The 72,089-nt window shown below is 34.0% G+C and overlaps 3 protein-coding genes and 1 non-coding gene across 14 annotated transcripts; 1 reads left to right on the plus strand and 3 right to left on the minus strand.

Moving 5' to 3' along the window:
• The first annotated feature begins 23,489 nt into the window (after window positions 1-23,489).
• On the plus strand, window positions 23,490-31,029 carry LOC120079449 (elongator complex protein 1). Of its 3 annotated transcripts, none has more exons than XM_039033633.1 (6): window positions 23,490-23,836; window positions 23,967-24,288; window positions 24,685-27,742; window positions 28,982-29,080; window positions 29,160-29,478; window positions 30,772-31,029. In XM_039033633.1, exons 1-5 carry the CDS (start codon window positions 23,678-23,680, stop codon window positions 29,473-29,475), a joined length of 3,954 nt encoding a protein of 1,317 aa, XP_038889561.1. In that variant the 5' UTR covers window positions 23,490-23,677; the 3' UTR covers window positions 29,476-29,478; window positions 30,772-31,029. The 3 variants fall into 3 exon arrangements, with proteins under 3 accessions (XP_038889561.1, XP_038889562.1, XP_038889563.1); XM_039033634.1 differs by having other exon boundaries at window positions 30,834-31,029; XM_039033635.1 differs by lacking the exons at window positions 23,490-23,836; window positions 23,967-24,288 and adding an exon at window positions 24,295-24,503.
• Window positions 31,030-31,972: 943 nt separating this feature from the next.
• TRNAC-GCA lies at window positions 31,973-32,044 on the minus strand. The gene has a single exon. It is a non-coding gene; the product is annotated as a tRNA-Cys (tRNA).
• Window positions 32,045-34,417: 2,373 nt separating this feature from the next.
• On the minus strand, window positions 34,418-37,582 carry LOC120080498 (actin-depolymerizing factor 2). Its single transcript, XM_039035171.1, has 3 exons — window positions 37,426-37,582; window positions 34,983-35,248; window positions 34,418-34,883 (listed from the first exon to the last, which is right to left on the minus strand). The coding sequence occupies exons 1-3, from the start codon at window positions 37,426-37,428 to the stop codon at window positions 34,733-34,735; spliced, it is 420 nt and encodes a 139-aa protein (XP_038891099.1). The 5' UTR covers window positions 37,429-37,582; the 3' UTR covers window positions 34,418-34,732.
• Window positions 37,583-42,595: 5,013 nt separating this feature from the next.
• On the minus strand, window positions 42,596-47,956 carry LOC120080300 (transcription factor bHLH112-like). 9 transcript variants are annotated; one of them, XM_039034932.1, is made up of 9 exons: window positions 47,863-47,956; window positions 46,981-47,040; window positions 46,675-46,778; window positions 45,541-45,629; window positions 45,336-45,419; window positions 44,527-44,601; window positions 43,527-43,592; window positions 43,049-43,096; window positions 42,596-42,917 (listed from the first exon to the last, which is right to left on the minus strand). In XM_039034932.1, the coding sequence occupies exons 2-9, from the start codon at window positions 47,010-47,012 to the stop codon at window positions 42,807-42,809; spliced, it is 609 nt and encodes a 202-aa protein (XP_038890860.1). In that variant the 5' UTR covers window positions 47,013-47,040; window positions 47,863-47,956; the 3' UTR covers window positions 42,596-42,806. The 9 variants fall into 9 exon arrangements, with proteins under 9 accessions (XP_038890860.1, XP_038890859.1, XP_038890857.1 ...); XM_039034931.1 differs by having other exon boundaries at window positions 44,527-44,607; XM_039034929.1 differs by having other exon boundaries at window positions 44,527-44,610.
• Window positions 47,957-72,089: the final 24,133 nt, after the last annotated feature.

The raw sequence follows: 72,089 nt of genomic DNA on the forward strand, positions 1-72,089 counted from the left end.
GAACGATGTGACGCCACACACCTTCTCTTGGCCCGAGAGGTGTTCACACATAGTTGGACTATGTCTGTCTCTTATACACATCTAGATGTGTATAAGAGACAGTATAAATATAATATGATTATATTTATTTATTAATTAATTGATTAATTATATGATAATTAATCCAAAAAATTCACGTTCGGACGTGGGTTAGTGGGGCAGCGTCGGTTATTGTAACCGATGAATTAAAATGAAAAATGTTTTTATTTTGAATCACCCGGAGTTCATTCGTCCAAAAAGATATTCGGGAGTGCACGTTGGAGAATAGAGAACGATCATTTACGTAAAACGAGAGCCTATACGATAGTCCTCTCCGCCTAAACGACCGTTTAACTCGTGCCTAAACGATCGCACACTGTTTCCTACACGATCGAATAGCTACTCTAAACGATCATATAGTGTGCCGATTTTACTAAACGATCGTATACATTTTCCTAAACGATCGTTCAGTAAATCCTACACGATCGTGTAGCTCCTCCTAAACGATAAGCAGCCTGCTATGCGATAGCGCCTTTTTCCCTCCCACTTGCTTATCGCCTACACAATTCACGTTTCCTCCTTCCTCTACCAAATTCTCCAAAAACCACCATTTGGGTTTTCACTCCGAGAATACCCGGGGCTCTTTAGTGGTAGTGTCGTCCCCACGACGTTCGTGTTCGTGGTTGTTCGTGCTACTGTTGTTGACTGCTACTGGGCATTGGTAGATCGCTTGGAAGGTTTCGCTGCGTTGAGTTCCGAAGTGTGAAGAACGTCTTCAACTAGTATGGAACTCTTTCCCTTGTTATTTTCTTGTTTATAGCATGTCGTTAATTAAGATTTGTTTGCATAACTATATGTGTTGAATGTATATTGTGGTATTTCGGTCACGGTGAGATCGGAGTGATCCGAACGCGCTCATGGAACTCTTAGATATGAGATCCTTCATTTACATCCCCAACCAAGTCTTTACTATTGTTAATTATTTTTTTTTTTCGAGGATTTTTGTCTTTGAAACCCACTAGTCTACTACGCTTTTGGCGTGTTCTAGACTCATTAATGATAACTTACTGTGTTGGGATATTAATTCTCAATGGAACAATTGCAGCTGATATATATGACTTAGTTACTTTCTTTGCATCTATAAATGCGTCCGGTAATTGATTTGCTATATTTTTCAAATGAATTATTTCTGAACTTTAAGTTCACATTGATCTGTACGAGGATCTAAATGAGACAATAACGATGCATTCCAAGTAATTTCTTTTTCCAACTTCTGAATTTCTCCCCCTAATATTGGAAAATTTATCTCATTAAAATGACAATCAGCAAAATCGTGCAGTAAATACATCACTCGTCAAGGGTTCAAGATATTTAATAATTGGTAGGGAAACATATCCAACGTATATTCCTAACCTCCTTTGATGATCCATATTAGTGCGTTGTGGTGGAGCAATTGGAACATATACTACACATCCAAAAACTCTAAGATTAGAAATATTTGGCTCATGAACATAAGCTAATTGTAATGACGGGTATTTGTGATAAGCTACTAGCCTAATGCATACAAGTGGCATTGCATGTAAAATATAATATCCTCATATAAATGAAGGAAGGTTAGCTCTTATAAGTAATGGTCTTGCAATTAATTGTGAACGTTTTATAAATGATTCCACTAAAGCATTTTGTGTATGAACATGAGCTACAGGATGTTCAACACTTATCCCAATTAAAATACAATAATTAGCAAAAGCATGGGATGTAAATTCACCAGCATTATCGAGACAAATGGTCTTAATTGTATAATCAGGAAAATGTGCTCTTAACTTAATTATTTGAGCAAGTAATTTTGCAAATGCAAGATTTTGACTTAATAATAAGCACACGTGTAACCTTCTGTTGGATGCATCTTTTAATACCATAAAATACTTAAATGGTTTACTTGATGTCCACATATATCACCGTGACTTCATTCTAAAAATGCAGGTAATTCAGTTTCCACTTTAGCTGGTGATGGTCTAATTATTAATTTGATTTAAGAGTAATCCTCACATGATAATTCATTAGATTGAAGAATCTTTTGGCTTGTCAATGGGTATCTATTTGAATTCTTAATAATTCTCCTCATCATATATATACCCTGGATTGTTGGGATTTATGTCCTAAATCTAGTGTATCTCGTGGTTTGTAGTTTTGTCAACACAAATTATTTTTCTAATAAAATCAGAGTATTTTATTTAACATTTAGACAGCATTAATTCAATCCAATAAACTAAGATCCAAGGTTATATGATGTCACTTGAACAGTATGTGGTTGACATATAGGTGGTTCATGTTCAAACAATAACTTAACAGTTCGAATGAAGGCTGAGTGTCTTTTCCTGGTAACACTGCAGATATTGTCCACTTTGTAATTGTTACATAAGATGTAAGTGTTACAAACAATATGAACTATAGTTCATGTAAAGACAAGTAAGTGGAGGTATCCTGTATAAAGGAGTTTATACATAGACCAGACGACAAAATAATTAGTTTCTCTTTATAATACCGTTACTTGAAGAAACTAATATTTCACTAAGATGACCATAGAAGACTTCACCTTAATTCTGAGGCAGTCCTTTGATCTATATGGGTGAGAGTGGCCATGATAGTTGACTCAATAAGACTACCATTTTGGGAATTTGTCTGATTAGGGAGCTGGGAACACAACTCCTTCCCATTCCTTGGGAAAGTAGATAAATTGCTCCCTTAATATTTGGTTCTGAGTCTTGAACAATGAGGCATCAACCTCTCACTGGCTCGAATGCTGTTAGAGTTGGACTATAAACTGTTTGTTCATTAAAGGAATTGATGGTACTTAAGAAGTTAAATGTAATTGTAGGGGTAAAACGATATTTTGACCCAGCTGTAGTTATGAGCATTTGTGAAGGGTCTCGCTTTGTTGATTGGTTCTATCCATGGACACATAAATATATCTACAGTTCGAAGAGTGCAGCTATCGATCTTGAATAGAGTGATTGGTAGTTAATGAATATTGATTAATTGGATTAAAGGAGTTCAATCAATTAATCTCATATCATTGGACTTTTAATCTGTAGGTCCACAAGTGATGGAATGTACAAGCATGCAACGCTTCGGGCTAAAGATGAGCAGCGTTGCAACGCTGCAAGGCAGTGGCTTCTTTTTCAGTTTTTTCTGCTGACCAAGCTTGCTTCAAACTTCAATCATTGCTGGGCTGGGATGAGTAGCATTGCAATGCTCCATTCCAGTGTTGCAATGCTACCCATAGAGCGTTGCAACGCTGCTCATCTTCAGCTCGTGGCATTACAACACTACTAAACCCAACCCAGCAATGATTGAAGTTTAAATAGCAAGCTTGGTCAGCAGCACAATTTGGAGAAAAAGCCACTTCTTGGCAACATTGCAACACTGCCCACAGAACTGTGCAACACTGCTTATCTTTAGCCTGGTTCGACTGGTTGAAATCAGGTCTAAATGAAGCTGAACCAGACCAGGAGAGAACCAAATTGGTCGAACTGGATTTCGCCCGTGCGAATCGACTCACAAACGTGCACATTGCTAGGTTGGAATGAGCAACGTTGAAGCACTCCATCCCAGCGTTGCAATGCCAGGGCTGAAGATGAGCAATGTTGCAACGCTTTATGGGCAGTGTTTGCAATGTTGCAAGGCAGTGACTTCTTCTCCAGTTTTTGCTGCTGACCAAGCTTACTTCAAACTTCAATTACACCCTAATTTTAACTCTATTGACTCCGAATAAATTAAAGACTCTAGAGCATATATATGAGCTCATCAAACAAGAGTCAATTAAAAATTTAACAACTGAATCAAAGAGAAATCTAATGCCAAAGTTGATTGAATCACCATATCGGTCTCCAAACATGCAATCATAGAAATTCACCCACCAAATTCAAACTAACGTTAATTAAGTGCTTAAATCATGCTTTAATACCAATTGATGGAATGTACATGCATGCAATGGAAGCAATGAGAATCAACAAGTACTCTAATTATATTTAGTTTGAGTTCTAAAAGCGTGTAAAACAATTTTTCAACAAAGAGGGTTTTAAAATTTTTTCTTTGAAGAATTCCTCTGAATCCAAGCTGCTCTCCACGAATTTTGAGCTTCAAATCCACAATGAACCACGAAGAGATCTTCTCTACTTTTCTCAACCTTAGATTTGAATGGTAGAACTCTAATTTGAAGCTGATTGAGTGATAGTTTAGAAAGGGTTTGGGAGAGAAAAGATTTTTGCAGAGAATCAGGTTTTTCAACAATCATCCACCTCCATCTCAGAAATCAGATGATTTTATGTAACTCATACATGCAATCGATAGGAGATTAAACTTAATGACACATCAAAGAGCACTCAATTGAAGAGTTAGATGTTTAAATGTGGATCAATCCACCAAATGTTAAAAAATTGTGGATTTCTCCACTAACTTAATTTAAATCTTTATTAAAATTGAATTAATTTTCAAAATCAAAACACAAAATTTAATTTCTAAAATTGATTTTTCAATTTTGAAAATTAATTTGATTTTAATTAATTAATTAATTAACAATTTAGTATTAAATATTAAATTCATCAATCATCTAATCTTAAATATGAATCCTATTCATGTATTCAATATTTAAATTAATATTTAAATATTTTGAAATTTCGTTTAATTTTGTTAATTTAAAATTGGACATTTCAAATTCAAACCCTAATTAACAATTTGAACACTTCAAATTGAAACTCTAAGTTCAATTTGAACACTTCAAATTGAAACCCTAAGATCAATTTGAACATTTCAAATTAAAATTCATTTGGGACATTTCAAATTGAAAACATAATTTCGATTTTGAACATCTTAAAATCACTTAATTCACTAATCCAAGGTGTTCATGTTTTACGAGCTGGTAGAGGGACCTTATGGACCTACAGATTATGAGCTCCAACGATTTGAGATTAATTGACTAAACTCTTTAGACCAAATTAATCTGTCACACCCCTCCCCGAGCCCGACTCCTAAGCCCGAGGAGAGGCTGAGGGACTACAGATACCACCCTCTTGTGAGACATACTGCTCATTTGAACTTCTTTACTCTCAGTAAACTTTAAGTCAAGGAAATAAACAACAACTGATTTATTAAGCTCCTTTTATTACAATAGTGTTATGCTTATACAACTCCAAGATTTAACTACAAAGTTTACAACAACAACTCTTAAAACCCTAGAAGTGTGACTGTGTGGCTGTGGCAGACCTTGACCTTAGTAGCATCCTAGAACTCCTCACATTTTGCTACTTGGAAAAAAAACATGAAAGAAAAGAATGAGCTTCACAATGCTCAGTAGTGGTAAGTAACTTCTAAAGTCTATTTCAACTCATAAAATAACAAGCATATAAAAAATACGAGGTTAGTACTCAAACCTCCGCTTTGAATGAGTCTGGTCTCAACTTTACCTACACACAACGCTTACTCTCTTGTATTCCCTTTGTATCCTATGTACACATAGCTCTCCGCTTATGGGCTCAGAAACTAGGTGATGACGGGCAGAAATGTACGTCATTATAAACCTTCTATTTAGAATTATGAGGGTTGTTATGCGGTGATTACACTAAGAATTCATGAGAAAACAAGCTTGCATCGATCAACATTAAGAATCTCGGCTAACCCACTATTATGCGTTATTATGCATGCAATTATCTATTTTTATAGCTAATGCAGGAATCGATCGCATGCGGTGAATCTTGCCATTGCAGAGGCGTCGCATACGCAATCGCATACGTTCGACGCATGGATGTTGCGGCCATTAACCGCATGCGTCCACGCATAGAGGTTGTGGCTACAGAGTATAACCATAATAGAGGGACGACCGCAAGGGTGGTGGAATGCGATGATACTCTGAAAACCAAGCATGAACACATACCTCGGGAGTATCAAAAGATGATGTTGACATTTCACCTACCACACCGTTAGTAGCAGAGATTCAGAGCAGGTCCATCACGCTGTTAGTAGCAGAAATTCAGAAAAGGACCATTATTGTTGTTGGCGATCAAGCTCTATAAATAGAAGCCTTAAAGCACAACTTCAAATCATCTAAGGTTCCCTGCCTGAAGGCATCGAAGGTTTTCTGTCTGAGGGCAGATCCTTGTGATTCAGATGAAGCGTGAGGAGATATTCTTGAGAGTTCTTCATCCCTTCAACCATTTCGAGTGATGACCAGAGCTCCACCAGAGTTATATCTTAAGAGAGACTACTCCACCACCCATCCATGGCACCACCGGTAGCCTTGACACACATCTGATGGAAGCAAGACCTGTCTCTTATACACATCTAGATGTGTATAAGAGACAGAGTCTTGAGAGTTCTTCATCCCTTCAACCATTTCGAGTGATGACCAGAGCTCCACCAGAGTTATATCTTAAGAGAGACTACTCCACCACCCATCCATGGCACCACCGGTAGCCTTGACACACATCTGATGGAAGCAAGACATTGCTTCCATCTGGCCCTCAATTTCTCTTCTATCTATGTATTGTATTACATTGTGGCTTAAGAGATTAATACATTTTTCGATTAATGCATTTCTATATTTCCTTCGATTCCATCTTCATTTATCTCTTCTTAGCATCCTTTACTTTCTTTGCACCACTAAGTAAGACTACTAGAGTATCGCATACTTAATCATGCGACATAGACATATGAAGCATGTAGTAAATCACTGAAAGGTGTGCATTGCGCGAGTGTTGTGAGAAAATCCTATTTGCTTAGGGAGAGGCTGTAGCAACGCTTGTCTATGAGCGGATGCAAGGCTTGTCTATAAGCTGATCAGTGGTAGCTAACTGCCCGGGAGGGTAAGTAGTGGAACTCACTGAGCAAAGTAAGCAAGTGATCATAGAGATAGGAATAATCTTATGTCAACCATGTTGTATGTGATTACCTTGTCGTATGAGCGCATCATTAATCATTTAGGCATACTTGGGAGAGTAGTCTAAAAACAAAATCTAGACTTGGGAGAGTAGATTAGATCGCATAAGCAAGAATGGAAACTTAGGAATAAGCTCCGTTTGCTATTACACAATGCATGCACCCTATAGATAAGATATGAAAGTATGCGGTCACATCGCATGCGTTCAAAAGTAGGATATGGTGGTATGTGGTCATCTTGTTTATGTGTGAGAGCACGTGAGTAGGAATAGAGACTTAGAAATAAGGCCTCTCGACACTATCGCATATACATTGCATGTGTCTTCGTCAAATGTGTGTAGCATAATCGCATAGCTTGCGTTGGCTGGAGTTACCCTTGCGATCAAGCTTAGTGTTGCGGTGAAGACATCCCCGCCATTTTATCTATTTTTCCCATAAATCTTATTACGCGTTAACAGTTGCCATGTCTCTACCTCTCAGTCATACTTCCACTGCTTAATCTGCTAGTTAGGAGTAGGAGTAGTGCAAAGCCCATAACCTTCATTATTCTTTTATTCTTCGTCGCAAACACATTATGTTCGTTGATTTCGTGATTCGAGCTTAGAAATGTATTGTATAAAATAATTGGAAAAACGTGTAAATATGAATGATGCGTTTATGCATTTATGATGCGTTAGTGATGTGCAACAGGATGCTTGATACTCCTCTATTGACGTTCAAGTTTTCCTGAATCAGATCTAAGTATAAATCCAACTCAAGTTCCTAGTAAGTCCAGGGTCGAACTCAGGGATTCAGATTAAAGCTAATGTAGACCTTGCATTGTACCTGTTGTAGAGATATCCTAAGTGTATGTAGAAAATGAGTTATTTACACTAAGCTGATGTGTATGTGTGCAAGAAGATACAAAAGGATAGAGTAGAGAATGATGGGTCGTGTGAAAATGGAGTTTAATGCAAGTGATATGCGTTGATCTAAGTTGGATGTACACAAACAAGAATATGATGTGAATGAGATGACTTGTTTATCTTCGTTTATGCGTTAGACTCTATTCGACACTTCTCAATGCGAATATCATACAATACCTATCTCTAGGATGTATGCGTCAAACACATGATGCAATAAAATACCAGTGTGTCTATCTCTAGATGTACTAAGCATTTCTAACTTGATGCTGGCTTACTTATTCTCTCGAATAGTTTAAGCTAAAGATGCTTTTACCAATTGAATTAGTTAGCTTAAGTGTTCGAAATGGAATTTTGCATGAAGTTATAGATGCATCCAACATAAACAAGAAATAAACAATGGCAAAGTATGATAGATCAAATATGTGAATTTATAAAGAAATTATTTGTCTTTACAAAACCAATACTTAATCAAATGAGAAGATGAAAGCGATAATTAAAATGAAATGAAAGAAGTCAAGCTACATAGTACAATCTTTTGTCCTCTTTGGCTCAATTCTAGTCGTGTACAACCACTTGTGGAAGAATTGGAAGAAATGTCTCTCTCGAGCTCAGCTTCCTCTGCTCCTTGGTCGATGATGGTGGTGGTTCTCTTCCCTCTTGTTCTTCTCAACACCACAACACAGCTCTAAAGATCTAAGATTCTAAAAACTAAGCTCCAAACTAAGAAAATTGTTTCCATCTAGTGGGATTTCTTCTATTTATAGGCGTCAGTCTTCTCCAACTTGATGATGGGCAGCATTAAATTCCGTACCATGGTCACTCGCCTAACACTCAGATGCTTTTCAAATGCCACCCGTTGCAGGTGCCCATGCTTGCAAGTGGTGATTTGACACAAACAGCCTGAATCAATGAATCTTCCTTGCTTTGAATCCCTCCGACGCATGCCCCATGCGTTAGACTTTTCCTGCAACACGTTTCTTAATCATGCGTTAGCCTTTTGTTGAGATCTTGCAATATCATGCGTTAGTGCCACAGTATTTTAGCAATAAACATTCTTTTACATGAGTTTGATAGTGTTCGAGTAATTCCATGCGTTTTCTCTAAAAATGATGAGATTTTATCATTAAAGACCCTAATTGTTCTAACTTTTGAGCCACAATAACTTGTATTTCTACAAGTTATCACATTACTTCATGACATTTAGCTACAAGTCTCTGAGTTTGACCTTAGATCACTCGAGAAACTTGCGATCTCGTTATACTTGGCGAGAGAGCAAGAAAACTTTGGGCAGGAATGCATGGTCATTGCATACATTCTTAGACACATATTGCATATCTGGAGCATTACCAATGATGCATGGAGAACGCATGATAAATGCATAATTATTTACTTCCATTTTCCATAACATCACTAGGCCTGTCAGCCCTCTGGCCACCCTATACGAGGTTCCTCCCACAGGCTCAGGTACTAGACCTCTCGATCCCCTGACCATCTTGTGAGGTTCCACTCGGGGCTCAGGAACTAGGTCTATTGACCTCCTGACCATCCCGATCACATAATCTCATTCTCATGCTAAATACTCATTCATAACATAAGCATATACACTTTACTCTAAAAGATATCCTTTAAGACTTAAAGGAAATTGTCACTCACCTTGGTAAAAGTAGGAACCTTTCCCTTTAGAAGTTCCTTGATTACCTTGACTCCCTTTTGAACCTTATAATCTAGTTTCAAATTTAAGCTTAGATTACTTATAGTTTTAAGCCTTATTTCGAGATACTTTCTTCTACAAACATGCTCTAAAATGTCTCAAATGGCTTACCTTAAAAACTTAGCTTAAAACTCCATGTGGTTTGGTCGAATCATCAAGACTGACCCAAACTTACCCGACAGCTCAACCCTTCTGCCTTTTCCTCACTCTCAAGCCCGATTCATTGGAGCTTCTTCTCCGGTAGCAGTACATTGAAAACTAGAATCTCAAAAATTTCAGGTGGCTTGGAATCACTCAAAATGCACGAGTATTATGGGAGAAGTCCTTGTATCAAGTTGATGCTACCTCCAAACCTCATAGTCCGATAGCATCTCCTACTCTTGGAACTTCTTGATCAACGCATGGCTTCCTCCGAAACTGCTCTCAAACCCTTTTCCTATTGTTTTTCAAGAGGATTTCGAGTTATGAACTAAAGAGGCACTCTGTGGTGGTATTTATAGGCCAAAGGAACTGATTCTTCTCATCTTTACAAGCCTTCAATTCAAGATACCTCCTACTTTGGAGTGGTTGCACCATGCTTTGCCACCACCTACTCCCTTGCCATTCACCTACTCTCATGCCACTCACCTGCTTGAGTTGTCTCCCTCATGCATAAGACTCTTTTTGCATGAAACTTTATTTGTCCAGCTTCTACTAACTCAAGCTTGAACCTTCTCTCGGTATAGCCATTTGTCTAGATGAGCTCATCATCCTTGCGTTACGCAAGCCTCAGCACCGCTCTATCGTTTAGTCTATCGTGCAACTCTTGTACTTCATCACACAACACCATCGTCTAATAAATCTCTCAGTGTCGCTTATCGACCAGCCCTCTGCAGTTGCCAATCGTCTAGTGCCTGTGTCCCATCGCATAACACTTATGCCCTATCATGTAGCTCAATCGTTTAGTAATATCTCGCTTTCAACAATCTCACTCTCAACGATCTTGCTATCAACGATCGCGCTGATGCTCAACGCATAGCGCAAAGCCTATCGCATAGCTTTTGCGTCTATCATTTAGCTCCATCATGTAGTGTTGGCGCCTATCGTCTAATGCATCATGACCATCGTCTATCGTGTCTGCTTATCGTGTAGCCCTATCGCCTAGTATCTACGTCTATCGTGCAACGCCCATCGTATAGCGCTCTGCCTATCGTGTAGTGCTCACGTTCATCATGTAGCGTCATCGCGTAGGCTATCACCCAGTGCCCGCCTAATGCATCGTCTAGCATTTAAGCTTAGCGCCCACTCATCATTTAACGCTATCGTTTAATGCTATCGTCTAGCACTATCGTTTAGTTTCCATGCTTATCATCTAGCACTTACACTGATCGTGTAATGCTTATCGCCTATCGTGCAGCTCTATCGTCTAGCGCATCACTTCACATCGTTTAGTGTCACGCACAGCTGATCGTCTAGCGCATCACTCAGCGCCACCCAAAGCTTTACAATTGTCTGCCCAACATCTTGCACTCTAGCCCTCTCGCTCATGCCGTCTCAACGCATGAGCAACCCTTGACAATGCCTCCTGCCAATGCTTCGGCCAACATGCATCCAACCTCATAAATACATGGTTGTCCTTGGCTTCAATGCTTAACTCTTTTCAACTTAACCTATCTCATTCGTTAATGTTTCTAACATCCAACGCATAGTTTCTTTTGACTTCACACTTGGCCAAATTCTACTCGTTAAGGCCTATCTCAAAGCTACTCAAGGAAATCTCTTCAACACTTAGAAATTTTCCTCTCTCTTTACATAGGATTTGACTTACACTTAGTTAATTCTCTTAATTACTTGCTTAAGTAAGGAAATTGTGATCCAGGTTTCACATAATCAATATTCTTTAACTACCGAGACACACTACTATAGCTCGATAGTTGCATTCTTCTCATTGTAGATATATTTCTGTCCACTTGATTTAATAATAATTAGTAAGTCGACCCTTCATAGGTTGTCCGTAACAGTTGGGTCAATTGTTGTTTTACCCCCAAAATTACATCTTGCTTCTTAAGTTCCACTGATTCTCTGATGAGCAATTGGTTTGTGATCAATCACTAAACTGAATCCCTCTCGGGCCAATGAGAGGGTGGGGTCCCTTGTTCAAGACCTGGATTCAGTACTTAAGAGAAAAATCTTTCTTCTATTCCTTAATTGGGTAGGTGTAAATTCCGTCTTGCACCCTATCTCCCCAGCTATCTACCTGGTCTTACCCCTAAAATGGGAGGTTTACTAAGTCGACGCTATTGAGTCAACCCTCATCTATGAAAATCTAAGGATAATCTCGAATAAAAAGAAGTTCATAGTTAGCTCAGGATTAAGGTCGAGTTACCTAGATCATCTATTTGAAACAGTCGGTCTTTAAATAGTAAACATCATTATAAAGTAAGAGTGACTTACTTATTGGTCCAATCTTATGCAAACTCATTGCATAGGACACCCCCACTTCTCCTGTCCCTACATGAATAATTCAGGATCACATCGTTTGTACTATCTACAAAGCGGGCCACATCCAATAGTGTTACCAGAATAAGGTACCAACCTTATTCATATACTATAGACCGTTTTGGCTATTTACTCAAACTTGATCCATCTTTATGTCTCCACATAAAGTTCAAGTATTTATGCAATAGCCATGGATTTTTGTTTATTGGATTTAGTCATTACAAGTGCAATTTACATATTCAAAAACACTCTAATTGAATAAATGGAAATAACATTTTTATTGATAATAAAATATGTTTAATATTATAAACTGCGAGTTTTAGAACATACAACCAAACAAACTCCCACTTGGACTAAAACTCTAGTGGGTAAATCTATATACAAATATATACAGTGTTGAGTAATAAGAGAATAAAAACAATAAACTAGGGCATCAGATACCCAGTACTTCTCTCACTTGCCCTATTCTATCTTTTTCGCAGGCCTAGTCCCACTAAGTGACCTTTGAATACTTTAGCCGAGAGGGCCTTTGTAAATGGATTAGCCAAGTTGTCTTCAGAGGTAATCTGTGTGAAAACCACGTCTCCTCAGTGTACAATCTCCTTGATGAGATGATACTTGCGCTCGATGTGTTTTCGTTACTTATGGCTTCTAGGTTCCTTTGAGTTTGAAACTGCTCCATTGTTATCACAATGCAGGGTGATCGGTAAATGCATATTTGGAACGACTTCCAAATTGGTTAGGAACTTTGTGAGCCATACCGCTTCTTTTACTGCTTCATATGCAGCTACATACTCAGCTTCCATGGTGGAGTCAGTAATACAACTTTGCTTTATACTCCTCAACACTATTGCTCCTCCATTTAGAGTGAATACTGATCCCGATGTAGATTTCCTAGAATCTATATCAGTCTGAAAGTCAGAATCAGTGTATCCAGTAAGGATCAGATCCTTAGCACCATACACAAGCATATAGTCCCTCATTCTCCGAAGATACTTGAGGATGTTTTTAACGATAGTCCAATGATCATATCCTGGATTGGACTGATATCTGCTGACGATTCCAACTACATAGCATATGTTGGGACAAGTACACAACATGGCATATAATAAACTCCCCACTACTGATGTATATGGAATTCGTTTCATTACCTCAACTTCTTGAGGTGTCTTAGGACACTGTTCCTTAGACAGATGAATTCCATGCCTAAAAGGTAACATATCTTTCTTAGAATCCTACATTTTGTATCTAGACAACATCTTGTCTATATAAGATGCTTGAGATAATGCTAAAATTCTATTCTTGTGATTTCGAACTATTTGAATCCTAAGAACATACTGTGCTTCTCACAAATATTTCATTTGGAACTTCGTAGCAAGCCATCTCTTTACGTCAGCAAGAAATTCTACTTCATTTCTTATGAGTAAGATATCATCAACATATAGAACAAGAAAAGCTACAGTTTTGTTGACAATCTTTTTGTAAACACAAGATTTGTCAACATTTTGTTCAAAGCCATAAGATTTGATCGTAGTGTCAAATCTCATATTCCAGGATCGAGAAGCTTGTTTTAACCCATACATGAATCTATTAAGCTTGCAAACCAAGCTCTTGACCCTGTTCAAAAAGCCCCTCTAGTTGAGACATATAGATACTCTCTTCAAGATAGTCATTCAAAAAAACTATCTTGACATCCATTTGCAAGATTTCATAATCATAAAATGCGGCAATGGATAAGATTATTCTAATAGACTTGATCACGGCAACCAGAGAGAAGGCTTCTTCATAGTCTACTCCTTCTATTTGGGTAAACCCTTTTGCCATAAGCATAGCCTTGTAGGTCTGTACCTTACCAGCTTGGTCTCGTTTTCTCTTGTAGATCTACTTACAATTGATGGGCTTTACCCCCTCTAGTTGACCTATAAGTTCCCAGACTGAATTGAAGTACATTGACTCCATTTCAATATCTATGGCTTTAATCCACTGGTTCTTATCTACATCTTCCATCACTTATTTGAAAGTTAATGGATCCTCTAGGCCATCATCTGGTATGACGACTTGAGTTTCAGTTAAACCCATGTACCAGTCAGGCTGTTGCACAACCTTCCCACTACGTCGAGGCATTTTCAACTCGTGAGAAGGATGTGAAGTACCAGCTTCATCAACAACTTTTGTTGATGGACTTACTTGATTAACAACTCTTGTTGATTTATCTGTAGTTTCTCTGGTCAATTCACTTATACTAGCCTATTGTGAGGTTGATGATCTTTAATGTGGTCTTCCTCCAGGAATGTTACATTTATCAGTATAAATACTTTATCTTCCTGAGGATTATAAAAGAAACCACCTTTTATCTCTTTAGGATAGCCTACAAATAGGCATACTTTTGAACGATGTTCCAATTTCTTTAGATTTTGTACCAACACATGTGCTGGACATCCCCAGATCCTGAAGTGATGTAAGCTACCTTTATGTCCTCTCCATAACTTGTAAGGTGTTTCAAAAATACTTTTCGAGGGAACCATGTTCAATATATACACCACAGTCTCTACTGCATGGCCCCAAAAAGAACTTGGCAACTGAGCATAACTCATCATAGACTGAACCATGTCCAATAAGGTTCTATTTCTCCTTTCTACAACACCATTTTGTTGAGATGTGCCAGGTGCTGTGAGTTGAGACTAAATTCCGTGTTTTATAAAATAGTCTTGGAATTTTAAGTCCATGTACTCACCACTTTGATCTAATCGAAGTGTTTGCCTTTTACCTAATTGGTTCTCAACCTCTGCTTTATATTCCTTGAATTTTTCAAGTGATTCAGACTTATGATACATTATGTAAATATGCCCATATCTTAAATAATCATATATAAAACTGACGAAATATTCATACCCTCCTCTAGCTTTAACATTCATCGAACAACAAAGGTTTGAATGTACCAGCTCTAAGGGTTTTTTGGCTCTAAGATCTTTTCCAGAAAAAGATCTTTTAGTCATTTTACCCTCAAGACAAGATTCACATGGTGGTAATGAATTATCTTCTAACTGATTTAGATTATCATTCTTAACCAATCTCTCAATCGTGTTAAGATTTATGTGACCAAGTCTCAAGTACAAAGATAGGAATTTGGAGAAATCTTTCGTTTTTTATTCCAAGTTTCAGCTAATTTAAACATCTCTATGTTTAAGACGGCTTTTATCTCAGTTGGTTTTAACATGTACAAGTCATTTTCTAGTTTTTCAGAATAAATTTTGGTAAGTTTCGATGTAATGAACACTTCATTATTTTCAAAAGAAACTTTGTAATTTTGTTCTGGCCAACATGAGACGGATATTAAATTCTTTTTCATAGAAGGAAGTAATAAACATTTTCAAGCAAAATGTATCTATCTCCTACAAACTATCTTAAAGGTTGCTTCGCCTTCTATAAACTGTCTCTAGGAACTAGTTTCCTGAGAAAAAATACATATATGATTAGCGACACCTGAATCTATAATCCAGGTTCTTTTGTCATCCACTAAACACGTTTCGATGACAAGCAAATCATATTTACTTTGTCGTTCTACTATTGCATTCTGATCTATAATGTTCAAAACTTTTGTAGATGAGTTGGGAGATAGAGGACAATCCTCTGTTAAAACCCATTTTGAATCATCATTTGCTAGTATGTTTGATTTGCATGTTGAATATTTAAAATAGTTAACTAATTGGAAGCACATATTTTTGAGGAATTCGACATGCTGAAATTTTAAACAAGTTCTAATTAGTAAATTGCGATTAAACCCAATTTAATTTTTAGCAAAAAATTAAAAAATATACCCAAATTTATTATTTATTTGCAACGATACTATAGCGAGTCAGAATAAGTGCTACCGAGGGGCAGTCAAATACTCCTTCACTAAAGCAAGACATTTTTGACTAAATACTATTTCCAGAATAACTCTTATTCCTATAGTCATTTAGTTACTGTTTTCGGTCAGCTATTACTAACACTTAGTAATTCTGTAAGTGTAACCCTCCATTTTTAGACTTCAAAGGTCGGCCTCAACGATAATACTGAATTGGAGAGTCAAGGTTGGGAATGGACCTAAAAAATCCTGGCCATTTTTGGAGTTTGAGTTGTTGTAAAACCCATGTTACGACCCTCCGAGTGGATATCCATCAATAAATGACTAGCAAGGTTGCCTAAAGTCAACAAGCAAGCGCAACATAGGAATCTCATGATCCAAACCAATGGAAAAGACTGTAGGACAGTTTGTCACATATCCTTCACCCACTTACGATGAACTACTTCCCCAATTCACCTTAATCTTGACCCATGCAAACACTCTCTGAATGGAGGTCACTCTCAGGATGACACAAAGCTAAGCATGAATCTCACAGTGTGAACTTTTAAGGACGTGAGAGCTAAAATCAATATATCGCATATATTTAATTTTACTATGAACTACTTCCCCTATTCACCTTGATCTCGACCCATGCAAACACTTTCCGAATGGAGGTTACTCCTAGTGTGACAGAAGCGAAGCATGAATCTCATGATGTGAACTCTTAGGGACGTGAGTGATAAAAACAACATATCGTATATGTTTATTGATCTCCTGCTGAAGTGTTAAAACATATTGTATATGTTATTAATCTCTGACTGAAGTGTTCTAACATTTGATTGGGTATATTTTTACTTAGGTTTATTCCAGCTAAATAAACAACCTAAGTCTATATGGTTTATCCAAGTATAACGTTTATAAATGGATTTAACCTACAATGTCTAGGTCATAAACTGATTTTATTACCTCACACCGTTCGTGCATTGCTCATAAAACCGATTAACATCACTTAATTATTCAGCCATAATCCCCAAGTAGAAGATGCTTTGTAGACTGTTGTAACGATGGAGATGGAATGTTATGTTGTGTTATCGCTTATGCACACTACTGATGAAAGAATGAATCATACAAGCTCATGTCCCCAGCAACGGCGCCATAAACTCTACAAATGGAATGTTATGCTGTGTTATCGCTTATGCACACTACTGATGAAAAAATGAATCATACAAGCTCATGTCCCCGACAACGGTGCCATAAACTTGATGACATAGATTTAATGATATGCTCGTAGTATCCGATGTAGTAATGCGTGTCACAAGTTTCCTTGCACTGAAACCAAGTATAATTCCAACGCAAGTTTCTCAGAATAATCTGAGGTCGAACACAGGGATTGTTTTCGTTAATGTTACTTTTGTGATACATGTGACCGGTTTTTACAATGAATAAGGAATGTGGGTTTATATAGAAATGTAAATTGCGATGAAATAAAATTGCCGATAAGATAAAGTTGCGTTGACAAAATAAATCTTAAACTAATATGATACAAGATACAAAATACATGATACACGATACTGAGGTCGAGACTAACTATGAAGTTATACAAAGAATCGTGGTATGCAATGGCAAGTCTTTATGAATGAAGCAGAAGGGGAAAGAGTAAATAGTAAAAATAATGCAAGTTTGTCAATTACGTTAAAGATACAACTAAGGTTCCACTTTCCCTTGGCATACACCTCTCAGTGATCGGCCGCGTTCCCATATCTCTATGGTGAAACAGGGATGAACGTGATGAACATAAGATTGCTTCCATCACTGGAAGTACTTCTTACTTTAGTTAACACATTCTTCCAACCTTCTCTCGATAGGCAGAATAACATCTTCACTTCTGCTCTCACAGATGAATATGTCGTCGAGCATGCTTTAGCTAAACTTAATTACTTCCTTAACACAAATTAACTTACTCGCTCAATTCTTGCTAATTACCCAGGGAATTAGGAAAACATCATGAAGAAAATGGATTATAAATGAACAGAAAGAGATAGAGAGATGATAATGGTAATGATCATCACATTTAATACTAAGATTAAGCGTTTGATACATGGTGTGAATGAAAGATTAGAGAAGATGAGTACAGATGATGAAATAGAGATTAGAAACGAATACAGAAAGAGTGTCAACGTCTTGACACAGATCCTGAACGGAGATTATGCTTGTCGGTGTGTGACAGTGGTGGAGAGGAAGGCTTCCCTCTCAAGCTTGCCTTCCCGGTAGAAGTGACCTTCGTACAGAGCTTCAACTACGGGGATTGGAAGGATTCTTTGCTCAGAGACTCACCCCTCGGCCTTGTCTCGTGGTTCTTCCTAGATCTACTCTGGATAGTCGCTTCAGATCAGTCTCTCTCTCAGAATTAGTATATGCACGTCTCTATGTATTCTGTATATCTTTCAGTGAATTTGCAGAAGCTATTTATAGGCGAAGCTTGGCTCTTTGACTTTGTGGTCCCCACTGTATGGTTATGGTACTTCCTGAAATGGTGGAGTGAATATTTCTTTTGTTACGCAATCAACCAGTCAGAAATGCACAACTGAAAGCTATACACTCGTCAGAATCCTCCGCAAATGCGTTGCTCCTTACATCTTCGATCGATCGCCGTATGCGATGTTATTTTTTTATTACCGCATGCGGTTGAAATTGTGTTGATCGCTAAGCTCTTGATCGATTGTCGCATACGCCATCATTACGTTGATCATATCTTCATTCCTGAATGATGGGCACAATGTGACGTAGATGCATTGTTTATTTTATCTTTGAGCCATAAATGCATGCGGTGACTGATTTCCTGCAAAACAGAAACTGAAATATTCGATTCTACCAGCGCAATGGTGTTAATGGGTATATTGATAACATTTTATAATTTTCGCATTTCTTAGCCAATTTCTATACTATCGATGCAACTTTTCTTTCTTTTAGCCGCAATATCTAAATAAAGCATTATAAATAACTTGTATTTCTACAAGTTATCAACCGTCAACTTAAATACCTCTAGTCTTGAACAACATTATATAGTAGTTGAGTTTGTTACCATGTTTTATAAGATACCGACCTATTTTTTAACTATTAAAACAAGTGGTTAACCTGTGTGAGCATGCAACTTATCTTTGTTATGAATTTTTATGTCTAATCCAATTTTATAACAACTTCGCGCGAACCGATTCGTGAACGCGCGCATTGCCAGGCAGGGATGAGCAGCGTTGCAACACTCCATCCCAGTGTTGCAACGCTACAAGCTGAAGATGAGCAGCATTGCAACATTGCAAGACAGTGGCTTTTTCTCCAGTTTTTGCTGCTGACCAAGCTTGCTTCAAACTTCAATCATTGTTGGTTTGGGATGAGCAGCGTTGCAACGCTCTGTCCCAACGTTGCAACGTTACTGCCTTGCAGCGTTGCAATGCTGCTTATCTTCAGCCGTGATATTGCAACGCTGCTCATCCCAGCCCAGCAATGATTGAAGTTTGAAGTAAGCTTTGTCAGCAGCAAAAACTAGAGAAGAAACCACTGCTTTGCAACGTTGCAACGCTGATAATCTTCAGCCCGTGGCATTTCAATGCTGCAAGGTAGTGGCTTCTTCTCTAGTTTTTGTTGTTGACCAAACTTGCTTCAAACTTCAATTATACCCTAATTTCAACTCTATTGACTCTAAATAAATTATAGACTCTAAAGCATACATATAAGCTTATCAAACAAGAGCCAATTATAAATTTAACAACTGAATCGAAGAGAAATCTAATGTCAAAATTGATTGAAGCACCATATTAGTCCTCAAAAATGAAATCATAGAAATTCACCCACCAACTCAAATTAACGTTAATTGAGTGCTTAAATCATGCTCTAATACCAACTGATAGAATGTACAAGCAAGCATGCAATGGAAGCAATGAGAATCAATAAGCACTCTAATTACATTTAATTTGAGTTGTAAAAGCATGCAAAACAATTTTTCAAAAATAAGGCTTCAAAATTGTTACCTTTGAAGAATTCCTCTAAATCCAAGCTGCTTTCCACGAATCCTGAACTTCAAATCCATATTGAACCACCAAGAAATCATCTCTACTATTCTCAGCCTTGGATTTGAGTGATGGAACTCTAATTTGAAGTTAATTGAGTGATAGTTTAGAAAGGGTCTGGGAGAGAAAATATTTTTTTTTGCAGAAAATCAAGTTTTCTAGCAATCATCCACCACCATCTCAAAAATCAGATGATTTTATGTAACTCATACATGCAATCAATAGGAGATTCAACTCAATGACATATCAAAGAGCACTCAATTGAAGAGCTAGGTGTTTAAAGATGGATCAATCCACCAAATATTAAAAAAATAGTGGATTTCTCCACTAACTTAATTTAAATTGAATTAATTTTCAAAATCAAAACACAAAATTCAATTTCTAAAATTTATTTTGCAATTTTGAAAATTAATTTGGTTGTAATTAATTAACAAAATTAATTAATTAATAATTTAATATTAAATATTAAATTAATCAAACAGCTAATTTTAATAATGAATCCTATTCATGTAATTAATATTTAAATCAATATATAAATATTTTAAATTCTCCAATTTCGTTTAATTCGTTAATTATATCGAATATAATTATGCAAAGCTTAATTTGAAATTGAACATTTTAAATCAAACCCTAATTAACAATTTGAACACTTCAAATTAAAACCCTAAATTTAATTTAAACATTTTAAATTAAAATTCAATTTGAACACTTCAAATTGAAAACTTAATTTTGATTTTGAACATCTCAAAATCACTCAATTCACTAATCTAAGGTGTTCATATTTTACGAGCTAGTAGAGGGACTTTATGGACCTAAAGATCATGAGCTCCAATGATTTGGGATTAATTGGCTATACTTTTTAGACCGAATTAATCAATATTCGTTAACTATCAAGACATACCACTATGACTCGGGAGTTGCACTCTCCTCACTGTAGATATATTTCTGTCCATTTGATTTAACCATAACTAGTAAGTTGATCCTTCACAGGTTGTTCGTAATAACAAAAGGGTCAATTGTTATTTTACCCCCAAAATTACATCTTGCTCCTTAAGTTCCACTGATCCTCTAATGAACAATTGATTTGTGATTCAATCACTAAACCGAATCCCTCTCAATTCAATGAAAGGATGGGACCCCTTATTCAAGACCTGAATTCAATACTTCAGAGAACAATCTTTCTCTTATCCCTTAATTAAGTAGGTGTAAATTCTGTCTTGCACCCTATCTCCCTAATTATCTACCCGGTCTTACCCTTAAAATGGGAGGCTTATTGAGCCGGCACTGTTGAGCCAACCCTCTCCTATACAAATCTAAGGATAATCTCGAATAAACAGGAGTTCATAGTTAACTCAATATTAAGGTCGAGTTACCTAGGTCATCTATTCGAAATAGTCAGTTTTTAAACAGTAAACATCTTTATAAAGTAAGAGTGACTTATTTCTTGTTCCGATCTTATGCAAACTCGTCGCATAGGACGCCCCCACTTCTCATATCCCTACATGAACGATTCAGGATCACATTATTTTTACTATCTACAAAGCGGGTCGCATCCAATAGTGTTACCAGAATAAGGTACCAACCTTATTCATATACTATAGACCGTTTTGGCTATTCACTCGAACTTGATCTATCTTTATGTCTCCACATAAAGTTAAAGTATTCATGTAATAGCCATGGATTTTTGTTTATTGGATTTAGTCATTACAAGTGCAATTTACATATTCAACAACATTTTAATTGAATAAATGGTAATAACATCTTTATTGATAATAGAATATATTTAACATTACAAAGTGCGAGTTTTAGGACATACAACCGAATAATAAGGTCCCCTTGTTAGCTCACTAAAGGATAGTAATGAGGAATGATTTAAATTGTTCAAATCAAATGAGAGAATTCTATATTGATGAAATTAATATATAATGGTTAATTATATTTAGATATGATCTATAATCCAAATTTGATTTGATCAATTTAAATCCAAATTATGTAAGAGAGAGATATATTTGAATATGATTCAAATATTAGATTTATATGAGTTGGATTAAAAAAAAGATGTATACATAATATTTATATGTTAATTAACTTCATATTAAATATGATTTTATTGATTAATTAAGGTTAATTAATTGATTGAGAAATAATGGAGATTGGAGGTTAGTATAAATATATGATATTTATGATAATTAATTAAATGTATATTAAATGGTCATTTAATTAATGTGTCAATTAATTAAATAAGAGTTATTTAATTAATTAGCACTAAGGATATAAAAGGAAATACTTGGAGAAGAGGTTAACCTTTCTTCATGTAAATATATATTTATAGCCTATTTAGGGCAAGGGTATTGATTACACAAAAATAAACAAAATTTTGCCTTCAAGCCTCCACCTTCTCTCTAAAAATTCTCCCCTTTTCCTCCTTAAAAGTTCTTGAAGACCACTCTTCCAAGTTCTTTGAAATCCTAGAGAATAGCAAGGTAATTTTATTGATGGTGTCCTTCATTGTAGAAGTTCGAGATCGTTGATAACAATGGAAAAGGAAAGCTAGACGAATCAACAAAAGTGAGTTTTGATTTCTTCTCTTCTTCCTCTTTTCTAACATGTTTATAGTTTTGTTTGAATGTTTATCCTACAAATGCATGTTTTATTTTATTAATTTTGTTTCCGTAAAAATCGAATGTCTAAATGCAAGGCGTTCACACGCTTCTGCGGGAATTCGATTTCTTCATGGATGACCTAATCTGCCATGCCAAATTATAAATATGTCTGAATTCATGAACTTTCGGTTCATCGTTGCATATGTTTCAATTACTCGTATATGAGTATAATATAATCCAGATAAAGCAGGCAACTTTTCCAATATGCATTTTTCATTTGAGACAGTAGAAAAGAGATAAATTTGCTTCCACATTTTTTTCCATTACCTTCAGAGAGACTTGATAGAGATCAGTTAAATGTTTTGATGTACGACAGGTACGTGACCAATGCCCAATCATTCCGCACAGGAAGCATTTATTTTCAACACCTTTTGAACTCTATCATGTGGAGTTTTTCCTTTGTGATAATCATTTTGTGTGGTTCTTTTGAAATTTGAATGATTAGAACGACCACCAATTATTTCTTCCTCTACCACGGTCATGACCTCGACCACGACCACTACTTCGACCACAATTATTAACATTCACAACATTCATTTCAGAGAATGGTGTTGTTCTAGTTGGTCGAAATTTATGCTTTTTCATTAATACCTTGTTATTTTGTTAGTTTACGAGAAGACATGAAATTAGTTCAGAATACTATTTAAAATCTTTATTTCGATATTAGTGTTATAGCATATTCGAGATATGAAATATAGAAAATGTCTTCTCTAACATATCAATTCCAAATAGAGTCCTAACCATTTAAAATCTAAAAATTGGAAAAATTAACTGGAAATACCCGTCAATGTGAGTCACTTGACAAACATGACAAAACTACCCTTCATCAGCCAACTTATTAACATACTCTGCCACTGACCGCAGCAAGTGAACACAACGGCTGCGTTGTCTCAATAATACGGACTAGAAAATTCCCACCGATCGATCGGTGGAACTAGGTTATATAAATAACCTGTCAGCAACCAGCGCCGTTCATACATCGCCGCCGTAAAACTTTCCCCTTCTTCAAAGGTTTCCATACTTAAAACCCTTCAAAAACCCCAACTCCCTCTGAAGATTCAAAGTTTCTGCGTTGCGAGATGAATAACTTGAAGCTATATTCCGAGAGTCTTCTCAAACTCGAATTACAAACCGATGAAGAAGTCATACAGTTCTCCGCCTTCGACATTGAGCGGAATCGTCTCTTCTTTCTTTCCTCCGCCAATTTCATTTACACTACTCAGCTTACTTCATTCCATGTGAGCTCTTATCTTCTTTTGGTGATTATGTTGTTTTATTTCTTTAATTCTCGATTCAATGTTATGGCGTTTCGATGATATACTCTGCAAAGTGTGCTTGTTATTCGCGTTTTTATGTTTGATGTATCAGGATGGAGTAATGAAGAGTGTAGCCATGTTGCCTGCTGAAGTTCATCCTATAAATGTGGAAACTGGAGATTATGTTACGTCCTTTGATTATTTGATGGAGAAAGAAACTTTGATAGTTGGAACTCGGAATGGAATTCTTTTGCTTTTTTCTGTGGATGGAAATGGGAGTGAAGTTGTTGGCAGGGTGGAGGGTGGTGTGAAACGCATATCACCTAGTCCAGATGGTGATTTGTTATGCATAATTTCTGGGCTTCGGCAGATTTTAGTAATGACTCATGATTGGGATTTGATGTATGAGAACAATCTCGAGGATTTTCTTGAAGGTGTGTTGACGTACGTAAGAACGTCTCCCATACATGACTGAATGGGGTATTTTGTATTATATCTTATCTATCTCAACATATGTCTTGCTCTGTACATGTGTGTTGACGTAAAGAGCATCTTGCTCACCGATTAAGAAAAATTATGACCTCTTCTTTGAGCTTGCTTCTTTTTAAGCTACTTGCTATTTCCAGAGTTGGTGAACTTTGTTTAACTGGTGAGATTTGTAATAGATATTGAATTACTTGATATTGGGTGCAATGTGCTCCTTCCTGTTCTCTGGTCATCTTCATGAACATTCATAAAATGAAGAAAAAAAGACCAACCATGGTTACATTAGAAATGGCTTCATCATATTTCTGAATGTTTGTTAATACAAAGTATTGGGCTGTCTTCAGGTGAACCAAACCTTTCAGAGCAAAATGATTTTGAAGGTTCCATTTCTTGGCGAGGTGATGGGAAATACTTTGTGACACTAAGTGATGTAGAAAATTCTAATACTGCACTCAAGAAGCTCAAGATCTGGGAGCGAGATGGAGGTTCCTTGCACGCTTCATCTGAATCAAAAACATTTGTGGGAGGAGTTTTGGAATGGATGCCCAGTGGAGCTAAAATTGCAGCTGTTTATGATAAGAAAAGTGAATCTGAATTTTCTACTATAGTATTTTTCGAAAGGAATGGATTAGAAAGAAGTTCTTTTTGTATTAACGAGCAAATTGGTGCAAAAGTTGAACTTCTAAAGTGGAATTGCAGTTCAGATCTCCTTGCAGCTACTGTCAGATGCGGAAATTATGATTCTGTAAAGATCTGGTTTTTCAGCAATAATCATTGGTACTTGAAGCATGAAATTCGGTACTCAAAGCAGGATGTGGTTAGGTTTGTATGGGATCCAACAAGGCCTCTTCAGTTATTTTGTTGGACTGTTCATGGACAAATTACAATGTACAACTTTATGTGGATCTCAGCTATCATGGAGAACTCAACAGCATTGGTCATTGATGATGCAAAGATATTAGTGACCCCTCTTTCTTTGTCACTCATGCCACCTCCTCTGTATTTATTCAGCTTGAAATTTTCAAGTGCTGTCCGTGACGTGGCCTTTTTCTCTAAGATTTCTAAGAATTGTTTGGCTGCCTTATTATCAGATGGCCGTTTATGCATTGTTGAGTTTCCTGCAGTCGATGTCTGGGAAGAACTAGAAGGAAAGGAATTTTATGTTGAAGCTTCGACTTCTGAATCAACATTTGGCTCCTTTCAGCATATTGTCTGGTTGGACTTGCATAAACTTCTTGTTGTTTCACATTATGGGTTTGACTATTATAACTACATCTCTCAAGGCTCCCCCAATGAGGAACCTTTTGGATTTTGTTTATTGGAAATTGATCTTGAATCTCCCAAGGATCATATTCTAGGTTTACCGGCATGTTCTGGTTGGTATGCAAGGATTTCAAATAGAAAATTTATTGAAGGACCAGTCATCTGTGTAGCTTCAAATCCTGCTGAGAATTGTACTGCATTTGTCCAGCTTAATGGTGGGAGAATTCTTAAGTATGCATCTGGATCAGGCCTTTCTTGTGAATTTTTGAAGGAGGAGGATAAGAGTTTTTCATCATCTTGTCCCTGGATGAGCGTGGCTTTGGTGGATAATAATGGGTTACTAAAGCCCCTTCTTTTTGGACTTGATGATGTTGGGAGGCTCCATTTGAATAGGATGGTAGTCTGCAACAATTGTAGTGGTTTCTCCTTTTACTCAAATTTGGGGGACCAAATAACTACGCATTTGATTTTAGCAACTAAACAGGATATGCTTTGTATTCTAGACATTCCGGATGTATTGCATGAAAAAATAGAAGAGAAATACAATTTTTTTCAAGCTAGTAGCAAATGCAAAGAAGAAGAAAGTAGAAACTTTATCTATATATGGGAAAGAAGTGCCAAAATTGTTGGTGTTCTGCATGGTGATGCTGCTGCTGTTATATTACAAACTACTCGAGGAAATCTAGAGTGCGTATATCCACGAAAGTTGGTACTTGCATCTATCACTAATGCATTGATCCAAGGGCGCTTCAGAGATGCACTTCTTATGGTTAGGCGCCATAGGATAGATTTTAATGTCATTGTTGATTACTGTGGTTTACAAGCATTTATTCAGTCTGCGGCCGAATTTGTGAAGCAGGTTAATAATTTTAACTATATCACTGAATTTGTTTGTGCCATAAAAAATGAAGATGTAACAGAGACCCTGTATAAAAACTTCATATCTAGTTCATGCACTGATGACAGTAAAGTTGGAGCATGGAGAGAAGCCAAAGATTCTTATGTAAAAAACAAGGTTTCTTCGGTCCTGTTGGCCACAAGGAAAGCTGTTGAGGAGCATATGATGGAAAGTCCAGCAAGAGAGCTATGCATTTTGACCACCCTTGCACGCAGTGATCCGCCAGCACTTGAAGAAGCTTTGGAGAGAATAAAAGTAATACGTGAAATTGAGCTGTTAAATTCTGATGACCCAAGGAGAATATCTTATCCTTCTTCTGAAGAAGCTCTAAAACATCTCTTATGGTTGTCTGACCCCGATGCTGTTTTTGAGACCGCTTTAGGCCTTTATGATTTAAAACTTGCTGCTATTGTGGCGATAAACTCGCAGCGGGATCCAAAAGAATTTATCCCTCATCTTCAGGAACTGGAGAAGATGCAATTCCTCTTAATGTGCTACAATATTGACCTAAGATTGTCAAGATTTGAGAAAGCTTTAAAACATATTGTTTCTGCTGGGGAGGATCATTTTTCTGATTGTATAAACCTAATGAAGAAAAAACCTCAATTATTCCCTTTGGGACTTCAGTTGATCACAGATAATGCTAAGAGGAAATTAGTCCTTGAGGCATGGGGTGATTATCTTATTGATGAAAAAAGTTTTGAGGATGCTGCAGAAACTTATCTCTGCTGTTTCAATTTGGAAAAAGCTTTGAAGTCATATCGTGCTAGTGGTAACTGGAGTCGGGTGTTTATAGTCGCCGGGTTTCTTAAAATGAGAGAAGATGAGATATTGCAATTGGCTCATGAACTCTGTGAAGAGCTTCAAGCTCTTGGTAAACCAGGTGAAGCTGCTAAAATTGCCCTAGAGTACTGTGGGGATATTAACCGTGGTATGGCTTTGTTAATTAGTGCTAGGGACTGGGAAGAGGCTTTGAGAATTGCTTTTATGCATCAGAGAGAAGATTTAATATCAGAACTGAAGAATGCATCTGCAGAATGTGCGAGCTTGCTTATTGGTGAATATGAGGAAGGATTGGAGAAAGTTGGGAAGTATATAACTCGATACTTAGCTGTCCGACAGAGAAGATTACTTCTTGCTGCTAAGGTCAAGGCAGAGGAAAGTTCAATGAGTAATCTTGATGATGATACTGCGTCAGAAGCTAGTAGTAATTTGAGTGGAATGAGTGCTTACTCAGCTGGGTATGTATTCTAACCTTCTTTATAATACTGCTTCACGGTTCTTTTGATATTTACAAAGTCTCTCTCTATGTTTGCTATAACTGAAATAAGGTACTCCTGTTTGGCTGTACAACTTTTGGAAGTTAACATGTAGGGTTTTGTAAAAGCCTCAAACGAATGAAATGTTATTTCTTGACAATGAAGGTTGTAGGCTTTTAGATGATGATCTTATAAGGGTAGTCAAGAGGCTTGTTTGAATATCTACAATAAAAACAATAATTATAATAAAAGAAGCATCTTCATTGTTTCTCTTAAAATGGAAACATTTTAAAACCTTTGCAAAAAGAAAGGAAAACATCTGTAATAACATAGGATTGTAGGAATATAAATTGAAGGGGGAAAATAAGAATGTTATTGAATTGGACCTTGATAGATAACAAACTTCTATACTCTTGACACCTAATTTAATTAGATGGATTTTGCTTTGCTTCTTTTGTGCTTCTCTAATATATTTCCGTAGAGGTCCATCTACCTGTATTTGGAAGTTACTGATGCATTGTTCTGGTTCTTGCTCATGTTCTATAGTTACGGCCTTACTATAAGTTGCACACCTATGTCCTTGAGTTCTATGGAGTATGGATGTTGGTTCATGTTTTGTCTTGTTAAATCTGAAGATGCTTTAAGTTTTATTTATTTATTTATTTATTTCATCAATAAAATTGTTTCTTATCCCAAATTTTTATTTATTTGTTTATTTATTTTTTGGAGAAGAATGTGGCTCTTTACTTGTAACTTTGAATCTGTAAATATGAATTATTGACTTTGGAGTCAAAATTTATGGCAATTCTAGTGGGCTGTGTGATTCAATTTCTCAACTCTTAAATAGATCCTTACTGATTTTGCTGAAATTTATGGTATGTATTGTTTGATATGGCAAGACTAAAATTTTGTGAGTTTCTGATAACTGGCAGTTCCAACAAAGGTTTCAGAATTTTTGCTTGTTCTTTTTTCATATTTTTTTCTTTTTCTAAAAATAATCTCTCCTCCTTCTTTTAAGTTCAATTTCTCATCCCAAGCCTAGTTTCTACAAACTCTAAATATATGGTTGAGCATGAAGAAGATCGAATATCAGTCTGCCAATATATCCGTTATGAGTGAACCTGGAGAAGATGCTTTTACTTCTATTTGGCCACCCTTCTGTATAAACATGTGGGTTCTTCGAATATTAGTTTTTCAGTGCTTGCCTCAAATTATGAACAGGAGTAAAAGGAGTTCAGCTGTTTCCATGAGCACAACTGCAGGTAGGAAGTCAAGAGAGGCAAGACGACAGAAAAGTAGAGGAAAAATCCGTCCTGGAAGGTATCTAAAGTGGTTATTTTTCTTTGTAACTATGGCATCTTAGCACTCAGGAAATAACATTAATATTTTACACTTGTAGTCCTGGTGAGGAGATGGCTCTTGTAGAGCATTTAAAGGGCATGTCTCTAACTGCTGGGGCTAGGTCTGAGCTAAAATCATTATTGGTTTCCCTTATGATGCTGGGAAAGGAAGAAACTGCAAAGAAGCTCCAACGAACAGCAGAGAGCTTTCAACTTTCACAAATGGCAGCTATGAACCTTGCAAATGATACTATTTCTAGTGATATAATAAATGAACAGGCAGACACATTGGAAAACTACGTACAAGTATTGAAAAGTGAAGTCCAAAAATTGGAAGTTTTCTCGTGGCGTTCTAGAGTATTCCTTTCTTCATGACTGGTGAGCTCTGGTAACTTGACTGATTAAATTTTATTCTAACTTGACTACTTGAGCATGCTGTGTTTTTATGCCTATCTGTTAGCTTGCATGTAAATAGCATTTGATGGTTGTCTACTGACCAATTAAATTTCATCATATCTGTCATTACTATTACCATAATCTATGAAGTACAGACACTTTAGTTTGCCTAATGTGTCCGTGTTTAGCACGTGTTGGACACTTAGGTCCTCCAACACTCATTGGATACATTGGACATATGCTAGTGCAACAAATGTGTTAGACATGCATAAAACATTTGTTGAGTGGGCTAAAAAGACACATGGCAATAATAATAAATTTTGAGTGTAATATATTTCAAAATAATTTTCTATGTACACAAATGCATCAACCCATTTACTTTGAATTTTCTTCTAATATATAAATGATATATATTTTAAATAAATGTGTCCTTATCATGTTTGTGTTCTAGATTTTTACAAAATGACGTGTCACCATATTCGTGTTGTATATTTGTCTCATATCTATGCTTCTTATACCATAATCACTCCATTTCATGCACGGAAGAATTCTATTAGAAACTGGGGAACTACAGAAAGCTGAGAATAAGATCTTCCAGCCTCAACATTTTTCTACCTCCTCATTCTAAACATGAAGTTTGTGAGATGGACATATTCTGATATATAGGCAAAGCATAAAGATAAGGAAAACCAATTTGAGAATTCTCCCTCCTATAAACACCTTCCAAATCCTTCCCTCTAGAATTGTAGCATTGCACCTTTTATTACTCATTGGTGCAAGAATAACATCTCTGTTAGGATATTTCCTAACAAGAAACACTCGAGAACGCTAAAAAACCAACAAGAACTCTAAATGATAGATTCATTTTACAATATCAATTATGAAACTATAATATACCCTACCTTTTTGTAAGGGGCTACTCTCTCCCAGAATTCTCTGGAGGAAATTACCACAAAATTCTTCACTACCTTCTTCACTACCCACTCCCACCATTTATAACTCCTAACAACCTTACTCTCTAATTACTAATATGCCCTTTCTAATAACCATACCGATATTCTCCTAATAATCCGAGTATTGACATTCCAATTTAGTTGTTAATTAATGTTGGTATTCTTTTGCATTGATTCCAAATATTCTTCATTTTTCTATAACGTTTTTAGGTTGAAGAAACCTTGACTGCTGATACTGGATATGCATATCTTCATATTGACAATCCATGTAGATCAACATATTTTGCATTTTTTTCTAATTTTCCTTTTATTCTGTTTTCAGCTTTTAACCAAGGGAAAGATATCTGCCTTTTTAAATTAAAGCCTTTGCAATCTCAAATTCAGGCACAGGGTTATAATTTTAAGGGATTGAAGGGAAGATACAAATGCTGAGCTGAAGAATGAGTTTTGATAGAATTTCATCCAAGTTTTGCAGAAATCTTTTGCTTTTAGAATCTGTATCAGTACACATCTTCATGTTAAGCCAGAGAGATTTTACAATACAGAATGTGGTTAGAATCCAAATCAGAGTGTTTGATGATGGGTTGTGTTGCTTTTCTTTTTTTCTTTTTTTCTTTTTTTCCCTTCCCATTTTGCGGTTCCTCAATTTATTTAAATAACAAGGTTATGAGTGTCTGAGATAGAAACTAAAGAAGAATTTTCTTCTTCTTTTTCATCTCTTTTCGTTTAACAAATTGTAAATTGGATTACTGTAGTTTTCTATTGGTTATTTTGTCAACTGAGTTTCTCTAAAAATTTCAATTGGTAATTTTGCCTTTAATTTTCAATTTTAAACAAAAAAAAAACATAGAATTTTGTTAATTTAAATTAGGTTTAATTCTTATTTTGGTCAATGAATTTTAAATTTTGTTCTATTTTGATCTCTAAATTCTAAAAAATGTCTATTCTAATTCTTGAATTTTTAAAAAGTGGGTATCTTTTCCATTAAGATTTTTTTAACTTCTACATGGGACTTGTATTTTTTTAATAACCATGTTAATTATTTTTTACAAGATATCTCAAAAGTCGTCATTTTGCGTTCAAGATTTTGGCTGTTGACTAATGTATTGATTCTTGACATTTTACTTTACTTCATCTTATTCATCTTATTCAACTAATGTTAGATGCAATTTCATTTTAAGTAAATAAAATTTTAATAATATAAATCAAAATGGAATACTTTTTAAAAATTTAGGAATTAGAATAATGTGTTTTAGAGTTTAAAGATTAAAATAAAACAAGATTTAAAGTTTAAAGATCAAAATATGATTTAATATGAAAAAATCATAATGTAGAATTGATAATTTTTTTAAATAAAATCTTAAATAATTAAAACAGCGACTCATAAACTTTAGAATACGGTTGCTTAAGAAAAACGAAGAAAGAAAAATCCGCAGGCATTTATTCCAAAAATTGAAAGAGGATACTCGTAGTTTGAAAATTGGATTTGGAATGCATAGCCGCTTTAAAAAATTGGAAAATAAAGGGCCCAACCGGGTTCGAACCGATGACCTCTTGATCTGCAGTCAAATGCTCTACCACTGAGCTATGGACCCTTTGTTGAGAAATCTAGTAAAATATATTTTATTAATCAAATTTCAAACAATTAACTTGCAGTTTGTTTGGTGGGTAAGAATTTTGGAGATGAGAATCAAACCTCCAATTTCTAGGAAAGAGGATAATTTTAATTACCATTAAATTAAGTTCATTTTAGTTAATTAACTTGCAATTTATGTGATGGCATTCACAATTTTTAAAAAATAATTTAAACTACAATTCCAAAGTTTTTTTTTTTTTTTTTTTTTTGGCAAAATTTCAATTACACCACATTTGCAACTATGTTTTTTTCCAAATTTTAGATAAATTATAAAATATACGTGTTTGAAAACAAGTTTCTTAAAGGAGTTCATTTATTCGTATTAAATTTAAATGGATGTCAATCACTCTAATATGGTTTAATCAATTAAGATATATACCTTTGATTGCCACTAAGAGATCAAAAGCTCGTACTCCTACTCTAGTTTAACTATAAAGTTATAATTGAATCATGTTGATACAAAATAAACGATTTTATTATTATTATTATTGCAATTGAGGGCAGAAAGATTCGAATCATAGATCTCGTAGTTTCTAATACACTCAGATGCTAATTAAACTATGCTCGATTTGACAAATAAGAAATTTTATGAAGCATGCTTAACTCGAAATTTGAGTTATAATCAATATTTCCTATTTACTAAAAGCCATAATCTCTTAAACTATATCACTTCATTTAAATTATGTCTAATAAATTGAGAGCCACATCAACATTTAATGTGTTAAATTATATCTAAATAAGAGCACAAGTTGCCTGTTTGGAACCTCATGATTTTGATGGATTTCAAATGAATTTCATTGTTTGATATGTTCGATCTCTCAAACATAATATCCGATGATGAGATTGAACCACGAGGGTTCTTTCCTAGCATTGGCTAAAAGGTGTTGAACAAAAGGGTTCTCAACCCAGCCCAGCCTTATGTTTGAGAGATCGAACAAAAGGGTTCTCTCTTGAACATGATATCTGACGTTGAGATTGAACCACGAGGGTTCTCTCTCAACCGGGAATTAGTTTAGCTATGTTTTCAGATACAATGGTTTTAAAAGTTTTATGTACACGTTTGCTTGGCATGTTTTAGTTCCAGTATTCTGTTTTCTAGCTTTCAGTTTAAGCATAAGACTTATGTTTTTATTAAGTCACTCACTGAGTGAGTAGCTCATTCTTTCAAATGTTTTTCTTTTCCCAGGTAGTGGTCATCTCTCCAGAGCTTAGCTGTCATCTTGCTCTGCCACTCAAGGACTTCAGTTAAAAATCAAAAGTCTAGAGAGAAGTTTTAGGTGTTTATTCTGTAAATGTTTGTACATATGTGTTGCTCATATTTAGGACTAGTAAAGTATATCGGGACCATTGAACTCTGTATGAGTTAATATAATGTAGTTATGTTGTTGTTGTTGTTGATCCCTGGTGTTCTGAGGTTATTTTTAAAGTTTCCTTAGTTTGGTGAATGTTATATATGTATTTCAGGGATCTAAGCAGGGTTGGTAACTCACATCTGGAAGGGGATGTGACAAGAATGATTTTAAAATCTAAAATGTTTTCAAATATTGTCTTAATATTTTTTTTTAAAAAAAAATCTGATTATAATGCTCTAATTTTGAAGGATTTCATAGGATTTGATAGTAAATTACTTAATTAACTCATCAAATTCTAATTTTCAATTAATACATCATAATTAAAAGGTTATATTAGTAATTTTCCATTAATACATTAAAGTTAAATATAGTAATTTCATAACTTTATTTTCTTTTCCAATTACCATCTAAACACAAAATTTTAAATACACCTACTTCAAAACTTTCTTGTTTCAAACAAAGTAATAAACAAAGTTATTAATTTAAAAACATTTCTTGGATTTCAAATCACAGGAGTTAGAATCATTTCTTAAACTTATTCTTTCTGAATCCAAAGAGAGGGTAAATTCGAGTATAATAGATCTTATAAACTCATATAATGTTTAGTTTATAAAGGTAGGCAAGTGTCATGACCGATGAAATCATTATTGACCCATTGTACTTTTAAAAAGGATCTCCTAAGTTAACATGAGAATGAATTACATCAGGTTTTTATTTAATCAACACTTTTTGTCCTTAGTGTTTGACTCAAAGCTTGAATTTGACCTTTACAAAAATTAAAAGATAATGGCTTACCACAAACACATTAGCCAGTCAAAACAAACAGGACGCTGTAAAGTCATCAGTTTTGCATTTCCCAGTGAACAAATAAACATCCAACAATTAGATTTAAATTCATAAGCTTGAAAGAAAAGCCTTGCAGCAAAAGTAGGTCAGATATTGATTCATAAAGGCCTTAGGAGGAGGTCATGACAAAGAGATTAAATCATGAGAGGAATTGAATAGAAAAGAATGGAACCTATAAAACTCGAAAATCATTGAAAATTATTCCGAGTGGTTGTCCTGATAAAACCAAACTGGCATTCATCCATCCATATTTACCTGCATATAAAATTAATCCATCCAAGTAAAATCCAGTGTCCACCAAACCCAAAGAACAATCATCCTTAAAACTCTTAGGTAAAAACTTTTTAAGAACAAGCCAATATTATGATCATATAGCATTCATAAAAAGCAAGTTTCGAGCCCACAATCTTATGAACATTTCACGTAATCAACTCCAGATCTGCATCACATCAGCCGGATCGACTCCTGATAACATCAAGCCCCATCTCACTAGGATCAGTTGCTTGCAATTCCACTTGAATTCCGTCTAACTCCCTCTTGAACCTATCCTTGGAACTTGCATAAATCATCTTGCTTCTCACCTTTGATGTATCAGGAGACCTTAATACAAAATTGATAAATCATGAGTCAGAATGTGTAATGAAATGAGAGACAAAACCATTTCGAAAATAATGAGTGAATGCTAGGTAGTACGTTTACCATGCAATGAATATAATCCTGCTCTTTTGGCAATTCTCTTCAGTCACGAAATCAAAATCATAGACTGCGTATCGGCATTCATCAGCAGGGAGGCTGGCAGTGAAGTCCTCATAACTTTGAGATGGCTCGCCAAGCTTTTCCACCACAACCTGCTTCTGTTTTTCCTCAATCTTGAAAACTATAAAACGGTAGGTTCTTTTCGCCTTCAAATCCAGAAACCTAAGCTTGCAATCATCGTGCACAGCCATCCCTGACGCTGCATTTGCCTGTGATAGATTGATTTACAAATATAAATTATGAACTCAGAGAACCTAAATCTCCATAGTATCCATGAACCCCAACCATAGTAGAAATCCAGTGCAGACTAGAAAAAGATTATGGAAAAAAAGTGGGCCCAATTTCCCTTTACTCTTAAGGAATTGGACCTCTTTGTTAAAAAATACGACCATGCAGCTCAAATTTGATAAATAGAATCTACCAGAGTTTCCTTCAGAGAGATACGCATCCCACCTAGACCCCTTAGAAATTTATCTAGCTTCTTTGTCAAAGGCTAATATATCTTCTTCAGTCATAGAATAAGTTAACAAAATGGAGTTGTCTGTATATAGTAAATATGTCCTTCCTACCAGTTTTTCATAATTGAATGAGCCTCTTATCCATTGATAGGCATATCCAACAGGTTTTAACAAAAAATGTGGCCTAAAATTTTAGACTTATAAATTATAAGGTCTAAAGTGGTCCCATGAGAATTTTGAGATGAAATGTGTAAAGGGGTTTAGAGCCAAGATTTCAAACCACTTCCCTACTCTTCATGATACACCAATTTTATAATCAAAGGATTTCTTCTTCGAGAAACCTTTCCATTTTGGTATTTTGTGGGGAATATGGCATAAAACTCGACATCAATCTAAAACTAGCCCACTCAAGTTATTAGAATCACTTAAGTGCTTGGGGAATCCACTACCGACATGTATGGTTGAGGATAAAATATTTGAGCTATTTCTTTGTTAAGATCACAATTAACTTCTACTTGAGTTTCCCCTGCCAAGAAGTCTTCATATTATTATTGTAGTCATAACCATGCTCTGCTACTAAACAACATAAGAATTGTCTGAACACACAGAGGCCCAGAAACAAAGCCAGTTAACAATGTACCTACAACAGTGTTCAGATCCTAGATTCTTTAAGGAAGTCCTAAAAAAGACTTCAGTACAGTATGAACAGAACCTTTGGAAAAACTTTTAACATAAAGGGAAAAAAAAACACTATCCCTTTTTCCAAACTCATTTCTTGCTGTCATTATACCCAACAGTGACCCTAATCTTTGATGTGAAGGAGACCAACTTTAACCAGGTCCTCCCTCCTGAAATTATAAAGCCACCTCTTATAACACACCTTTGAGTTTTGCTGCTCAACTCTATGGTCTATACCAAACAAGTCTCCTATCCCCATTTTCTAACAAATACACACTAATGCTGATGGTGATAAGGAAGAGAACAAAGGATTAACAAGAAGAGGGAGAAGAAGGCGACTCATTGACTATTCCCAAATGGAATAACTTATATTCATGAAGGAATTTTCACAAGGACCGACCCAAAGGAAAGAAGTGTACTAAAATGAGATGGGCTACTCAGCTAATCAACCTCTACTTAAATAGTTAATTGATGTTATCCTTTTTTATCCAACATCCATCAGTTCTTCCCATCAAATTTCGTCATTAAGCGTTCCTAGCTTTCAAAATTATAATTTTTTAAGAATTCGTCACTCTCATTTAAGATCGTGTATTGCAAAATAACTCACGACACTAATTATATCCAACAACACAACTGCATACATTTAAGCCACTGAGATGAAGCAAACACAAATTAATTATCACCTTTATTGTACAAAATGGAAACTTTACAAAATAAATTAAAAGATTGATAAAAGAATGGACCCATATGTGTGTGTGTGTGTGTGTGTGTATATATATATATATATATATATATATAACCTTGAAATTACTAAACAGATATGGTAACAAGGTCCTAGTGAAAATTGGAAGAAATGTACGACAATATAATAAGTCGTCGCGTTACGTCAACGGTGGCCAATGCTTTTACGTTTTACCCACTCGCTTAAAAGAAGCATGGCCCTCTAAATATATAGATATAAACAGGAACGGAGATCAAACACTAATATATCAGCATAATCAATAGTCTAGGGCCATAAAAACAATAAACAAGCGGAGCAAAATAAAAATCGAGACGAAGAGAAACAAATTAGCGATCAATTGGGGCAGCAATTTAGAAGGATTCGGTTTCAAAAGAACCAAGAACAAGACAGATCGAATAGAAAAACGGCGATGATGAAGAAATAGAGGAAAAGTAAAGATATAAATTAAGGGGAAAAAAAAGAGATAAATGGGTGGAATGAAGGGCATAGAAGAGGAAGAAAAGCTCACCATTTTGCCGAGAAAGCGCAAGAAAAGGCGAGAAAGAGTGAGAAAAATTAGGGCAACCAGAAGGGATATGATATGATAAAGAATATAGAAACGAGGGGGTGAAGGGAAGAAGAGGATGATGGGATTGGGAATTTGAGGGCTCTGCTGTGCAAATAGATTCGACGCTAATATTAAAAAACCCAAATATTCTCATTTTTTATTTTTTATTTTTTATTTTTATATATACATAAATTTTTAGGATCTTTTTTGAAAAGTAATAATATAAGAAGTGAGTCCAGCTCGTTACTTTTGTTATTGTTTACATATTTTAGATAATCATAATGAGATATAGGATCTATCTTGAAATTTGTAATCAAATTACATAATCTGATTGTGAAATAAGAGGTGTTTAATATGATTGCAGTTGAAAATTACGTGTTATCGTTATCGTTACCGTTACAGATATTTAACCGTATGAATATCATGAATTTACGACATTTATTGTTACTGTTATCGTTATCGTTACTGTTAGGGTTAAATCGTAATAGTAACGGTAAAATATGATAAATTTGTAATTCTAAGTAAACACGATAAAAAACAATCCAATTATATTTGCAATTCAAGCCTATTATGATTTACCCATCAATGAAATTTCATTCCAATTACGTCAATTTTCATTACATTTGGTAGACGTGACCTTAGTACGAGATTTGAGAGTGATTTTGAAATCGGTAAAATCACTTCGATCAGGTCTTTAATCATGTACTTTTAGTTTAATATTTGATTTATTTTTGTACTTTTAAATGTTTATCCCAATTGATTATGAATTATTGCAGGTATATTTTGGAGTGATTTTGAAACTTGAAAAAGTGATTTGGACACTCCCTCAATCTCTAAACTTTAATTGGTAACGATTTATTTTTAAATTTGTAACAATTTTAATTCTCGAGCTTTTATGAGTAATAATTAAGTATTTATCCTTTCACAAAAAAGAAAAAAAAACTATACCTATACTTTAGGATTTGTAAAGATTTAGTCAAATATTGTAACAAAAAAAATAATTAAGATTTAATTAAATTTCGTATACATATAGATTGATAGATTTATTAGAAATCAATTTTTTTTTTTTTAATAAACTCTAACGACTTTGTCATTACATACTAACAATTTACAGTTGATTTTAGAGATATAAATAAATAAATAAGTATTTATATATATAGTCAACTAAAGGAATAAATTTGCTTCTAAGACAGTATTTTTTTTAATCAAATAATTATGTTATTGACAAAATGACTTATAATTCAACGATAATTAGCATACTTTCATCTTTAAAGTTTGGAGTTTCGATCTCCCATATTTTTTAAAGGGATTAATGTTGCCTTTTCTTTCCGTCTGTTTTGAAGGGTACACTGGCCTTTCTCAATAGCTTATTTCTAACTTTAATTTTTAGTAAATTGGAAAGATTGATCGACGGATAAAACATTAAATTTTTAAACTCATAATCTTAAAAAAAAAAAAAAAAAAAAAAAAAAAAATGTAGCTCCCAAAAAGAAACAATAAATCTCACAATGGCTAATTAAAATCACTTGTACTTAAAAATATGGTAATTATTTTTAATGATAAAATCAACCGAAAATATTTTTAAAGCAAAATGTCGCTATACATTAATGATAAACAGTGAATTTTATTTTATTTATAGTAAGTTGACTAGAAGAAGAAAATAAATGAAAAAAATAACGTTATTAATAATAAAATAATTGAACTAAAAAGATTAAAAAATAAATAAAAAATGTGGTAGCGATTCACACTGGCGGTGGGGGACGATTGCTAACGTGACCAAGCGGTTAAAAAACCGAACATTGTACCAATTAATTGGTTCCACCCAATTTTAGTGGTGGGAATCGTTTTGGTCCCACGTTCTGTTGATTTGATGCTGGTGAAGGAAAAATTTCCAACTTTCCTTTAAAAAAAAAAAAAAGGAAATCAATTTTGGCAAATACTATATAATTTATGCATCTTTTATGCCAATATGATGCAACTTTTTGGGGAAAATTTAAATTTGATATGGACTGAAATTAACATTTCAATAAATCTAATTTCAGATTTTTTTAAAAGGTTTTCTGAATATTGATGAGTTCTTTTTTTAATTTAAGAAAATGGAACCATTGGCCTATTTTTAGAGGCCTAAATGAAATTAAATTAAGACCACGATACTGATGGGTCCTATCATGAAAATCTGTAATCAATATTATAATCTCATTGAGAACTAAAACGAGATCTACCGTATTTTTAAAATATTTTTGAACGATCTTCAGATTTGGTCTTAAGTATTATGTTTTGGATTATCGCTAAATTTTATTGGTAAGACCATGTTATCTATGTATTTGGTTGATAATAATATTCATAAAAAAAGTACGAAATAAATCCAAAATTTTGGGATATGGTCAATATCGGTAGCCCAGTTAATTTTGGAATCATGTTGCTATTTTATTTTTCATTCTTTCTTTCTAGGTAAAGAAAATAAAACAAAACAAATGGATGTTTTTTTTAAAAAATTTGTTGAGTGAGAGAATATGAGCCAAATTAGAGGGGAAATTTTTGTCAAGCAGAGAATAGAAATCCTAGTATATTGATGTTATTTGTCCAATAACAATATCAATTAAAAAAAGTGAAAAAAAAATCTAAAATTCTGGGATGTTATTTGTACGATACGGTATTTATAAAAAAATCTAGAATTTTGGATATTATTTGCTAATAAAATATCGGAAAAAAAAACAAATCAAAATTTTGGGATGTCATTTGCTCGATAGCGTACCAGTAAAAAAATTCAAAAAAAATTCAAAATTTTAGGATGTTATTTGCTTAATAAAAAAAAATTAAAAAAATTGAGATTTTATTTGATAAGTTAAAAAAAATTAAAAAATCTAAAATTATGGGAAGTTGTTTGTTCGATAAATAAAGATATTGATTAAAAAAAATTAAAAATCCATTCCGTTTACACCAATAGTAACAGTTAAGTAAACAACATCAATAGTAATTAAATTACGTTTACAAAATAGTTAAGTAAATGTGTTCAAAAGTAATCTAATTACCTTTATGATTGAGGTCCATTACAATTGATTTATCAACGAAAATCCATTACATTTACACTATTTTTCGTTCCAATGACATAAACGTGGCCTAAATGAAATTTGATACAAACATGTTGTGAAATTACTTGTTCAACTCATAAACATGCTCAATAAACTGATGCTAAAAAAGTGGATCTCGTTTCTTTCTCTCGCTTCTCACTCCATCTTGTTTCTTCCTCTACTTTCTTGAAGGTTTTCTAGCCCTTATCTGTGAGTGTTTTCTTCCATTTTCTCGAAGGTTTTCTAGTCCTTAGCTGTGAGTTTTGTCGTTCACCCTGTCTGTTGTCGACATTGCGGTTTTGTTACTGTCTAGTGCTAGTTGCTTCGCCCCATTTTTCTTCTTTCGTTTTTTTTTGTTTTGCGTTTCTTCTTCCTTATCTTCTTCATCTTCTTTTTTACATTTCTTCTTCACGTAGCGTAAATCAGAGTGAGACTCTAAAGAGGAAGAAGCGAGAAGAAGGAACAAAATCTCAGGCCCTCGTACGCGTTTTAGGGTCAAATGGACAGTTCCATATGTGTCTGACGTCAGGAAAAGACCATTTTTCATTCATTTTTAATCTTATGCCAAATTTCAATTGGGGATCTAAAAAAAGGTCATTCATACAAGCTTTTTTACTTTGTTCCTCTTGTTTTTGTTAGGGGTGTTCATAGGTTGGGTTGGGTGGAGTTGAAGAATTTCTTAAATCAAACCTAATTGTTCGAGTTGTAAATTTATTCAACCCACTCAAATAATCCTTATTAAAAAACGAACCCAACCCAACTCATTTATGAAACATTTGAGTTGGGTTGATTTGGGTTACTTGGATCACTTATTTAAATTTTCATTACAAAAAGAAGAAAAAAAATAATATAAATATGATTTAATTATTTTCGTATGTTAATTAATAATAAAACTCAATTTCAACTTATAAAATAAAAATTTTCTTTCTAAAGTACTAAAAAAATGTTTTTGTTGGAGAATAAATTATCCAAAAACTAATTAAAACAAAGAAAAATAAAATAAATATATACATACATAATTGTATTATAAGTAAAAAAGAAAATCTAATGTAATAAAAGTTCGGATTGTTTTTTGTTATTTTAGGTAAACATATGAACTAATACAACTCATAAAATTTAAATTTATTTGAATCCAACCTAATCCAACCCAAATATGTTGATATAACCCAACCCAAAATTGCACGTATTAGATGGGTTGATCAGTTTTTTCAAGTCTTCGAGTTTTTTGAACATCCCTAATTTTTATAATTGGTAGTCTTTGAGTTTTTTGAATATCCCTAATTTTTATAATTGGTTTTCTTTGACAATCATTTTAGCTATTTTGCTTCAATTACATGGAGTGTGTCGTTAATTTATGTATAATTCAACTATCTTCACGGGTCACAATAACATTGATCAATAAAAAGTGATCTTCCAACCATATACTAGATAGAGATGTGGGTTCTTTGAGCATAATAAGTTAAACTGTGAGCAATAAAATTACAACTCCGAGGACAAAAATTAATATATTAGATATGTGTTCTAAAAGATTAGATAATCTTAGCCCCTCTAATTGTTTGAATAAATTAAATGGCTACAAAATTATTTTTTTAGAATAAAATTGGTGGGATGAAAGATCAAATCTCCAACAACAAGCAAGTTTATACCAATTACCATTAAAATAAGCTCGTTTTGGTTGATTATCCTCACCACACATTATTGATCTTAAAAAAAGAGAAAAAAACACGATCTATAATTTTAGCTCTCCATGATTGAACTATATATTCTCTACTTTAGAGGTTAAAGGTTTGAATCCTCCAACTCTAAAACTATGAATATAAACTACACAACCTGTCTAATGAAGTTCTGTCTCTAAATTTGTTCATCTATTTATTTGTGAAACTTATAATCTGACCTATTTTATTTCATAAATTCATATCGGTTAAATTAGAAGTTTAGTTCTTGAACTTTAACATTTGCATTGGTTTGGTTTACGAACTTTTAAAAGTATATGATAGAGTCTTGAAAATTTAATTTTGTGTTTAATAAATCTCTAAACTTTTAATTATATCGATCATACCAGCAAAAATTTATAATCACTAATTCATTTATCTTAAAACTATCCCACATAATAGGGTTGGTGAATCGACACGTCGTTTTGATACATCATACTGAATTTACTATTTAGGACACCAAATTTACTAAAATTCTCCACCAACCCCTCTTTAGACAAGAGAGGAAAAAGAAAAAGGAAAAAGAAAAAAGAAAAAGAGGGTGTAAAATCAATTAAAATTATGGGGTTGGATCATATTTGTCCTTATTAATGGCTATTTTCTGAGTAAGAGTAACAGGAACTAAGCACAGTCCTTCACTTCTTAAATTTCTTTGCTTCTGTTGAATTTCCTGTAAAAAGAAATTGACGTTTAAGACAGACCCATCTTAAATTGAGGAGTAATTTTTATAATTTTATCTTCCTTTTGAAATTTCACCATAAGAAAGAGATTGGTAGATGAAGAATTTTTTTACAGTTTTACCTCAGGAATTTGGCTTTTATATGAGCTACTCTGCATTTGAAGTAGATTCTGCTCCAAACCCAGAAAAAAAATTATGAATTTCAAGCTTCAGATCACTTTTTATTATTATTATTTTTTTATTTATTTTTTTTTTTTAAAATTGCAAGAATTACTCTTGAAGTATGATGTTAGTTGTAATTATATCTTCAAACTTTTAATGGTAAAAATTGGACTCCTAAACTTCTAGAAAGATTAAAATTGGGTTCTTAAACTTACTATAATTGCTGAAATTGGACCCACAAATGATAAAAATGAAACCCTTGAACTCATATAAATATTATAGTTAATACAATTATGTAAATTTCAAGGTCAAATTTGACTAAATTTTAATATATATAAGTTTGAGGACATAATTTTTAAAATTAAAAGTTTAAAGGTTTATATTGTAACTATCACGATGATTTTTGTAATTTGTCATAATATTTTTTAAATATTATACCTGAATGTGCTCTTGAACAAATTTGATGTAAAGACAGGCTTCTTGAAGAACAGATGCAGTATCCGTCTACAATAAAGTTAATAAAAACATAAATACTGTTTTAAGAAGAGAAACTACTCCATATTTCATTTAAAATTCTCTTGGTTCTATGTCTTGAATCTACGTTATATTTGGTCTTTATATTTCAAAAAATTATACTTTCATTTTCGAGATTTGAGTATAATTCCATCTTAATATGTTACATTCTTACCTTTAAAGTTTTGAGTTTAGTTCTCATTTAGGTCACATTTACTTTAAAAATGTAATAAATAAATAATAATGATTTGGAAAGTGGGTCCCACTTGATTACTTTGGATGTTGTTTACTTATATTTTGCACATTTGAGGCTCACTCCCAAATCCGTTTTACAAAAATGCAAGTTGATTGACGAGCAGAAAGTGGTCAATCCAATTGTGTTACATCTTTACTGTTACAATAACGATTATTATTATTATTGACATTTTTACTGTTACCGTTATTTTCACCCTAATAGGTAAAGGTAACAATAATAGTAACAGTAAATTTGATAAGATTTATAATTTTAAGTAAATGCAATACAATAACGTTTGCTATTGTGACTCATTATGATTGAGTTATCAATGGAGTTCCATTAGATAACATCAATTTTTATTACGAATTGGTAAACATGGCCTTAGTCCTTAACTTTCAATATTTTACATTTTTACCCTTGAGTTTTCACTAATGTTCATCTTGGTCTTCGACATTAACTTTTTGTTAAATAATTTAAAATAATTATGATGTGACAGTTTTTAATTAATTTAGTAGTGATAGAAAATTAGTAAAAATTAATTTAATTACAATTAATTTTATTTTTTTTAAAAAAATTAATTAGTAAATATTATAATAAAGATTGAAAGTGAATATAAAAAATAAAATTAATTAGTGAATATTTAGGAACTATGTAAAAAGTAATTTTCTTAAAAAAATAAGAATTACCAACCTTGCCGAAAGGTGAAACAAGCTTTTGAAGGGCAGTAACTTTATCGCTAAGCCTTTGGCTTCTCCTTACTGGTACCTGCAACTTCTTTCAGTAAAAGACAAATGAAAGTGCATAAGATGGTAACAAAAAAAAATAGTGGATTCGATTTTTGAATTTTTCAAATCAGTTTGAGTGATTTTAGCTCGGTTTAGTAACTATTTTATTTAATTTTTAATTTTTAAAAATTAAACTTATAAATACTTCATTTAACCTCTAAATTCCTTGCTTTATTATCTACTTTCTTTTAAATGTTTTCAAAAACCAATCCAATTTTAAGTAGTTCTTAAAAATTGTTTTTATTTAGCTAAAAATTCAACTCAATTAGAGTAAAAATCGAATCGAAAATAGATTGAATTTTCAAAAACCAAACTCTTAGGTTGTTTTTATTCTTTTTTATATCAATATATTTTCTCATTTTTTTATTTAAATAAATAAGACATTATTTGATAACCATTTCGTTTTTAGTTTTTGAAAATTAAGTATATTTTTTTCTCATTTTTACAATGATTTGCATCTTTCTTAACTGTAATGTTAAATTCTTAGCTAAATTCCAAATAAAAAACAAAATTTTAAAAATTACTTTTTTTTAATTTTTAAAATTCAACTTTTTTTTTTAATTATTAATAAAAAATAAACAATAAAAGAAGAAATTTAAATATGAAAATAGTGTTTATAAATTTAATTTTAAAAAACAAAAGACAAAAAATAAAATAATTACCGAAGTGATTTAAATAAAAAGTTTGAAGTACTCTGCTAACTAAGGGACTAACCTTCATTCTCTTGTAATCTCCTGCCAGATCATATGGTGCTGTTTGTAGGCCTTTTTGGGTAAACAACTCATGTTTCTTTGCATTCTACATTAGGCCAGAAAAAGCAAAAGATTACACACAAATTTTCAGTAAAAAGTAGTAAATTCCTTGGAAAGTTGAAGTTTTAAATACAAGCAGGTAAATAATAGAGGGAATGAAGTATTACCAAGTCACTCTCCATAGAAGAAACCTTCTTGGGAAACAAAATTGACTGCGGTGAAATATTATCACTCGTGGATATACTTGCATTGCAACCTTCCACAAGCAGAATTGTCAAGAACAAAAAATTAATATCTAACCATAAAAGAATGTAACTCAGTAATTTTTGTTGAGTAACAAAACAATATTCAAAACTTCAAAAGGCCACTTTTAAATGGTAAATAATTGTGTTGTTTATGGTTTGAGGTCTCAATATCTAGTTATCCAGAAGTGGAGTTGTGAACTCCTTGAGCTCACAATGTAAGGAGTATGACATAAATTTATGTTTTTTAGTTGTGGAGCTCATGAATTCTATAGGCCAATCTATCCATCATAGTCTATTTATACCGTTCTTATTACAAATAATAAGCTGTCCAAATCATCGAGATGCCGTTTGACTCACCAACTTCTTAAGCTGGTTTAAACAAACAACTCAATTTATTTCAATATAGTAAATACCGTTGAAATTTGTATATTGAAAAACTTCATCTTCTCCTCTATCTCTATTTTTTACATTTATCCAGAAACTTCATTTTATAATCATATACCCCAAACACAAATTTATTAACTCTAAACTAGTGGACCAAATGACGCTTGAAAGTTTAGTTTTGACTTATAACTATAACTTCTTCAGGGCATTTGGAGCAAAAATTATCCTAAGACTATAATAACCACCTTTTACTATAGTAAATATTATTTCAAAATCTCCATTTGTTATAGTATTTACTATTTGCCATAGTTTTTACTATTTTACATTTATCATTTTTTTTTCTTTTCTCCAATGTTTACTATTTCTTTCTCAAACTAAAATAGTTTATACCTCAAACACATATTCTTATAATCCAAACTTAAATAAACTACACTTCAAATACAAATTATTATAACCTTATAATTATAGGACTATATGTAAACCCACTCTTTATCCAAGTGTATCCTTTATTTTTAACTAATAATAAGTATTAAAATGATATTTTGTTATGTCATTTAGTGCAATCATTTTTAAATTAGGTGGTTGAGGGAAAGAAGACATGAAATTTGGAAAAGTCAGGAAGAACACATTTCCCCAAAATAAATATAAGAAAATAAAGAAGAAACAGACTACCTGGCTGGTAGGTAAATGGGTGTTGACAGGGAATAGTGAAGCCTCCACCTTTTAGTTTTAGTTGGCCATCATTGTTGAATAACTTGGACTCCAAACACAACCCACTGTACTTAAATCAACAAACTTTTTAAGTGAAGATCACAATAAGCCCTTCTACAAAAGGTGTTTGTTCCACGTACAACTAAAAAATATCAATTTTATATTTTATTAATTTCTTACATTTTGTATTTCATGATTTTACGACTTTTTACAATTTATATGGTCATTCAAAAAATAAATAAAAAGAGAGAGAGAACTGATACATACTAATTATTAACCATCTGCGATGGAACATCCATGCTAACCAATAAATCTCACTATGTCCTACTACAAAAAGATTTATAAAGTAAGACGTTACCCTACTCCAAATTTAATAAGAGAAAAAGAATCTCGTCAATGAAACGATTATGTCAAGTAAATATATATAACAATGTTGAAAGTATAGATTATAATAAAATTGACCATAACCCATTAGCTTAAGTTTTTAGGTTGATTAATGATTTAACATGATATCATAAATCAAAACAAGAATTCTTATATTCAAACATTTATAATGTCATTTTCTACCAAATCAACATTCATTTCTACTTGTGGAGTATTTTATAAATTGCCCAGAGTATTGATAAGTATTAGAAGTATCGATATAATTAAATTGAGCAATGATTAGGGCTGCATCTAACTTTATGTTCTCCTTCCCTTACACACAAGGGAAAAAATCATTAACACATAACAATTTTTTATTTGACAGATGCCTATACGACAGAAATATAAGTATAACCTAGACAATACCTAAATATTTTTCAATTAGATTTATCATAACTTATTAGTTTAAGCTTTTACGATATGTCCTAAACTATTCCCCACCAAATATCCTTCAAACTTTCTGATTCTTTCCAGGCAAAAAGCTTATGAAAAGAAACCCTCTGAAGTTCAAAGTCAAATCAAATAACAAAATTAGTTGTATTTTCCTATGTAATTCTATTATGAGGGAAGGGAAGAAGAACAAGATCAATATATGGATTGAATTCAATCTTCAATCATATCAGTTCATTAGTCTCCATAATTATTTTTTTTTAAAGAATGTTATGGAAAATTGAAATAAAAGTAATATTGTTAGTTTACAAAGAAAATGAGTTGTATGCTTCTCACCTCTTAGCAGCACCAAGTAAGAGCTCAGTTTCTTAGGTTAGCAACTTTCCTTTGTGGTTCTATAGCCAAATATTAGAACCTGAAACGAACAATTTGATTATTGTATGAGAATTTGCACAAAATGGATATATAGTAAGAGAGAGTGAGAATTTGGGGGGCAATTTGGTAATTCACTCTTTTTTTTTTTGTTGGATTGAAAATTATTTAACTCAAATAAAATGAAAAATAAAATAAATTAACTTGGTTTGACAATGATATTTGATTGATATGAAAAGAGATTCAAATCGATGGGTTTAATAATACAATATTTACATTTTATAGTAGGAGTGTTCAAATAACCCGATAACCTAAATAACACGGACTACCTAATCCAAAATATAAGGGTTGTGTTGGGTTAGTTTTGTTCTTGGGTTGAATTGAATTTTTTTATTTTTATTGGGTTCGGTTGGGATGTGAGTTGGTTAAAAAGAAGATTTGGGTTGACCCAACCCGACCCGACATATATATATATATATATATATATATATATATTCCTCTTTGTTTAAAATTTGATCACTTTGTATTGATTAATTTGTAGATTTTTAATATTTTTCTTTTAAAATTGTTATGATATTTGTCTTTGCTTAAAGTTTACAATAAATATTATAGATATTTGGTATTTAGTATTTTAATTTTACGAGATCTTAGTTATCAGTCATGTGTTGGTATATAAATTTACATATTTTTTTACTAAAAATGAAAAAATAAGTTAAAACCCGACAACTCAAACAAATCGTACCCGATTTTAAGGGTTGGGTTGAAACTTTATTTGAGTCATTTGGGTTATCAATCAAACTAACCCGAATTTTCAAGTTGATCCAAAAAAATATTTTTAACTCAACCCAATCTAACCCATGTATATCTCTACTTTATAGCAAAAAAAATTCCAAAAGTGTAATTGAAACTTTTTGCTATAAGACGTAGGCTACGTAATATATTAATATTAAATCATGGTCAGAATTAAACAATATTTACTGCATGCACATAATGGAATGATGAATTTAATTTTACCATTGTTGGCAATATAGGCTGATCAAGAACAGAGTTGAAAATTATTAATTCCTTTGATAATTATTTGGTTTTTTTTTTAACAGTACTTGTTTTTTTAACAATGATTTCTTTTTATATAAACATTTGAATCCATACCTAAATTTCAATAATAAAAATAAGTTCTTAAGAATTAGAGTCCGATTGGATAACTATTTGATTTTTTATTTTAGTTTTTGAAAAATTAAGTTTATAAACATGTCTTCTACCTCTAAATGTCTTATTTTGTTATCTATTTTCTTACCAATGTTTTAAAAAATTGAGTCAAATTTTGAAAACTAAAAAATATATTTTTTAAGAACTTGTTTTTATTTTTGAAATTTGGCCAAGAATTCAAATTTATTATTTAAAAAAAGATACAAACAATTGTAAGAAAATTGAGAGGAAAGAGCTTAACTTTCAGAACAAAAAACTAAGGCCTCATTTGGTAACTATTTTGTATTTTTGTTTTTGATTTTTGAAAATTAAGTCTATTTTCTCACCATTTCTTCTCATGATTTGCATATTTTTTTTTCAAATACAATTGTTGAATTTTTAGCCAAATTCCAATTCCAATTCAAAAAAATAAAAAATTAAAAAAAATTAAAAAAATAAAAAACTATTTTTTTTAGTTTTCAAAATTTGACTTGGTTTTTTAAACCATTGATAAAAAGTAGATAACAAAAGTAGAAATTTTAGAAGTGGAAATAGTGTCTATAGACTTAATTTTTAAAAAACAAAAACAAAAACAAAAAACCAAATAGTTACCAAATAGGAAGACCGTATTTTTTAGTTTTCATAACTTAACTTACTCGTAAAAGAGAGACTAAAAAAAAAAACCTAAGACGGAAATAATGTTTATAAGCTTAATTTTCAAAATCAAATAGGTATCAAACGAATTTTACGAGATTTTATCTTCACTAATCACAAAATATAGTAATAAGAAATCATATCAATTATAACTATATGTTTATAGAAAATGAGAAACAAGATCTATTGAGTGTGAGGTTGAAAATTTTCCTTTTATAAAGAGTTCTAACATCATAGCCATATTCAATGTATGAAAGGCATATAAAACTTCCAAATTATGACTCAGAGCCTTAATATCTAAATTTTGTCTAAATTTGTAGCTATTTGTTTGGTTTCACTTTCACCAAATTTGAATTTCTTTGATTTATTTATACAAGTTGATTGTTTCCTTTAGCTCATTGATTAATTCATACATATAAATGAAGTACAGGTGCATGTTATAGCTAGTCAAATATACATATAAAATTAAATAATATTTGGATGCTCTTTTCATATAGGTTAATAGAAATTAGCATACAAAACTATATAAAATTACAATTATAGTGTAAACTATAAAAATTTCAGCTTTTACAATAAAAGAAGTAATCATAGAGCACCTAAAACAATAATAATAGTAATAATAAGATTATATTCCTAACCTTGAAACTAAAAAAGAGAGGTTATTTATGATGGGTTAGTCAAGGATGATCAAAGAAGCAGTAATAAGCAGAATAAGGAGGCAACCTTTCGAGGAAAAATCCTTTGTATATTTCAGTGCATTATTCAGACACTCAGGTATAGGTTTATATATACATTTAACCAAAGAATAGCCAAATTGGGCTAAGTAAAATAAAAGGAAAATATATTGTACAGTCCATAAAAGGAAATCATAAATTTGACTGTTGTAGTGAGCACCGTTGGGTTGTTTGTGTGTAGGCTATAGGTTGTAGATCACTGGGCTGAGCATTTGGGCTTTGGTTCTCCTTCACATCCCCCCTCAAATGAGTGAGTAATTCTGTTACCTCGAGTTTGGACCGAAAACAAGAGAATTGAGAGTGGGAGAGCGGCTTCGTCAGGTAGTCTACTACTTGGTCAGCTAAGGGTATGTACCAGACATCAAGTGCTCCTTTAAGTACCTTGCCTCGGACAAAATGTACGTCGATCTCAATATGTTTAGTTTTGGCATGGAAAACCGGGTTGGTGGCGAGAGCACCACCACTGATATTATCACACCAAAGCGTTGGTTTAGAGACAGTAGGAAAGCCAAGCTCGAGTAGAAGCTGTTTGAGCCACACTATTTCAGCAGAGTCATGTGCAAGTGCCCAATATTCTAATTCGGTGCTGGACCTTGCCACGGCAGTTTGCTTCTTAGAGGACCAAGAGAAAACGATGTTGCCCAAGTATACACAGTAGACAGCTATTGAACGTCTATCATCAACATTTGAAGCCTAATCTGCATCAGAGAATGCTGTAATAGAAAGATCTTCTGCTGGTGAAATTAGTAAGCCATGGTTTTTAGTGCCACTTAGGTACTGAAGGACTCTTTTCACTCCTTGCCAATGAACATCGGTTGGTTGCTTCAGGAATTGACTAAGATGATTGACAATGTAAACAATATTCGGTCTGGTAGAGGTGAGATATTGGAGTGCTCCAATGGTGTTGCGATACACAAAGGGATTAGGTAACGGGGTGCCGTTAGATATTGAAAAATGTTTACCTACAGCAGAGGGAGTTGGGGCCGGTTTAAGGTGTTAGAGTTCTAGCCATGAGAGAAGATTATCAATGTATTTGCTTTGAGTTAGGAGAAGACCGGAGCTGACACGAGATGCTTGAATCCCAAGAAAATAGCTAACTGAACCAAGATCTTTGAGAGCAAAGGTTTTGTCCAGCCAGGCAATAACATTGTTGATAAGTGAAGGGCTGTTACCTGTAATGATTACATCATCTACATAAATTAACATGAGGATAATGGTTGAGCCTTCCTTGTAGATCAATAAACATGACTGCTGTGGAAACCCCATGAGTGTAGAGTATCCTTGAGTGTTGTATTCCAAGCTCGAAGAGCTTGCTTCAGCCCATAGATGGCTTTGTGCAGCTTACATACATGGTTGGGCAGAAATTGATTAGCATACCCTGGTGGTTGAGTCATATAAACATCTTCTTCTAGATGGCCATTGAGAAAAGCGTTGTTGAAATCTAGTTGCCGAATGTGTCAGTTATAGCATACAACTACTGTAAGAATGACTCTGATGGTGGTGGCTTTGACCACGGGGCTGAAAGTTTCAAAGAAATCAACGCCAGGGTTTTGGTGGAACCCCTTGGCAACCAGCCGAGCTTTGTGCCTTTGAATAGATCCATCAGATTTCCTTTTGAGTCTGAATACACATTGACAACCAACATAGTTTTGTGAGTAGGTGCTGGCACGAGGTCCCAAGTGTGGTTGCTGTTTAGAGCTTGAATCTCCAAGTCCATTACATTTTTCCAAGCCTGGGTGGCCAGTACATCACTTAATTTGGTTGGTTCAGTGAGGGTGCAGTCACGAACTGTAGTTTTTGTCATCCATACTTTTGGCTTGAAGATTCCAGCCTTGGCATGGGTTATCAATGGGTGGCTCGAAGGTGCTGGTATATGGAAGGTTTGGCCTTCAGGAGATGGAATATTTGAGTGAGTGGAGGGCGACATTGGGGAGGGGTTAGGCAGTGGCAGCAGATTGGAGGGTGAGGCCAGTGGAGATGGGTTTACTGATTTGGGTGAGTGTGGGGTAGATGAAGGGGAAGGAGGTATGCTTTGGCAGGGGTGAGAATAAGGTAAACTAATTTGAAGTTGGATAGAGGAGTGAGTTGAGGCTGGGATATTTGTTGGACTGGTTTCAGTATTGAGTTGTGGAGATGGACAGTGTGGTGGTTGATCATACCAAGGTGGTGGTGGATAAATTAAAGATGGTTGGGCAGTGGGTTGGGACCGTTGGTTCTGCTACAAAACCTGAAACAAAGGGAAAAAAACGTTTCATCAAACTCAACATGCCTTGATATAATGGTTTTCCCCGATTGCGTTAGGCATTTGTGACCCTTATGAACTGGACTAGGCCCAAGATACACACATTTTTCTGACTTATATTGAAACTTTCGACTATTGTATGGTCTGAGATAGGGATAACAAGCACAGCCAAAGGTTCTTAATTCAAAAAAATTCAACTGTTTGTGAAGAAGTTTTTCCATTGGAGACTTTCCTTTTAGACTTTGTGTGGGCACTCCATTAATAATAAAGGTAGAGGTCATGAATGCATCCCACCAAAAATTTAGGGGCATGGAGGCTTGAGCTAATAAAGTCAGTTCCATTTTCAATATGTCTATGTTTCCTTTCTGCCTGTCCATTCTACGTAGAGGTATATGGACAAGATAGTCTTGAACTGACCCTTAGAGTATTACACAATTGATGTATTTTTTTAAATTCTCCCCCATTATCTGTTTGAAAAGCTTTGATGGTTATTCCAAACTGAGTTTTGACCATATTAAGGATGTGAGTAAAGGCAACATAGGTGTCACTTTTCAGTTTTAAAGGATATATCCAAGCAAATCTACTATAGTCATCAAGAAAATGAACATAATAACGATATCCATTAGATGACATTACTGGTGTAGGGCCCCACAATTCAAAGTGTACTAAATCAAAGGGTGAAGATGCATGAGATGAAGAGTTGAGGAAGGGAAGAGCATGAGACTTGCCATATTTACATGCTTTATAGAAAGTAAAGGCTTCATTAACTTTTACTGGCAGTTTACATTTTCTAACTACATCATTCATGAATTTTAGAGATGAGTGTCCAAGTCTTCTATGAAAAACTTCCTTGGACACGACTACATTAGCACTATAACTTTGAGTAACAGCAGAACAAGCCATTATTTTACCATCCAATATTGAGTGGGAACTATGCAGCTTCACTTTACTGCCAATGGCTCTTACTGCTTTCAACTTATATAACCCTTCATTGAGTTCCCCCTTCAGCACCACCTTGCCCGTATGGATATCCTTAACAAAACAACAGTCATCAAGAAACTCAATAGCCATTTTATTATCCTTAGCTAGCTTTGAAACACTGATAAGGTTATTAGCTATTTTAGGCACACATAAAATATTTTCCAAATGAACTATACCAGTATCAGTCATAAGAGAACAAGAACCAACATGAGAAATGGGAAGAGTACTTCCATTACCTACTGTTACTTTTTTAGTACCTCCGTATTCAGATAATAAATCATGTTGTTTGGGTCACTAGTGACATGGTTAGAGGCCCCACTGTCCATATACCATCCGGGATCAACAACTGACTCAGGGGTGGCCAAGAAAGTGTAGGTGTGGGCTGCCATGAGAGCTTGATTGAGTGGTGGGTGTTGGTTATTAAATGGTGGCCTTAAAGTTTGATTTCTGTTGATTTGCTGTGTATTCTGACTAGGGGCAAAGTTTCTGTTCAGCAATTTGTAATAATTAAGGGCAATATGACCCTGTTTGAAACAGATTTGGCATGTAGGTCTATTGTTGCTAGCTCCATTCCATAGACCCTTGCCTCTGCCATGACCATTTCCTCTTTATCCACTATTTTGGAAGGGAGGTTGAATGCTGGGGCTGTTTTGTTGCTTGTTCCCGTTGTGAGACTGACTGTTGGTGTGGCTGGTTGTGAGATTGACAGTGGAAGAAGCACTGCCCAGTGAGGTTGCTTTGCTTATGTTCTGCAGTTCAAGTCGTTTTTCAAAGCTTAGTAATTCTGAATGTATGTCTACCTATTTCAGTTTAGCTCTTCCTTGCAATGTAGCCACAATGGGGTTATATTCTTCATCCAATTCTATGAGACACTAATGATTTGAGGGAAATCGGGTTGCCAGACAGCTCCAAATTATCAGCATGACTCTTCATTGTTCTAAGATAATCGTTCATTTTCATTGATCCTTTTCGGGTGGTTTGGAATACTTGACGAAGGTAGTCACCCTCGGCTTGGGGCTGAATCCCAAACAACTCCTGAATTGCACTCTACAAACTATGAGCATTTTCATGTCTCATTACTTGTGTTGCAACTTCTACAGTCATATAATTATATAGCCAACCCAAAATCAATTGATTAGTAGCGATTCAAGACAAATACAAGGGACTTACCGTAGGGACTGAAGCAGAGGACAAGCTCGAAGCTCTGAAACCACCATCAGGCTGTTGATCGATGCTCACACCAGCTCCAAAAACTTGGTTTGTGACTCCCTCTCCTTGCTCAGTCATCATTGGAAGGCAAATGTCTTCTCTGGTCAAGTGTCCTTCCAACCGGTAGCTTCTCAAAATCAGTAAGGCCAAGTTCTTCCAGAGAAGGAAGTTTCCACGGTCCAGCTTGATTGTAGTTATCTGATTAAGTAGTTGGTTCAACATGGGCTGCTGTAGGTAGGGCTGATGAATTGACTGCTACCATTGAATTGATTTGAAGAGGCGTTTGTCATCAGCTCTGATACTAATTCAAGAATGATCAAAGAAGCAGTAATAAGAAGAATAAGGAGGCAGCCTTTCGAGGGAAAATCCTTTGTATATTTCAGTGCATTATTCAGACACCTAGGTTTATAATACATTTAACCAAAGAATAGCCAAATTGGGCTGAGTAAAATAAAAGGAAAATACATTGTACAGTCCATAAAAGGAAACCATAAATTTGACTGTTGTAGTGAGCACCGTTGGGCTGTTTGTGTGTGGGCTGTAGGTTGTAGATCACTGGGCTGAGCATTTGGGCTTTGGTTCTCCTTCACAGGGTTTTCACCATGGATACATTTTTCAGAGAAATCATTCTACTCCATCCATTTTTTAGTCTTTTTTTATTTATTTTTTGAAAAACTAATAATCATTTATATTCGAGACAGAGTGCGATAATGAGCTCAAAGGAATTATAAAGTCTAGAGAATTGTAAACTTCCGGAGCTCATAGTGTAAGAAGTTGACCATATAAAATTGATGTTTTTTAATAGTGGAATCCGTAAAATCCATGGACCAAATAAGGGTGGAGTTCATAACTCCTACTTCTTAATTCCTTATAAATATATTCAAGTCAAAGAAAAAAAAAGATTCAATTAATGGGGTGCCCATAGTTAACTAAAACCCCCTTCCAAAGTATATAATTAAATGTATAGCAACATTTTAAAAGAATTAAAAATATAGAAAAATCTATCAGTAATAGACTCCTACCAGCGATATGGTCTATCACTAATAAACTCTAAGAGTTGGATCTAAATTTTGCTATATTTCAAATTCTTTTGTATTGTGCTATATTTGCTAATACTTTGAATCTAATTGCTATATTTGCAACTGTCCCTACAATAAATGTACAAACTTAGACTCTATTTGATAACGATGTCGTTTTTAGTTTTTGAAATTTATGTTTATTTCCTCTCAATTTTCTAATTATGATTTTCATCTTTTTTAAAAAAACTTAAAGTTCTAGTCAAATTCTAAAAATAAAAACTAATTTTTTAGACTCTTATTTTTAGTTTTCAAAATTTAGTGTGGTTTTTTAAAATATTAGTAGAAAAATGAATAACAAAATATAACTTAATTTTCAAAAACCAAATGATTATTAAACGAAACCTTAAATTTACACAACTTCAAACCTCATATAACTAAAGAGAGAGCCAAAATCACAAGATTTTAGTCTTCTATTTCATGAAGACCTCAACATAATCACAATTCATAATCAATGAATATGAAATTCATCAACATAATCATCTTCTCCATTTTTTATTATCATTGTATTTTCTCCATTTTTATTACTAGTTCATTCATCACCATACTGTTGAATATTTCTATATATTCACCACAAACCAAAATAAATTTAGAACATGACATATGGAAGAACAACAATAGCTGCACATATACAAACAAATTAAAAGAAAAAAAAAAATCTTCACATGGATACAGATTCTTTTATATTGCTTATTATTTTTTTTTCCCATTATATACTTTGGAAGGGGGTTTTCTATTTGAGATCAGCTATTTAGAATTGTAGTATGCACCATTATTATTATACATATTAGCAAATAAATCCAACCATTTGTTTTCCTTTAACACCAACTCTATAATCTTCTAATTCTAGCTAATCTAGCAAGTAATAATTTTCAATAAAAGGGTGTTTAGTTCATAAACTAAACTTATGAAAGCTGAATTTAGAAGCCAATCCATATTCACGGCAATACACGATTTCAGAAAACCTAGGACACGGATATGTTGGGGATGCACTCCTTTTTTTATTAATATTTAGTTTAGAATATATATAGATTTAATATAAAATACTAAATATACTTCACTAAAAAAAGCATAAAATGTCAAGTTATTAACAATTATAGGAGATGAAAGATTTAGCCCCGTTAAACCATTTGGTTTTTAATTTTTAGTTTTTGAAAATTAAACTCACAGATACCTTTTAGACCTCTAGATTTCTTGCTTTGTTATGTACTTTATACCACATTTTTTACAATCAAGTCAAAATTTGAAAACTAAAAATAAGTAATTTTTTAAAAACTTGTTTTTATTTTTAGAATTTACCTAAGAACTACACTCTTATGCTTAAAAAAATGTCAACCATCGTATAAAAAGGGAGGAAATAGACTTAATTTTCAAAAATCAAAAACCAAAAAACAAAAAACGAAATTGTTACCGATTAGGGTCTTAGGTTTCTAACTTTGGTTTTTTATGTTTTTATTTTTTTTTGAATCATTGGATTTAAAAAATGGGTTTTCCTTTTGGTTCTTTTTTGTTTTCTTGTTTTTTAATCTTAGTTTAACATATAATTGATTTGGACTTTAAATTTGGGTCGAGCATAAAAAGTTGGACAATATATTCTCTCTAAAAAGATATCCTAAGCGTGTCGAAGAAGTGTCCTAAATAGACCCACGTGTCTAAAATTAAAAATAAATAGGTCGAACATGTCATATCCGTGCTTCATATCTCTTGGGCCATAAAAGATTGCGCATCTAAACTTGGAGAACCTACCAATTATCCTTCATACTTACACTTACAAATAATAAATCTACAATCTAAACACAACTTATGCAAATCTACGTATCTATAACTTGATTTTGGTACAATCCAAAATACAAAATTACTCGAGCCTCAATTTTTTTTTCAAGTGTAAGCCAATCATCACCAAAAGGTTATGTTTGTCAAGCATTAGAGAGAGTATTAACATTCTTCTGGTTGTCTTTTTATCAAATTTTGAATTTGGGAAATTAGTCAAAACAGTATTTATAAAATGGAGTTGACTGGATGGAACGTTTATAAAAATGTCAGCTGGGTTTTGTCTTCTAAGCTTTGTAACTTTCCTTAAAGCCGAGTGATTCCCTTTTCATATCATTTGTAGTCCCAAATCGAGTTATGTTTTCACATATATAGTTGTAATTTTAAAATGAATGGACTCTTGAACATGCAAATGTTTAGTGTTTTAGAGTGAAGAAAAAACATAGATAGAGACCAAACAGCAACTGTCTTCCAAGAAAATTCAACAGAGAAAAGGTCAAATAGAGCCATGTGATTGAATGAAACATATAAGGATTATGTTTGAGGTGCATAGTTGAGTCCATATATTCGGTGTATCTAGTGTAATTTTTAAACTCTAAATAATCTACTTTTATGATTTATATTTTTTGTTTCGAAATTTTTTTATTCAATAATTTTTCTCACCTTTAATTTATTTGAACAAAATATAGATTACAATTTTTTATTTATTTTATTTTATTTTATTTTTCTAATGAACTATAATTAACCTACAACATTTTTTCTTGTAGGAATATGATTATAAAATAGGAAACTAAAAAAGAAATCAAAACTTTTGATTCCTATTTTTTTTTCATGATTTTCATGATTATCATCTTCTTTTTCTTCTTCTTCCTATTTTGCTCTGGATTGTTCCTTTGTCACGATTTTTTTTAATTGAATCTCCCTCATTCACCTTAGCGGCCAATGAAATGCCCTTTCAATTCCTCCAAACTTGGAGGATCATTAGAGAACAAATATTTTTTTCCACTAATTCTTGTTAGAAAATATTTCAGGAAAAAAACAACTCCATTTTATGGGTTTTTTTTGTTGTTTGTTACATATTTTTCAATACATTCATACTTTTCCAAATATTCTTAACACTCATTTGATATGTGAAATCAATTAAATAAAAATATATTTAACAATTTTCTACATATAAATATTACACTTAACGTAGAAAAAATATTATTATTTATATAATCAACAATCTACAACATACTTTAAAAGTCATTGGTCTTATAGTATTTGGAGGTGGTTGTCGAAGTCGATTATCGAAGATGATTTTTGCCAGAGTTTTTTGTCGGAGATGGTCGTCAGAGTTGATCGCACGAAGGTGATTGTCAAAGATGATTATTGAAGATGATTTTTGCATGAAAGTGGTCATCAAAGTTGATCATCAAATATGGACGAGGATATATTGGAATAAAAATTATAGTATTGGTCCATCTAAACAGGTAATAATTCATATTTAAAAAAAAAAAAAGCTATTATCCTAAAACGTTGGTATGTGGTCCAAATTCTCTTTTTTTTTTTTCAGTAATAAATCTACGGGCCGAAGCCCACTAATTTGAACCTAACCCTATTGTTAATTCTGTATAAATATATTAAGTTTCCACTATCACTCCTCTCTTTTCTCTCAATTGTTAAAGAAGAAGCTCTAATCTCATTAGGAATTGACAACTTTCATTTCTTCCGTGGTGTACTTTTGTTTTCTTACTTGAATTGGTTTGTTTTCATTCTTTTATGTTCTAATTACTTTTGCTAGTTGATGATTTAAGCTTATAATTTGAATTTGTATGCTGTTCGAGAGATAACTTGAATTTGTTTGGAAAAATCGCTAGACGATGAAGAATTANGGGGGATTCCTCATCCCCATCGGGGAAACGAGTCCCTACGGGGACCCATCCCCATTTATATAATATATATATATATATAATAAAGTAATAAAAAATTTAATCGGGGACGGGGCGAGGATACCTTCCCGTCCTCGATCGGGGATCTGGTTAGAATCGCCAGTTTGACCCCATCCCCATTCAAATCGGGGATTTCCCGCCCCGATCAGAGTAGGAACTTGACCCCACGGGGATTTTTGGCAACCTTGTGAAGAATGGATTGTATGATTTGTCAATTTATCTTGTAACGTGTTTTGTTATTTAATAATTCTTGTTAAAACTAGGGTTTTACCAATTGGAAATGATAAACACATTTTTCGAGTTTAATGATGTCACATTCCCTTTTAGGCTTACCTCATTCACTTAAAAGGAGGCGTGAAGACAACAAATACCACCATTTTATGATACTTACTATCCGCCTTGACCTGTTTGGCTTAACCACTATGGAAATCAAGTAAAGAACTTAACTTGGAAGCTAATTATTTTATTGCAACAACTCAAAATTTATACAACTTATATATTCATACAAAGTATTTAAAACTCCAAACCCAACTTCAAACTACCCGAACCCTCAGAAACTAAACTTATGAAAAGAAGACTAATCCTATGGTGTGGCAGACCTCGTCTTTGGGTGGCACACAAAACTCAACCCTTTCTGCTACCTGGGGGAGAAAAACAAAACATTTGGAAAATGAGCTTGAAAGCCCAATAAGTGGTCATTTTAATATAAACATACGTTTTTCTTTTGAAAACCTATTATAAAACTATTTTCAATGTAAACCAACAAAAGAATAATGAAATATCCAGGTAGGTTCCAAAATATGAGCATCAACAGATAAAACAGAATAAACAGTAGTATGATATGATCACAAATTTTATTCCAAATATATCCAAGAGTAAAATGCACATCCAAGTTTCGAAAAACATACCAATCCCGTACCTAATACAACCCATCTTATGTGCACATGTTGACAATATCCCGTTAATGTGCTCGAGACATGCTAACAAAACCAGGATACATTATCCAGTGATTGAAATCCATTTCCAGCAACCACAATGAAATATAAGTTTTCTAATCAAAACCAGAGATTTCTAGCCAAACCATTATTTATAAATAAATTCAAATATAAAACATGTTTTCATGCAAACCATAAATGAAATATATTTATCTATATTCAGAGTTTTCAACCAGTCGAAAACATGTAAAACAGATCATGCTAGATTTTCAAACCATACATATATATTACCATACATAGTATATTAACCATAACATTTGAAAATAAAATACTCACAGTTCCCTGACAAGGATCCTTCTTTCTTCAAGTATTCTCAACTTCCTGGTCTCTTTTTGGATCCTCAATTTCCCTTTAACTCCAATTCATCCCGAATTTATTCAAGTTTGGCTTAGAATCCTGTAATTAGGGCTGAAATAACCTTTAATAATTTTTTGCCCTAAATTTAGTTTACCAATGCCCATAGGTGCAAAATTAGGCTTCTGATAACTAAATACAACAATAGGGGAAGGGATAGTCTTCCTCAGATCAGTTGGGCCCAAAGACAGTCCTTTTCAACACCTACACAACATGTCAGGTGCATACTACTAATCAGTTGGGTGCATCGCTTGTCTTCGAATGGTGTTGGTGATGGTCGACCTCCTCATTTTCATCTCAACAACCTAAGTTCTTCCTCTCACACTGCCTCTTTAATAGCTCGACTCCTTCTCTTAGTATTTATAAACTTTTCAAGCCATCCGTGTCATCTCCTCAACTTTTTCCAATATGACAGCTCCTACTTCAAATTTTGTCTAAGTGTCAACTTCTAAAGTCTAAGTGTCAACTTCTAAAGTGTTCTCACAAATGATGTAATCCAAATTGTTCATGTGGAATATGTGAATGAGGTATCATATTCAAAGAATTTGTATAATATTGGACCACAAAATAATTAATCTCTCCTCATAACTTCATTAATTGAAGGGATTAATATTTTACTGGATGATCATATGTAATTCGATTTCAATCTTGAGTGTGTTATGAACTTTTGCTTATAGGGGCTAGTGATGCATTGTAAATGTGATAAAATAATGGTGTATAATTGCGATGATGATTTATGCGTTGCACATGCAAGTTTTCCTAGTAAGACCCAAGTATAAATCTCACTAGGTTTCCTGATAAGTCCAGGGTCGAACACAAGGACTACTGAGATACTATGCGACAGTAAAATTGATTCCTTTGCGGTGGCAAAACAAATAAGTTGGTTGGTGTTTTGTTTAAATGTAAATCTTATGTGACGGATTTGAGTAAAGAGTTGACGAAATCGAAAATACAATGAGTATGCGATGAACAGGTTGAGAAAGGATTTAGCTAACACTTTTTAAGATTGCGTTCAAGTTATGCAATCATGCTACACACATACAACAACATGTCATCTCTTAATGCAAATGCCATAGTTCCTATTTCTAGGAGCATGTGATGTATACGATAATGTCGATAGGACTTATGTCTAAGCCTCTATTCTTGTCTATGCGATGATGAATGATATATACATACATAAGGTGACCGCATACTATCATGTCCTATTTCTAGGGTGCATGCGATGCATAATAGTAAACAGAACTTATGTCAAGTTTCTATCTCTTGCTTATGCGGTTTTAATCTAACTCTCTCAAGCCTAGATTCTAACCTGACTCTCTCAGTCTAGGTTATTTCTTTAGACTACTCTCTCAAGTATCTCTAAAGGGTGAATGGAACATACATAAAACAAGATGATCACATAAAGTGAAGATCTTAGGTCATGCTAGCTAAGTGGTTCTCAACCCATTTAGAAATTTAGCTTCTAGCTTCTCATGCGAAATGTGAAGAGATTGAACAGATGTTGAGATGAGAATTCCATTTTATAAATAAAGTCAGAATACAAAACAACAATGGAAAGTAGGGATAAGAAGCCCGGTAGCAATGTCTTGCTTCCCGTGGCTTTTACACTATCTTTTTACTCTACTCTGTCCAGAAGAATATACTTGCTTTCGCAAGTGTCGGCCTTCTCTTCTTGTATAGCACTTCCCGACAGTTTTTCGAGCTGTCCAGGAATGTCCTTTCGGCGTTTTCTTCTCTTTGCTCGTCTCTGCCTTCTAAGTATATGAATAACTACAGACTAACGACTATCTATTTCGTATATGATTTATCTTCTGTATGTGTCAAACTCCTTTAACGATGGTGGCCTTCGGTATTTATAGAGCTCAAGGTGAAGAAGCTTTTCTCTCTAATGATTGCAATGATGGGAGGTCATTAAATCTTATGTTTGATGCGTCGATTAATAGTCATCAAAAAGTTGAATGTACTTGCTACAGTGTGTCGTTAACGACTTGTCAACTAAATTCGGATTCGACCGTCATCAACTTTCCATCCACTCATGATTTATTATGCTTTCACCTTGATGCGTTGTCTTTATGCGGCCACCTACTTGAGCAGATTCTCGTGAGCACATACGATCACATAGCTTTGCGGTCACAATCTTTTAATGCGCGCGGTCGCGAATTCCTTGGATTGCAATTTGCTTTGCGCCAACACATTTTTCCTGCACAAAATAAGTAAATTAGCTGCTTTTATCCGATAGGCGCATGCGATTGCAATATTATTAGTTTAACGCTTTTGGACATGATTTTGTATATTTTTACCGTCGCATTCCCTCATTGTTTTACTTATTTGCACTGTAATAACATGCATTTCTGCCCGTTATCAGCTAGTCCTTTGATTTGCATGGGTGAGAGTGGCCTGAGATGCCGACTTAATAAGCCTACCATTTTGAAGACTTGACCAAATAGGGAATTGGGAACATAATTTCATAAGATGGAATTTACTCCTTCTCATATAAGGTTAGTAGATGAGTAGTTCTCTTAAGTGTTGACTCCGGGACTTGAGGGGCCCTACCCTCTCACTGGCGAGGTTACTTGGTTTATGGTTAGATCATGAACAAATTGTTTATTAGAAGATCAGTGGTACTTAAGGATATAGAGGTAATTATAGGGGTAAAACAGACATTTGATCCAATTGTAGTTACGAACAATTCGTGAAAAATTGACTTACATGTAATGGTTATATCCATGGATGCAACTAAAGGAACTGAATTCCGTGCAAAAGCATGTGAATATTGAGCATTTGTGATTTAATTTTGAAACCAATGAAAAATAGAGAAAACATACAAAAAAAAAAAAAAAAACGTATCATGGGATGAAAATTAAGAACTTTAAGCATGTTGTTCTACTAAGAAGTAAAGGGAATGAGTACACTTACCCTTGTAGAAATTCTTCTTGAAAACCTCTGCAAAAGATCACGAATGCAATAACTTTATGATAACTTGTAGAAATACAAGTTATGTATGCTGCCTTATTCAGATATTGCGGCCAAAAGAGAGAAAATATGCGTCAATTGTATGAAAATTAACTAAGAAATTCAATAATTATAAATTATCGCAAATATACCCACTAAGACCATTAAGATGGTAGAAAAGGATATTTCAAGTTTGTTTTGCAGGAAACCAAGTCACCGCTAGTGATCAAGGCTCAAAGAGAAACTGAACAATGCATCTCCGTCACATTGCGCCCGTCAAATCAATACTGAAAAGACGATCAATGCAATGACGGCGCAATGCGACAGTCGATCCAGAGCTGAACTTCAACCGTATGCGGTAATAAAAACAACACCTCATGCGGACACACGATCGAAAGATACAAATGAGCAACGCAAATGCGGAGGATTGTGACACGTGTACAACTAACCGTTGTGCATATTCGACGGACTGATTGCATAACAAAAGAAATATTTATTCCACCAGGATGACCATAGGTGATATAACTTGAATCCTGAGTGAGTTGTGAACTTTTACCTATGAAGGCGGTCTTTTGATTTGTATGGGTAAGTGTGGCTAGATCGCTGACTCAATAAGCCTACCATTTTGGGGATTCGTCTGATTGGGGAGCTGGGAACACAACTACACAAGATGAAATTCACTTATTCCCTAATGTTAGGATAAATAGATAAATTGCTCCCTTAAGGGCTAATTCCGGGGCTTGAACAATGTAGCGCCACACCTTCTCCTAGCTCGAGAGGGGTTTGGTCATATTTGGACTATGACTTATTGTTCATTATAGGGATCAGTGGTACTTAAAGAGTTAGATGTAACTACGGGGCTAAAATAGTAATTTTGGCCTAGCTGTACTTATGAGCAATTTGTGATGGGTCATCGCATTGTTGACTGGTTATACCCAATGGACACAAAAATATATCTATAGTGTGAATAGTGCAGCTATCGGTCTTTAGTGGAGTGCCCGACAGTTAATGAATGTTGAATAATTTAATTAAAGAAGTTTAATTAATTATTCAAATACTATTGGAACTTCAAGCTACAGGTCATGAGGTCCCCTCTATAGCTCTACAAGGATTTATTGAGAATCAAATGTGGATTAATTTGAATTGTTCAAATTAAATGAAGGAATTAATTATATGTGATATAATTAATTTAATTTAATTATACCTGTCTCTTATACACATCTAGATGTGTATAAGAGACAGAAAAAACTTAGAGCTATTGTTTTCATCATCTGATTGTTGGTTTATTAGTCACATCCAAATATTAAATTTTGAATTTAATTATGGAAGGGAGTTGTAACTCTCTCCCCCTCTTTTCTCTCTTTTTCAGGGAAGTTTTGGTGTGGGTGGTTTTCTTGATCTTCTTCATAGAAGAATTACAGAAAACCATTGATTTTGCTCTGCATTCCTTTTCCAAGCGTTTTCCTCTCCTCCTCTCAATCTCTTTCCCTTTCCAAAAATCACAAAGCCCACAATTTTTTGTGATTCTCATCATAGAGAATATAGAAGGCTCCAATTGGTGGTGGCCATTAGGATTTTGAGTTCGTGGTAGTATGTGACCATTTTTGGAGAAAAGGAAATACATGAAGAAGTAAGTTCTTCAAAGGTAAGGATTTTTGAAACCCTAATATTTTTCTTTTCTTTTTTCTTGTTCAATTGGCATTCTGTAAATTTTAATTGAATTGCATAATTGTTTTTGTAATTGGTATTATGTGTAAAATTGAAATTGGGACTGATCTCTACGTTTCCCTTAGAACCTTCATAGGTTTCTTCATATATAACTCTTTAAGTACTACTGATCCCTCCAATGAACAATTAGTTATAGACCAACTACAAACTAGACCTCTTCTGGCCAGTGAGAGGGTAAGGTACCTCATTGTTCAAAATCCTGAATAAGCCTTTAAGAGAGCAATTCATCTACTTACCCTCAAAATGGGAATGAGTAAATTTCATCTTTTTTAGTTGTGTTCCTAGCTCCCTACTCGAAAATATCCCCAAAATGGTAGGCTTATTGAGTTTGTGAATCTGACCACTATCACCCATACAAATGAAAGGATTGCTATCATAGGCAGAAGTACTTACTTAGGATTAAGGTCGAGTCACCTATGGTCATCCTAGTGAAATGCCTTCAAATAATGGTGTTATAAATTGAGACTAAACATTTCACGGTTTGACTTATACAAACTTTATATATAGGATACCATACCTACATGTCTCCACTTGAATGATCAGGATTAGATCATTTGTAACACTTTGCAACTATTATAACAATTACAAAGTGGGTCGTATCCGTAGTGTATCAGGATAAGGTATCTAACCTTATCCATATACTATAGACCATTCAAGTTATTTCTTAAACATGATCCCCTTGTATGTCAACCATATACATGTTTAAGTTACATTAAATAACCTTGAATCTTAGTTTATTAGATAGGGTTAATGCACACTGAATGTCAAATAAAATAACTTCTTATTTTATTAAATAATTAATTTGTGTACAAAGAATTTACAAACTATGAAATCCATGAGATTTAGGGAATCAACTCGAACAATCTCTCATTTGTCCTAAAGTTAGTAGGGTATATAATACAAAGCATAAAATAAAATAAAGTATACAATATAATAACCTAGGGCATACAATATACCCAGTAACATCTCCCACTTGACCTAGACAAGATGAAGCATGTCCAATAGACTTAGACTCTCCAGGTGACCCTAAAAAAATTTAGCCGTGAGAGCCTTTGTAAATGGATAAGCAACATTGTGCTCCAAAGTGATCTTCGTGACATGATCTTCTCGATGCACAATCTCCCTGACGAGATGATAATTGCGTTTAATGTGCTTTCCTCTCTTGTGGCTCTTAGGTTTCCTAGAATTTTTCATAGCACCACTATTATCACAATAAAGGGTGATGGGCTTTCACATGTCAAGAACAACTTCCAAGTCTCTCAAAAACTTCCTTAGTCACAAGCTCCCTTAGTAGCTTCACAAATAGCTACATACTTTGCCTCCATGGTAGAGTCAACAATGCAGCCTTACTTTGTACATCACCAGACTATAACCCCTCAATTAAGAGTGAACACTGATCCTAATGTGGATTTTCTAGAATCCCTATCTGTATTTCTCTCTTCTCTCTTCATTCTTCTCTCTTTTTCTCTTTGTTCTCTTTTCAATGTTGCATGGTAATAATAAACATAAACATATCAATCAAAATAAAGCTGACAAAAAAGCACTTATAATATTATTGAGAATGTAGAAGGAAGAACTGAAAAAAAAAAAAAAAACAAAAAAGCAAAAAAAAAAAAAAAAAACAAAAAAACAAACACATTAATGGTAGTTACCTTTATATCTCCCTTTTCCCGCTTCATTCTTCCCTATTTTCTTTTCTTTCTCTATTCAATGTTCCATAGTAATAATAAACATAAACATAAACATATCAATCAAAATAAAGCCCAAGCACTTATAGTATTATTGAGAATATAGAAGGAAGAACCAAAAAAAGAAATAAAACAAAAAACAAAAAAGCTCACACATTAATGGTAGTTACCTTTATATTGGAGAAGAGAGATTGCCATAAACATAAACATATCAATCAAAATAAAGTATCTACAAAAGCAATGCTTTTCTAGAGATGTTACAAGGGAAGAATTGGAAAAAAAAGGAAAGAAAAGAAAAGAAAGCCAAGGAAAAAAAAACATGCAAACACGTATACATGAGGATATCCTTTGTTTTGGAGAAGGAAGAATCGAGGAAAATAAAAACAAGGAAAAGCACACACATGTTAATGATAGTTATCTTTGTTTTGATTAAAATAAAACTCCTAAAAAGTACAAGTATTTACAATATTTTATTGAGAATGCTTCTATGGAGATGTTACTACTGAAAGCGCAATTAGAAGGGAAGATCTAGAAAAAAAAAAAAAAATACAAAACATGCATCAATAGTGATTATCTTTGTTTGGAGAAGAGGTGGGCTGCCCCAGAAATCACTGATCTACATGCAGAATAATAGATATTTTGGTGAAAAGTTATGTTCTATTGAAAAGATGCTTTGATGGAAAGGTGGGAAGGTTTTGATTGTATGTTTAAGAAGATTTGTTAACAGCTAACCATTAAAGCCAGGGGTATAAGTCGTATGTTAAAAATTAAGGGGCAAAGTGGAAATGTAAAGATTCTCTCCACTTTGCCCCTTTTATATATAGTTCCCACTTTGCCCTTTTAATATATAGTAAAGATTAGATAAAATAAATCTAGTCGAAGTTACCTATGAACTAGATGAAATTTATTAGGGTGGGTCATCATATTACATGGATTGCAATTAGATAAAAAAACAATTAAAAGAATGTAAGCACATAACAATTAGATACAAACAAATTAAAAGAACAAAAATTGAGTATGTTATAGGTGGATTCTAGAATCAAGGGTAAAATAGTAAAAAAAAAGAGTAAGAGAAGATCGAGAGAATAGGCCAGGGGTGAACTGGTCCTCGCCGTCTTTGACCCAATCAACGTCGAGCCTTCTAGAGTAGCCTAATAACCAAAGGCCCAGTATGGTTAGGTCTTAAAGGATGAAACCCTAGCGTGCCTAGGAAGAATGTTAGGTTGATCAGCCTCAGTCCGAGTAAGGCCCATACGCAGTCTGCCCGATGTAAAACCCTAATAGAATAGGGAAAAGGAAAGGATAAAGAATAAGGAAAAGGATAAAGAATGAAGCCTATAAATAAGAGAAGTAGACACATACCAAGGAAGTAAGTTTTCCATTTATAATCAAATACCCTTAGTGTTTTCCAATCTTCTGACTTAAGCATGGGAGTGATTGTGGCTTACATCACATTGGTGTTCAGATTTCTCTTCGTTTGCAGGTGAGTTCTCTTCCCTGTAATACAAATTTATCGTTGTCATCACGTAGAGGTAAAATGCATTTTTCCTTGGCTAAAATTCAGTATTAACAATTGGCACCGTCTGTGGGAAAAAATAGCTTACATTAAATTTGACACCAGATTCACTAAGGAGTAAATAAAGGAATGGAAGGTATCAGCCGATGCAAGGGTGGAGTCGATCAAGATCCTCAACCATTGAGGATCCAAGGTGAAAAGTCCCCACAGTCTCGGCCAAATGAGATCAACTTGAGGAGATGTTTAAAGCCCAAGAACTATGGTGGACGAATTAGATCCCTACGACTCCAAACCAAAGGAACTAAAGGTTTTGAAGCAATGGACAAGGAAGACAATGAAGGGAACATAATGGAGTCAAAACAGGTTTATTCGGTTGAAGCCAGCCTTTGAATTTTTAAAAAGAGAGAACCTAGGTCAAAAGGGATTCTCGATTCCTGAAAAGAGAAAAGAGACAATTGGTCTCCCAACACGGGGAAGAAGGCCAAGGTCGACACTTGGAGTTTTAAGAGAGGAGATTCTAGATCAAACAGAATTCTCGATTCTTTAACAGAAAAAATTTGACCAACCTCCCCGCTAGGGGAAGAGGCCAAGGCTGACCCTTGAGTTTCTGTTGTTACAGAAAGGTGAAAACAACTTCAAGATTGTTACAAATCAGTTACATTCAAGCTACCTTTATATACACTTTGTAACTAAATGTAAGATAGAGAGAAATAAAAGTTATTTAGAGTGTGCAAGAAAGCATCGAGACTTATCTTGTAACTATCTTGTAATTTTCCCTAATAAAACTCCTGTCAGCTTCTCCATGGACGTAGGCTATCCTTGGTCGAACCACGTAAATCATCGTGTTCATCTTCTTCTCCGATATTCTTGTTCTATCGTTTACATTTAGCCATCGATCGTGTAGCATTTAGCCATCAATCGTTTATCTCGACACCTCTATCGTGTAGACCATCGTCGACTTGAACCCCATCGTCTAGACAATCTTCAGTAAAGCCTCCATTGTCTAGACGACTCTTCCTTTATCGTCTAGACAACTTCCTGCTTTACCTCCAATTGGCTAGACGATAGCAGCTTCATTGTCTAGGCGATTTCTGGCAGCATCTCCCTTCGGTTCTCTCTTTTCTTTTCTCTCCATTTTCTCTACAACAAAAAAAAAAAAAAAAAAAAAAGAGAAAAGAATAGACATTAGAGTTCTACAAACTACAACAGTGCTTTTCTCTAATCTCAGCCATCAAGGTGTAGGGTGGAGATTTCTCATCACATGGATTGTGCTTTTAGCACATTGTTTTATGTTTGTGTGATTATCAAAGGTGGTATTCGGTATTTAGAATAGGGCCTCAGTTTCATTAAGCCCAAAAGATTAATAGTACAGTGTGTGTATTCAGCTCATCATTCACTTCTCAATCCCAATAAGTGGTATCAGAGCCTGCAAGAAAGCTTCAAGATTAGTCAAGATTCTATAGAAGCAAAATCTTGGAGCTTTTCAATTAGAATTTGAAACAGATATGGCAGTAGCAAGGTATGACATTGAAAAATTTGATGGGAAAGGCGATTTTGGTTTGTGGAAAGTCAAAATCAAGGCTATCTTGGGACAACAAAGGGCACATAAGGCTCTAAAGGATCCAGCCAAGCTGCTAAGCACTGCAACAGAAGAAGAAAAAGAAAAGATGGAGCTAATTGCTCATGAAACACTAGTTTTAAACTTGTCTGACAGTGTCCTAAGGCAAGTGATCGACCAAGAGACAGCTTTTAAGATGTGGAACAAGTTGAATGAGTTATATGAGACTAAAAATCTGCCCAACAAACTTTTCCTAAGGGAAAGGTTCTTTACCTTCAAGATGAGTGCTTCTAAATCCTTGACAGAGAATCTAGATGATTTTAAGAGGATAACTACTGAATTCAAGACTCAAGGAGAAGAGATTGGGGTAGATAATGAAGCCTTTGTGCTTCTCAGCTCATTGCTGGATTCCTATAAAAATGTGAAGATTGCCCTAAAATATGGGAGAGATTCCCTAACTATTGACATTATTATTTCTGCTCTCAAAATCAGAGAAATGGAGCTTATAACTAGTAAGGAAGACAAGCCTAGTACAGAGGGCTTATTTGTCAAGGGTAAGTCAAAACAGAACAATAAAGAAAAAAGGAAAATAGAGCTCAACTATGTGCTAGGGTCTACAAGCTCTTGCCAACCAAGGAATTCTACCTAAGGGAGTTCATCAGAGCCTATTCTTTTGTGAACATTATATGATAGGGAAGGCTACCAGGTAGAGTTTTGTGAAGGCTCAGCACACAACCAAGGCCATCCTTGACTATGTGCATTTGGACCTATGGGGTCCTTCACCTTTTCAGTCCTTAAGTGGAGCCAGGTATTTCTTAACCTTTGTTGATGACTATTCTGGAAAGAGTTTGATATATTTCTTTAAATCTAAGGATTTAGTTTTTGAAAAGTTCAAAGAATAGAAGATTATGGTTGAAAAATTATCTAACTGTCAAATTAAGTGTCTAAGAACTGATAATGGGCTTGAGTACTGTGCAGAGGAGTTTAATGTTTTTTGTAGACAACATGGTATAACTAGACAGAAGACAGTTAGGTATATACCTCAGCAAAATGGGGTGGCAGAGAGATTGAACAGAACAATAATGGAGAGAGTAAGAAGCCTATTGTCTGATGTTATACTTCTTGAGAAATTTTGGGCAAAAGCAACCTCATACACTGTCTATCACTGAACAGATGCCCCCATGCATCTCTTAACCTTCTAACCCCTAAAGAAAGGTGGACCAAACAACCTTCTAACCTGAATAACCTAAGGGTGTTTGGTTGCATTGGCTCTGTTCATCAGATTAAAGGGAAAATAGCTGCCAGAGCTGTGAAGTGTATGTTTTTGGGCTTCACAGAAGGTGTTAAGGGGTTTAGAATGTAGCACCCTACTGAGAAGAGATGTATCACCAGCAGAGATGTTGTTTTAAGGGAAGATGAAATGTATATGTAGAGATCTAATCCTACTGTTTCAACACCTCAATGAAGAATTATAAAATTGAGGTGGAGTAAGTTCTTATCCCTAATTCTGATCCTTCAAGCTCTGGATCATTTTTTGATCAACTACTTCATTTAGAAGAAGAAGTAGAAGATGCCACTACTAATCCCAGGTAAGAAGAACCAGATTTGAGAGGGCACA

This window comes from Benincasa hispida, chromosome 6, assembly GCF_009727055.1.
Source record: "Benincasa hispida cultivar B227 chromosome 6, ASM972705v1, whole genome shotgun sequence".
NCBI classification, from domain to species: domain Eukaryota; kingdom Viridiplantae; phylum Streptophyta; class Magnoliopsida; order Cucurbitales; family Cucurbitaceae; genus Benincasa; species Benincasa hispida.

Coding starts and splice junctions, on each gene's coding strand:
- LOC120079449 (XM_039033633.1), top strand. CDS start 23,678: ATGAATAACTTGAAGCTATATTCCGAGAGTCTTCTCAAACTCGAATTA. Junction 27,743..28,981: donor ATGAGTGCTTACTCAGCTGG/GTATGTATTCTA, acceptor AATTATGAACAG/GAGTAAAAGGAGTTCAGCTG. Junction 29,081..29,159: donor GGAAAAATCCGTCCTGGAAG/GTATCTAAAGTG, acceptor TTACACTTGTAG/TCCTGGTGAGGAGATGGCTC.
- LOC120080498 (XM_039035171.1), bottom strand. Junction 34,884..34,982: donor AGGATTATATTCATTGCATG/GTAAACGTACTA, acceptor TTTTGTATTAAG/GTCTCCTGATACATCAAAGG.
- LOC120080300 (XM_039034929.1), bottom strand. CDS start 47,012: ATGGATGTTCCATCGCAGATGGTTAATAATTA. Junction 44,611..45,335: donor GAGATTACAAGAGAATGAAG/GTTAGTCCCTTA, acceptor TTTTACTGAAAG/AAGTTGCAGGTACCAGTAAG. Junction 43,097..43,526: donor TTGTTCAAGAGCACATTCAG/GTATAATATTTA, acceptor GGTTTGGAGCAG/AATCTACTTCAAATGCAGAG.